General features: G+C 37.0%; 4 protein-coding genes across 4 annotated transcripts in view; 2 read left to right on the top strand and 2 right to left on the bottom strand.

The window, feature by feature from the left end:
* LOC126973393 (uncharacterized) overlaps window positions 1-1062 on the top strand; it is a 20552-nt gene extending 19490 nt beyond the window's left edge. Inside the window, exon 5 of the mRNA XM_050820648.1 lies at window positions 854-1062. Coding sequence (XP_050676605.1) covers window positions 854-1062 — 209 coding nt within the window. The remainder of the gene's footprint in view (window positions 1-853) is intronic.
* A 22427-nt stretch (window positions 1063-23489) lies between these two features.
* LOC126972648 (uncharacterized) lies at window positions 23490-27024 on the bottom strand. Its single transcript, XM_050819532.1, has 2 exons — window positions 25443-27024; window positions 23490-24488 (listed from the first exon to the last, which is right to left on the bottom strand). Exons 1-2 carry the CDS (start codon window positions 25875-25877, stop codon window positions 23883-23885), a joined length of 1041 nt encoding a protein of 346 aa, XP_050675489.1. The 5' UTR covers window positions 25878-27024; the 3' UTR covers window positions 23490-23882.
* Window positions 27025-39394: 12370 nt separating this feature from the next.
* LOC126977965 (uncharacterized) lies at window positions 39395-42114 on the top strand. The gene is made up of 2 exons (XM_050826687.1): window positions 39395-39881; window positions 41337-42114. The coding sequence occupies exons 1-2, from the start codon at window positions 39695-39697 to the stop codon at window positions 41948-41950; spliced, it is 801 nt and encodes a 266-aa protein (XP_050682644.1). The 5' UTR covers window positions 39395-39694; the 3' UTR covers window positions 41951-42114.
* A 15157-nt stretch (window positions 42115-57271) lies between these two features.
* Window positions 57272-64210, bottom strand: LOC126973385 (zinc finger BED domain-containing protein 6-like). The gene is made up of 3 exons (XM_050820635.1): window positions 64173-64210; window positions 57603-58239; window positions 57272-57439 (listed from the first exon to the last, which is right to left on the bottom strand). The coding sequence occupies exons 1-3, from the start codon at window positions 64208-64210 to the stop codon at window positions 57272-57274; spliced, it is 843 nt and encodes a 280-aa protein (XP_050676592.1).
* Between the last annotated feature and the right edge of the window lie 7879 nt (window positions 64211-72089).

The following is a 72089-nucleotide window of genomic DNA, read 5'->3' as shown; positions in this document are numbered from 1 at the left end:
CCTAGTCTTCTCAAAATTTTCGTACGGCGCTGAGACTTGGACACTGAAAGCTGCAGACCGCAAACGCATTGACGCCTTTGAGATGTGGTGCTGGAGAAAGATGCTCCGTATCCCCTGGACAGCATTTCGATCTAATCTCTCCATACTGCGTGAACTCAGGATCTCCTCGCGATTGTCTTCCGAATGTCTGCGCAGAGTTTTAGAATACTTCGGTCACATCGCAAGGAAGGACGATGGAAACCTTGAGAGGCTCATTGTGGTCGGCAAAATAGATGGGAAGAGGCCTCGTGGACGCAGTCCAACACGATGGTCCGATCAGATCCGCTCCGCCCTCGACTCTACGGTTCACAATGCCTTTCACACCGCCAGAGACAGGAATAGATGGAGAGCGATCATACGTGAGAAAGTGATATAGAGGGGTGGTCACGACCCTCAGTACTGAGGATTACGACGCAGGGAGGAGGAAAAGTTACAAAAAGCTTGATAATTTAGTACTCGATGTTTAATCTGTGTTTGCGCTTTGATTTATTGAAGAGAGTGAGCTCACTCCCCGCTTGCAGTGTGGTTTTATTGTACTTTCTTGAAACGTACTCGTAGTAGTCGTAATGTTCGTAGTTACCACCTCATTGTGTAGATGGCGTGCACAAAAACGTTTTATTAATTGCTTTTGTATTGACATATATTTTACTATAATATAATAAATTATATCCGGTTCCTAGTGAGCTATTCTTAAAACCTTCGACAATGTTCGGGAGGATCACGCGATCGCCGACAATGTATGGCACGTTGGTTTGTTTTTGCTTTGGGTCTCACTAAGTAATTGATATTTGAGGGCCAAGAATGGTTTGTGAGTGATTTGTGAATAAAAAAATATCGTCGTATAATAATGATAATAATATGTTTTCAGGGAAGGAACACTTGCTGGAAAAAGCTCCTGAACAATCGTGGTTGTCAAGTATACCGTATGATTTTCAAAGTGCCACTCATGCACCGGCCAATTTTATTTGTTCTTCATGTGAGTTAGGTGCTAGTACTGTTCAACCCATTCAGGTAAATCAATAAAATTATTTTTTGACCATTTTAAATTTTTATATCTTCCATCAAATTTGTTCTTCATAAGTTATTTTTATAGGATTTTTCTTTCATCAGTAGAGATATTACAGAAACGTTGCTAGCTCTTAGGTGGTTGGTACTCGCTTTTACTAAAGGTATCCACCTCGAATGAAGAACAAATGACTAATCAAATATATTAGGCAAGTGTGTGTGGGCAAGTCGATCGCGGTGGAACATTCGGCGACCAAATTCGGGACGTTTTGATTAAGGGAAAGGCCCGAAGACATCCGGAACCGGCGAGCTTGTATGATATGAGAAATTAATGTAAATAAGCGCGTGAGGTATGTCAGGATAGAAGCAAGTGGAGTTCTGTTGTCTCTGCCTACTCCGACGGGGAAAAGGCGTGATTGACGTGCCTCTCAGTGAACCAGGCATTGAAAGCTTTAATACTTTGGTTCCAGTCGTGTGAGCGGAGTAGTATTTAATGTAGAGTACACGATAATCGCTATTAACGAGGGCAAGTTTCTTTATGTAGGACTAGCTGACCCGGCAAACGTTGTTTTGCCATATAAATTGTATTGATCTTTTGCTTGCAACTAGATAAGAGATGGCGCTAGTTGTATTCATTAGCAACAATCACACTTCTTTTATATTTTGTATAATTCACAGTATAGTTTCATAAATTATAGCCTATTTGTTATTCTGGTGTGTAAGCTATATTATTGTAAAGTTTCATCAAAATCTATTCAGTAGATTTTGCTTTAAAGAAGTTCAAACATACATCCAGACATTGAAACTTTCACATTTAAAATATTAGTAGGATACTAGGTATTAACGGCATTACCCTCTGTAAAACTTATACGGGTGGCAATCCTCATTCCGGCTTCGGGTGACACCAGGAATGCAAGAGTCTCAAACGTACGTAGTTCAAATTCAAATTCAAATATTTTTATTCAAAATAGGATTTATAATCACTTATTGAACGTCAAAATCTACCACCCATTCAAAAGAGACTGCCTCAGACCTGAGAAGAATGGGCGCAAGAAACCCAGCGGGCTTTTTTTTTATATAAAATATGGATTACAATGTAATATCGTACAATAAACATTAATAATTAAAGAGCCTGAGGGTGTTCGCTTTAATCCCAGTCCGTGGTGTCATTAAGAAAATCGTTTATGCTATACTAACCTTTCCCACACAAACGTTTTTTAACAATTCTTTTAAATTTCGTAACACATTTGTTTTGTACATTTTCTGGGATCATATTGTAGAAGCATCGCCCAACAAAAGACTTACTAACTCGACCCAACCGAGTAGTAGGCATAACAAGTTTATGTTTGTTCCTCGTGTTAACATTATGAATGTCACAGTTTCTAGAAAATTCCTCAATGTGCTTATGAACATACAAAACATTATCAAAAATGTATTGAGAAGCAACAGTCAAAATGTTTATTTCTTTAAATTTTTCTCTTAATGATTCTTTAGGACCTAGGTTATAAATCGCGCGAATAGCCCTCTTCTGCAGCACAAAGATAGTATTAATATCGGCCGCACTGCCCCATAACAATAACAATAAGTGAATGTCTAACCTAACCTTTCTGAAGTGTAGACAATAGCCTATCTTCACCAGGCAGTCGTCACACGGCCCCTCGACGATCCACACGACTATATTCATAGGAGATAAGAGGTGGAGATCACATTGCCATCTAGCGCGAACCCTGTGACCAGCGACAGCGCACATATTAATACTTTAAGTCCACAAATGCACGATTTTCCTTAACGTCAAGTATTAACTTTCCAACCATTTTAGTTTCATATATAAATTGTTCAAAGTCCTGATACTTTTAAATATGGTAGAGGCATGCTAGCATGGCCTCCACGTTGAAAATGTATCTCAGTATCAGCTATATCTTGGTTATCTTTATCTCTCCAATCCAAACAATTGCAATGTATTGGTCAAAGGTATCGTCGTTTAAAAGTATAGACTTCTGATATGGAACAGAGAGTGCCCGAATGTGCATTATAAAGCAACATTACATTATTAAGTCATAATATGAGTATTTATGAAGATTTTTTTACAGGACCATCTTTGGCAACGTTCACTCGTCATGGGCCACAACTCAGAACTGACCGGGTCAGATATAAAAACAGTACATCTTTTATACAGCGATCAATGCAGAGCTCGTATCGGTACAGATTTATAAATATGGTTAATGTTGATAATCAAAACATAAAATATAGCCAAGATGAAGAGATTTTATTCATTAATTATACATAATTAAAACCTCCTTTTTCTTGACGTGTGGAAACCCCCACAGGCCGTCACCCCACCCGGGTTTTCGGTTAGGCGGTGTCGGAATCGAACCGAGTAAAACCACACGTTGATAATACGCATTGGTACTAGGAGTCCAGGAACGGCGTTATAAACACATCCTGTACTCCACCTGGCACGTGCCCGCAAGAGCGCGGGCACCACCTTCAATATAAGCTCTCAATTAATTCGTTTTCGTCAAGGTACACGCGGCCCTTTAGCGGCTGAGCACTTAGGCGTAATGGATGGGTAAACCTGTCACGTTCACCCACGGCCACACTCAGGGCGGCATGAGGCGCATGTAGGCGACTCTCCGCCGCCTGGTTCGCCGACGACGGATACGGTCCGAGTGGACATCGTCGTCCCGAACTAACTATATGCATCTTATTCGTTTACGTTGAATTTTACGCGCCTGTCTTCGTATACATTATTTTGGATAAAATATTTAAGGAAATCTTAGTTACCTCCTTATTTTTTATTTTATTTATTATTTCATTGAAATAAAAAAGATGTTTATCACTCTTCTTGATAATTGAATTTAATTACTATTCTAAAATTATTTATAAAGAAATTCTGCCATAGTAAATATTTTACAACTTATAAAATTAATTTTAAAATTAGTTTTTCTCTCAATTACTTAAAAATATCCTCGACAAACGATCTCGTCCACAAGATTGTAGGACGACAAATCACTCTAATTGTTAAAATTCGATAAAATATGAGAAAATAACGCCGTCATGTTAGGGTTCGTAGAGTAAAATACCAGTTATGTCAAAATTACTTTTATCTCTACTTTTGCCGTAACGAGACGAAATAAATAAGCAACCATGTTAGCATCAGTAGACATGTCGAGATAAGACGAGAAAATGCGTAGAGATAATTTACTCGTGAAATTAGATATTTTTATTATATTGTTTATCAATATTTGTTAATAACACTTGTATAAAATGAATGTTCTAATAAGCATTAATGTATAACAAGACACTTGATCCTGCAGACAAACTGTCCGAACAGTTTTGCGGGACTATGTTAGCTTTTAAGATTATTTCTGTAAATGATTAATAGTATAAATAAATAAATAATAATAAAATTGTCGCGCTGCTACAGTCGCACCGCTTGCGACCTAGTGAAAAGGCGCCCTTAATTACGGTTACGGCAACCGAACCGCCAGACAATAGAATCGCGCTGCTCACGCGCGTTTCTATTTCTATGGAGTCTTTACTTCGTGTTCAGTTGCGTTGCGGATACCGCGCGGTTAGCACGTCACAGCTCGTGAATTCGCCATTGATCGTTTCGACAATGAACTATTTATTGATGAATTGGAGAAGAGACCTGCAATATGGGATATTCAGTGTAAGGATTACTCAAATAATATTATCAAGAACCAAGCTTGGCAAGAGGTAGTGGAGATATTTGGAAATTGTGAAGACACGTTTGAAAAAAATATTTTAAGTAAGTAGGTTTATTCAAAAAAATTAACGGACAGAATTATTTCACTCGTATAATTATTATTATGAAGCGCTAGTATATTATACTCTCGGTATACTTTAGGTACATAACCAAATATAAACAAACTTCGGCTGTTTTATGCAGATATTTCGAGCATTTTTTAAAATGAAGGTCACAACGTTAGTACCTTATTTTGTTTATATTTAGTTAAGTATCTTAACCTTTCAAGTACGGTATGTTAGTTGTTGCTATATTTTTGTGTCTTGCCATGGAACACGCCCATCGTTCACAAAGCGCATCGTTTGAATTTGCTGGTTTTACGAATACGCTTTCAAAGTATTTACTAAAGCCATTGCATACTGTTATTTCATCGGAATATGTAGATTGTACCAACGTGAGTTTTACAGGATACCCATAGTTATTGTTTTTGAGTGATTTTATGTAGGAGTAAACGACTTTAGGATCTTTACGAATATAATCTTGCATGCGCTCTATATAATCTGTAAAGCACTTCTTTTGAATATTTTTTTGCCTTGACCTGAGTACACAAATTCATCATAGTCGCGAGGATTGTTAGTTTCCTTCCAATTTCTATGTTTTTTAAGCTTTTCCTTTACTATGTGAATCAGAGTACCATACAGGGAATTTAGATTTGGACTTAACTTTAACTGGGATGTAGTTGTCTATAGATTCTTTTAAGCAAGCGTAAAAAATATCGGTAATGTCGTTAATTGAATCCGCTGATAGAATTTCGTCCCACTTAATTGAGGACAAAGTTTCATTTATTTTAGTGTAATCACCTTTAAAAAAAATTGGGCCTTAGTAGATTTACGCTGTGTATTACAAATTAGCAAGTTAGACAGATCGAATTCAAGGCATGGATGGTATTTATCTTCAGAGACCAGAGGCAAGGAGCTGTGGTTGACTTCAAAATCGATGTTACTAAACAAGAGGTCCAACGTATTTTGTTTGTAATTACAAATTGTATTCTGCTGTTTCAGGCCTGCCAAATTGCATATGTCGTGGAAATTCAGAAATGCATTTTGTAGTTCTACTGAACCTCTGCTCTGAATAGCTGGCCCGGACTCTGACCATGTAATGTTAGGCAGATTAAAATCACCAGTTAGGAGTAAGTAGTCATTAGGATATAGAGAAATTATTTCAGCAAGACGGGTTTAGATGGAATTGATGCGAGCAGGTAAGGTTGTCTGGTGGCGCCAATGTGGCCATTGCGTCTTCCTTGAATGTGAAGAGTTTCTGCTGGTATGGTCGCCCTTACAAACTCGACGCCAGGGCAAACCCAATCTTGTTGATGTAAGATTTGCAAATTCTTAGAAGCACATAATAATACTCCACCACCTAATGTCTTTTTGGAGGTTTCAGGATTTCGATCATGACGCAAGATATCGTATCTACTATCGCAAATTTCACGGTCGTAGATATTACTAGTTAACCAAGACTCTGTGATAAGGATTAAACTAAAATTGAAGTTTTGAATATTAAGACGTACTTCTTCAGTTTTGGTACGTAAGCCACGCACATTTTGATATAATACACTTAAAGGATTAACGCCTGTGAGTTTAGAGAATGTACCAATATATTATAATAATAAAAAATTATAGGGATATGATGATTATTTAATGAGTAATGTGCGTGGTTTTGATTTATGACTGTTCCTAAGATGGTAATGTAATGTCTGGCAATTATGTTAAGCTTGTGCGATGATAGTTGTTGTTGAAAGTGTAGTGAAACATGTTGTGTTTTCGTGTTTGTGTTTAATGTGGATGTAGCATGAGACATTTTGTAGAAGATCACTTTAACTTGATCAGATCGTTTTCCGTTCGTATGCTTAAGGCCGGTGATTCCTCGTTTTTTCGTAAAAAAAAATGTTGCAGTTCCTAACCCAAACAAACTTGAATGCTTCTTTTTGTGCGAAACTTTTAGTTTTTTTAAGAAGCTGTTTGTTTTCTGGTGTTAGGTGCTCGTTCACGAAAAATTTTTTCTCCAGTCCACTGAACCCTATATCTTTTGTGCAAATACCATTTTTTCTTTTTAAACCCGACAGTATTTTATCTTTATACATTCGGTCCCTCATTTTCACAACAATGGGCTTAGGCCTTCCTGCTGTGGGTCTCTGGGGCTGGATACGGTGCGCAAATTCGATGTCATCTGGCTTGAGTTCGACGCCGGCATACTCCGCTATTTTCAGCACTAGATCAGTGGACAATATACCACCATATAACAATATAGAGATGCCATGATAGTGGCGCTTACGGTATACGCCTTTTCTCACAGCCTACTGATTTTAGTAGTTTCTTTAATGATTTAAATGATGGAATAAAATATGATGCAGACATAGAATGTTTCGAGTCACACGATAGGTGAGGTTCGTTTGTTTTAAACTAGATTATATAACTTATGACTGAATTGGGCCTTCCCGGTTCTTATTTTTTATTATATAGCTTTTTAATTATTATTTTTTTGTTATACATCTACTTTTTCCTTTGATTTTATTTTCCGGAACGGCATAACAACCAAAAACTAAATACTTAAATTAGCGAAACAATTTAGTTTAAACAATATAGGTACATACATGACTAAGTACATTCAATTATTATTTCAATTATTTCACTGCAGACAAATTGTGATGCAGACATTTGTCCTTATATTATTTACTAAGTGTTCTTATATTAAGTTGTTATATTAAAAAATAAAAATAAAAATGAAATTTGAATTTACATAATTTATAAGTCTTCTTATACTTAATTATTATGTATAAATTTATATTTACAATATTACAGTTTATGACTACAGTTCTTATTAAGAAATGAAATAAAAAATATTTACAAGTGTAGTGTATATACAAAGGTTTTATGAGTATTTAGGGCAGTTACGTACTTACATGATATTAAATATATATCGTTATTCGTATGTCATGTAGTAAAGTAACGTGGGTCATCAGCGCGGTGAGGAGCTGTAGCCTGTGTTTGTGTTTAATATATAAGATGGGAGTATTGGTAAATTCGGGCTGTTTGTGTAGAAAGGCAGCGGCCTAGGCCGCTGAGTCAGCCATCACGTTGCCGGGGATGCCGACGTGTGCCTTAACTCAAGCGAATTGAATTTTCACCTTATTTTTGTTTGCAGTATGAAGGTGGTAAAAGATATTCACGGCGATTTTATTGAGACTGTAGGGATTAGCTAGTTCAACGTGGGCGGATTTGCAGTCGGAGAAGATGGAAATCGACTGTATTTTACTATTTTCGATGATCCAAAGGCAGATCTTTTCTATTGCGAGCATTTCAGCTTGGAAGACAGAGCAGGAGGAGTGTAGTTTAATTTTTTTGATGGTTACAACTCCATTTGGGTCGATTGCGACGAATGCGGCACCGACCACGTTGTCATGATGGCTGCCGTCGGTGAAGTTTTATATTCTTGTAGAGAATTTAGTTCGGTGAAGGTGACTGGTTGTCTGAGGGAGGGGTGGAGCAGAGAGGATGGATGGGAGGGATTTTCAATGTTTATATCAGAAGGAAGAAATGTTGAGGTGCCACGAAGTTTGGTTTCCTCAATGTCGGATACAGATTTGATTTTGTCTGGGAGTGGGATTAATTGAGCGAGGGAGATGGAAGTGACAGTGCTGTTAGTTCGGAAACCGTGAATAATTTTAATGGCGAACAGCCGTTGAAGAGAAAGGAGTTTGTTTGACACACATTAGAATTTTAAGGCATTGGACCAGATGTTAGCGGCGTAACATATAATCGGGGTTATTACCTGTTCGTAGATTGTTCGTATATTGTCAGAATGTATACCCCATGTGGGTCTGACAAAAAGGTGGAGTTGGAAGAATATCTTTTTTAGCTTTTTCGATGATATATGTCGGCGTTACGCCAGGGTTTCCTTGATCAGGGTCCATCATGAAGAAATACAACACTAAGAATTTCTCAGTTTATTGAAGCACAACTGCTAGTATAGATATGAACCATCTTTACATAAAACAATCGCTTTTATAGCTTCCGTACAATAGATGAAACAGAGTAGATACAACTTCTTTTAAAACACAAATAAAATTAGGTATTGATTGTAAAATAATTCGTAAATACAGTTCAATAAAATGTTTTAGTGAATTTATATATCTTCAAATGATTTATATAATAGATTGTTCATTTAATTTGAAATAACATTACGAAATAAGAAGATGGCGCTGCAAGCAAGTTTCGAAACACAATTAAGAAAGACTTATTGCATAAAATAATAAAGTTTGATACAGAATAACGATATTAATTCTAATACAAATTAATTTGAACAATTACACATTCAATTAAGTATTTTAACAAAAAATTAAACATCAAACATCTTCAAACAATTCAAACAGTCAAAACAGTGTCTATTAAATTAGTTAGACCTTAATAAATAACAGTTTTATGTTTACAAATAGCTATTTGTATTTAAATCTTATATATTTCAGATATATCTATAATAATATATTCATTTTAACGATAAACTAAAACATAAATATCAATAGTTGCAAACAATTGACGGTAGGTGGCGATTTGCGCCCATATATACGTAGTGTGTTTAATGAATTTTAATTTATTTTCTATAATTATTCCTGAGTATTTAAATTCGTTTACAAGTTTAGTGTTGTCCATGAAAATGTTGATGTGAGTGGATTTACTGGTGAATCCAGTAAGCATAGTCTTCTCCGGGCTAAAATGTAATTTTACATTGCGGCCCCACTTGCTGATTTTTCAAAGGGCAAGATTAGTTATGTCTTCAAGTTTTTTCAAGCACGGGGAGTGGGGTAATTAGTAACACATCATCGGCGTAAGCTTGGATGTGACAGTTATCGGGTAGTTCTGTATCAACAGCTCGTCAATGATGACGTAGTGGGTCCACAGACAGAGCCTTGGATACATCCGCGAGACATTTATTTAGGTATGTTAGTGTCGGAGAAGTTAAATTCAATGGTTCTGTGGGACATGTAGCTGAGGAGGATGTTATAGATATTATTGGGGCAATTGTAATGTCGTAATCTTAGGAAAATGGATGGCCACCAGGCATTGTCGAATGCAGCTTTAATATCCAGGGAAACTGCAATAACATGTTCGCTGCCAGCCTTTCTGGATTTTATTAGATCAAGGGCTGTTTGAATGGCTGACACCTGTTGCTTGAAACCAAATTGCCTGGGATTATTATGGTTGTTGTACGATCTATAATTAATCTTTCAAGTAATTTCCCGAAGACGTTGATTAGTCCAATGGGTCGGAAGGAGGATAGGCTATCGTAATTGTGTTTGCTGTGCTTAGGTATGATTTTAACGACTGCTCGTCTCCAGGATAGTGGGAAGTATCTTTTTGTAAGATAGTCCAGAAATTGGGCAATGAATTTAAGGCAGATATCGGCTGTTAAATGGTCAATGCCTGGGGCTTTCTTAAAGGCCGGCAACGCTCTTGTGATTCCTCTGGTGTTGCAAGAGAATGTGGGCGGCGGTGATCACTTAACACCAGGTGACCCGTACGCTCGTTTGTCCTCCTATTCCATAAAAAAAAAATCTAATTCGTCGGGGCATAGGTCAGGTATTATGTTTTCAGGTGGTAATCTATTTATAATTTCATTGGTGAATTTGTCTATGATTAAGTCCCAAGATATAGAAGAAGTGTTATATTTAAATGTAGATTGTTTTTTGGTTTTCGTAAAATTTATGTTATTAAAGGAAGTGTCAAATGTGATAGAATTATGATCAGAGCTGGGAGTAATATTGGGATTAACGAGCCAGTTGTTAATAGAAATTGAAGTACCGTTGCAGATACGGGTCAGGTCTATTATGGACTCACGGGGAAGGTTGTGAGTAGAGAGATAGTGTGGAATGTTGGTTTGTTACCAGCGTTGCAGATAGTCAGGTTAATGCTGTTGATGAGGTCGACAATTAAGTCTCCTCTCGGGTTGGTTCTGTATGAGCCCCATAAATTATGCCAACCATTGAAATCTCCGCATATTAGGAAGGAAGAGTTGCGATTCTAGTGGAGGAAAAGTTCAAGTGTTTGAAGGGTGATATGGATGTCCATAGCGATTCAATGCAGATAGAAATAAGGTATATTTTATGGTGTGTGGATTTATCTATTGGAATTAGAGTGATTGGTAATGCCTAGTGGAGAGGAGACATCTTTGCGGGGGCGAAGGGCGGGATGTGGGAAATTGGAATAAAGTGTATTCGGGATTATCAATTTTCATATGTTCTTTGTAACCGGTGTAAGGTTCGGTAATAAAAGCAAAGTCAGGTTTGAAGTCTTCCAGGTATTTTAAAAGTTCGTGTAGGGCATTTCTGCTAAGTCCGAGGTTAATTTGAATAGTGTTAGGATCGGTCAGTTGTGGGGCAGAGGAAGAAGTATTGGTGTTGTCCAGTGAGGAGTTAAGATCCATAATCAATCCGTGAACGAGTACGGTCGACCATATACTTTTTCCTCGGGCATGTGTCGGAAGTGGCACTGTGATTTATATTGTCATTTGTCTTTTTACTTTTTATGTTAAAAGTCTTGCAATTGTGACAGACAGCTTTATTTACGTCCTTTTTAACGGGACATTCTTTGAATTCATGGTTGGAGTCGGAGCAGTGAGAACAGCAGGTCTCATCAGTTTTACAAAATTTGCGGGTGTGTCCGAACTTCAAGCACTTGAAAAATTGGAGGAGAGGTGTGAATTCCTCCACGTGAACGCGCTGATGGTCCACGTTAAGTTTTCCCTGACTAACAGTGACACGCCATAAGTGTGGGACGGTCATAAATACAGCATTATATAAGTTGGGGTTCTTGATGGGCCGCTTAAATTTAAGTACAAGCCCATTTTCATCGTCAGGGGAGTCCATGGCATCTTTAATGCAGTCGTTTTGGTTAATAATTATGGATTTTAAGTCGTCGGAAGAAATTTCAGTGCTGAATCACTTGATGACGAACATGGGTTTTAGTTTTTTGGAAACTTCAGACTGACTCGCCAATTTTCATCAATGTCTTATCGAGATGCGATGATAGTTTGTTGTTAGAGACGAATTGTATGTTGGCTGAAGCGAAGTTAGTGTCGCGGAAGGACACCTTTTTACGCCACAGCGCAAGGGTTTCTGCGGCCGAAGTTCCATCTTTCTTAGCGGATACAATAAGGGGAAGGCTTCGTCTTGGACGGTGGCAGAGGTGGCGATGTGGGTGCCAAGGAAGTCTTGGCATCTTGCGCGTATGAGATATTGCGCTAATAACGCTGGGATGCCACTTCCATTTTGAAAGAAGTGATTTCCTGTCTCACCGCATCAATTATATCCCTCTTAAGTTCCTCCGAAGAAGATGGCGGTAGAGACTTAATTCCCGCGATGCTGGGGAGTCTGAATATCGCTGAGCTGATTTCCTCCGCAGCCAGGGTTATAAGTTTGATTTTGATTATGGAGGAGACGCTTTTGCCTTCGTTAACTGCGTCCACAATACATGTGGTCAGCTTTCTGATCACACTTTGGAGCGTCTCCAGACTGTCGACCTCACCGAACGGTCGGGGTGGGGGGGAAGGTCTATAGTTTTAGTGACCCTAGAACCCCTACTCTGGTCTCCCATTTCCGCCCCTCAGTTATCCCGCCTACTTCTGACTATTCTACAACAACCCTGAGGAAAGTGTTGTGATTTGTAATGGAGGGGATGATGGAGGGAAAATCCGCCAGAGCCAAACTGTTTGTCTCGATGAGACGGTTCGTTTGAGCCCAAACTTAGGGGTCTGGGAGCGTAGGGGCCAAAGATAGCCCTAAAGGGGGTAAGGTCAAAAATGGGGGAGCGGGGAGGGTTACGGGAGACGGCCTGTGGAGATGTTTAAAGGATTTTATTGGATTTTTTAAGCGGGGGAGGTCGTAGGGGAAATCTGTCGGGGCCAAACTGTTCCTCTCGATGAGACGGTTCGTTTGAACCCAAACTTGGGGGTATGGGAGCGCAGGGGTCAAATTTGAGCCTTAAGGAGGTGAGGTCAAAAAATATTTGGGGGGGGGGGTGTCTTGGGGGAAATCCGCTTGACCCAAACTGTTCCCCTCGAGGAAAGAATCCGTTGGAACCCAAACTCGAAGGGTCTGAGTCAACCAGGACGGGTGTTATGCCTATTTGAAAATTTTTTGTGTGTTAACTTAAGGCAGCAGACTTGGAGTTTGAAAGAAAACTCCGATCGAAAGTAAGTTCGAAAAAGAAAGAGGATAGCTCCACCTTAAAAGCCTCAGACGACATATTAAAATAAGATATTGAAGGACTGGGATCTCTACATCTTGCGGAAAGGGCTGCACAGATTTTACCGAGGTAAAAGATAAAAGTACCGAGGAAGTAGTACGGGCCATGGCTTTGAAGTGTGGCTGCGCGCCTGAAGAAATAAAAGCCGATGAGATCAGCAGACCACAGGGTGTATATGGGTTTGTATATGCCCAATGCCCAATTGCGGCTGCAATCACAATTGGAGAAGGACGGCTGCTGGTTGGATGGAGCTCAACACAAGTTAAAATACTAGAAAAGCGCCCCATGAGGTGCTATAAATGTCAGAGTGTGGGGCTTACTGCAGCCAAATGCACTTCGAGCGTAGACCGCAGCGGACTCTGCTTTCGCTGTGGGAAGGCTGGACATAGATCTGCCACATGTTCAGAGGCACTTTTGTGTGCAGTGTGTAAGGATTTCGGTCTTCCGGCGAACATATAGAGATATGGTAGGAAGGGGCTGCAATCCACCCCCTATAAAATCAATAGGGACCCGTATGGCGGCAGCTTCTTGTGTAGCCAGTGGGTCGCTATCAGGGGAGATTGGTGTTATGTTAGAATCATGGACAGAAAACATAACTTTAACTTCCTACAGGCGAATATCAACCACTCTGCCGGAGCACAGGATCTTTTATTGCAATCTATTGCGGAGTGGGAAATTGACGTTACAGCTGTTACTGAGCCATACTCGGCTGTTGATCAGTCGCACTGGGTGAGTGATATGACTGGATCGGTAGTTTTGGTAGTGCGCCCTGGTACTGGTCCACTCTCGCTGATAAAGAAAGGACCAGGTTATGTCATAGCAGAATGGAAGAAGTTTGTGTTAGTGGGGGTGTACTTCTCTCCCAACAGACCCTTGGCCCATTTCGAGCAATTTCTTGATAACCTCTCCTCGGAGGTAAGACGGCAATTTCCAAGTATATATGATCATTATAGGGGTCCTTAACGCCCGGTCTAGATCCTGGGGCGACACAAAGACAGATTCCAGAGGCGTGAACCTTGAGGAATGGATTGTCGAATCAGGATTTTTCGTGCTCAATGGAGGTTCTACTCCCTCATGTGGCCTCCCACAGGGTGTTTCACGTGTGGATATATCTCTCGCTTCTCCTATGGTCGAGCCATTGATAGTGAACTGGAGGGTTGAAGAGGATGTGGAGACTCTCTCAGATGATAGATACATAAGGTTCGAGGTCTCTACGTCCTCCAGAGATACGAGTGAGCTGTCTACTGGTCAGGTGCTGCCTCGATGGGCGATAAGCAGGCTTAACCGAGAGATTGCGGAGGAAGCTGCCATCATTCAGTCGCGGTGCAAAATATCAATAATCGAAGATGTAAATGTAGGGGCAAGACTTTTTCAGGCTTCCATGGCAGAGGTCTGCAACTCTGCTATGCCCAGGGCTAGGCGCAGGCCGCTAAAAAGGTACGTATATTGGTGGACACAGGAGATAGCGGAACTGCGAAGGATCTGTGGAGACTCTAGAAGAAAATACCTCTGCTGTCGCCGCAGACGACAAATTGACCTAGAAGAGGAAGCGCAGCTTCACACCATATATGTGACTAATAAGAAAAAGTTACAACTGAGTATCAGCAAGGGTAAGAGCAGGGCAAGGGAGGAGATGTTGAAGGATCTTAATCAAGACCCGTGGGGTCGACCTTATAAAGCAGTACGGAAGAAATTACATGGAGTGGTGGTCCTTTGGTGGAAACCCTTCAACCAGAATTTGCGGCCAGGGTAGTTGGAGAGCTCTTTCCACGAGTACCAGATATAATATTACCTGCAATAACCAGTAGGGGTGCGAACGCGGTGCATAATCAAAATGATGCTCCTTTGGTAACTGATGTCGAAATGGCAACGGTCGTTGATCGCGTGAAATCCAAAAGCTCCAGGTCCTGATGGAATTCATGGAAAAGTCCTTGCTATTGGTTGTAAATATCTTGGTGGCATATTGAGAGAACTGTTCGATCTTTGCTTAAAATCCGGACAGTTCCCACAATCATGGAAGATTGGCAGACTATGCCTCCTACAAAAGGAGGGAAGGTCACCTGATTCGTCATCAGCATACCGACCGATTGTTCTTTTGAACGAGGTGAGTAAGATGCTGGAGCGAATCGTGATGATTGATCTGATCTTCGAAACCAGCACATTTCCATCTTGCTGGAAGAAAGCGATCGTAAGACCATGTCCAAAGAAGAACTGTATTACTGAACTGAAAGATCTCCACCCAATTTCAATTCTGCCCGTGCTGTCTAAAGTCCTGGAATAAGTAGTACTAAATTAAGTTATTCCCCAAATTTCAATCCGGCTTCAGGAGAGGTCACAACACTGAAACTGCCCTCCTTAATATCACAGACGAGCTGACGGAAGCTTCGGACATGGGGATAAGTAGTATCATGGTGCTGTTAGATTATTCTCGTGGATTTGACTGTTTGCACCCGAAGTTACTTTTAGCTATACTGCATCGATACGGTTTTTCAAGGAACACGTGTAACTGGTTTAGAACATTTCTTACAGATAGACAGCAAATGGTGGTAATTGATGGAAAAAATGATGATAAGAGTTTCTCAACCTTAAAACCGCTGGAAAGAGGCGTGCCGCAGGGCTCTCTATTAAGCCCTATTTTATTCACCATATTTACAGCTGACTTACACAATAATATTAAACATTACAAATACCATCTTTATGCAGACGATACACAATTGTACTACTCTTTTGATTAAAAAGATACAATATCTACACATGGTCGGAGAGTAACAGCCTGGTCCTAAACCCTACAAAATCGGAAATGATAGTCCTAGGAACGTAACCTTGGAGTTCTACTGCATGGTGAACAAAAGTTTGTGGAACACATGAATACTAAAATTAGAACAGCTTTTTTTAAATTAAAAACCTTGTATCAAATTAGAAACTATCTTAAAGAAGATTTGCGTTTACTTCTGTGCGAGACTTTGGTACTATCGCAGTTCAATTACTGTAGCTCCGTCTATGGGCCGAGGTTGACCGCTAGCGCAGAGATGGCAATACAGAGAGTGCAAAACTCATGTGGACGCTTTTGTTTCAACATACCCAGGAAGGCATATATAACTCCCTACTTGAATAGCAAGGGCATCCTGAACATGAGTGCAAGAAGACAACTTCACTATGCTTGTTTAACTCAACAGGTTATTTGGAACAAGAAGACTGAATATGTATTTGAAAAGCTCCGCTGGGTTAAAGCTTTCAACGTACAACACATCTTGCGTGCTAACAGACAACTCGGCCTTATAATCCCTAAGCACAAAACAGCGCTGCATGGAAACATAAATCCATGATTGCATGTCAGGTGAAGCTGAGCCTTTTCCTTTTGCCTTTTGTTTCATCGCGTATCCTAATTGTTTATTTTATATTTGTGTGCGTGCGGGCGTGCGATCGACTTACAGAAGATGCCGATTAGGCCAAAAAAAATCATCTTTTCAGATGAAGCTCATTTTGATCTTGGCGGGTATGTAAACTAGCAAACTTATCGCATTTGGGGCACAGAAAACCCGCACGAATACATTGGAAAGCCGACGCACCCAAAACAAGTCACTGTTTGTTGCGGATTCTGCTCCAGAGGCATAAAAATACAATTTTTCTTTGAAAATGAGCAAGGAGTGGCCGTTACAGTCAATGGCGATCGTTATCGGGCCATGTTGAACGAATTTTTGTTCACAAAAATTGAAGAGGAGGATATTGGCAACATTTGGTTTCAACAGGACGGCGCTACGTGCCACACAGCCGAAGCTACACTCTATATTTTGCGTCCTGTTTTTGAAGATCGCATTATCAGCCGCAAAGCTGATGTCTCAAATGTCAAATTTTCTCTCATACGTCGATAAAGAAGTTTCACTTCAAAAACATACCAACATATTGAGAACCTCCTCCTTTTTTGAAGTCTGAAGCCGTTAATGTTCTCTGTAACGGAGCTTTTTCCGAACATATAGTAAATTCAGTAATTTAAAAGAAATATTTATAGTGAATATGCAAAGCGCTTTATTTAAGCCTAATTGAATTAAAATTATTTGAGTTTGACTTTGAATGTAGTAAACATCATGTGGCGTCGTCCACTATAGCCTCTTATCAATATCTACCAATAAACACAACGAGCTTTCCCAGCGGAGGAACTCGGGGTAGATAGTACTTTCATAGCTGGCAACATATTTTTTTAATGGCGTTTGTTTTATTTACAAAATATTTGCTGTATGATGTTCGTAGTAGCTTAAATTAAAAGTTGTGAAATAGTATTTAGGTGTGAAATTTGATTATCTTATCTTAATTTTTATTATAAGACGCTTTGACACCCTTTCACTGCACAGTAAGTCATTGTTCAATTAAATTTAGTGCACTGATTGTCCTGGAGGTTGATAAAATGACACTGACGCGGCGGGAAACGTTTGTGGTCATAAACGACCACATTGAAACTGCCTCATTTCGCTTGGGCCTACTCACGTTCTAAGCGTTATTATTCTAAGTCGTAGGGCATATGTAACATACGGACATAGAATTTCGGGATTTGTTCTGTTTAAAAAATATTTCTATATTTTGTTAAAACTCAGACAACAAAAAACACATAAGACTGCATTGAATTTAATATTGTGTTATAATATAAGAAAAGCAATTGTTTATTAATTTAACTGTTACATTTTAAGTAACAATTTTTTCCGATGTAACCGTTTCCTTATTGAAATAGATAAATAAATTTTCTTATAATTAATACCACTGCACCAACACTCCGATCGTGCAAAATTATAAGCTGTTTCATCATTTTTTAGTGAAAATGATGGATAAATAACAGTGAAAAAGCTGACTTACCGGACTACCTTTTGAAAATTGCGTATTACGCAGCGTCACCCTGTCGTTGGCGGACATTGAGCACTCCACCCACGTGCAGTATGTCGCATCATCAAACTAATGTAGGCCATACACGCTACGGTCTACCGGAGAGGTAATCTGTGCAGGTTATGCCTGCGCAGGTAGACCGGAATGTGTGTGGGAATAGACCTGTGCAGGTTTTTGAACCTGCGCAGGCGACCGGCGCAAGATCGAAAATCGATTCTTTCGAGTGACACCGTACGGTGTACCTGTGCGTGTGTGCGTGTACTCCGGTCGCCTGCGCAGGTCGAGTCAGTTGTTTCCTAGTGTTTCATTCAGACGGTTGTCTCATCGCTCGCATCTTATTGCCAGAAAATGGCGCCACCAGATTCAACTAAAAAAATCCTTGAAGATTATATCGAAATGTATAGAAGTAATCCATGTCTTTGGCAAATTAAAAACAAAGATTACCATAATCGAGACAAAAAAGAAGCTGCTTATAAATTACTAATAGAAAAATTGAGAGAAATTGAAACAGGTGCGAACAAAGAGTAGTTGTGAAAAAGATCAATAACTTAAGAAGCAATGTTAGGAAGGAAAAGAAGAAATATGAGCAATCTTTAAAGTCTGGGGCATCTGCTGATGATGTGTACCGTATTAAACTGTGGTACTACGATTTGTTCAATTTCATTCATGATCAATGCACTCCAAAGGAATCTTCATCCAACTTAGATAGTGATGACGAAAATAGTTGTGAGGTAAGTAAAATATTTCATACTTTGTAGTATATTTTTTATTGAGTTCAATACAACAGTTACAAACCATCCGTGTTGCTTATACCACGCATTTTAATTCCGTTTGTACTGAGTTCTTAAAAGTGTACCAAATCTACACCTTATTACTATCAATATAGTGTCGCAATTCCCGCGTTAATCACTTTGTTTGTGCAATTCTTTAATCTTAAATACTACTTCATTTCAATTTATATCTTTATTAAGCATAAACTTTTTAAGATATTGTGATGAAGTGTGATATGTGTAAAAATGAGGTCAATGACGGAGTACAGTGTGCGGGATGTAAGCGGAATTTGGATTACAGCTGTGCGGGTATATCCGAGACTGGTTACCGCAAACTTGGACCAGAGCGTCGGGCTGTCTGGAAGTGCCCACAATGCAAGGTCAGTCCAATATCCAACCCTATTACTACCAATACTACTGATTCGGGTACGTTGGCTACTATACTAGAGGAAATACGTAAGATGAAACAACAGCTGAACTATCTTCCTGACCTGGTTCGCGATGTTAAGTGTATTAAAACCGAGATTGCTGACCTCAAGGCTGCCTGTGACTTCAATTGTGCTAAGCTGGACGAGTATGGCTTACGGCTGTCAGAAGTTGAACGTAATTGTTCTAAGTACGAAACATTAGCGGACAGCATAAACTCACTAACTCTAAATGTGCAACACTTAAGCGAAGAGTTGAGTACTCAAGAACAAAGGTCCCGATTAAATAACGTAGAAATAAAAGGAATTCCGGTCAGGACAACTGAAAATCTCTTTAATATTGTAGAAAAACTAAGCAAAGTGGTAGAACACAAAATTGATATATCCCAAATAAATTACATCGCAAGAGTCCCTTCATATAACTCAAAGGATAAATCGATAGTCATGGGATTTATTAATCGGTACGTAAAGGAGGAGTTCATAGCGGCCGCAAGAGCGAAGAAGACTATCATGGCTGATTCCATTGGTTTCGTAGGTAGTACGCAGCGAGTGTTTATCAATGACCACCTTACTCCAAGGTCAAAAAAACTTCTTACACAAGCTAAGACCATTGCAAAAGAAAAAAAGTACCGTTATACCTGGGTGAAGTTCGGGAAAATACATTTAAGAAAAAATTACTCATCTCATGTAATAATTATAGCAAAAGAAAGTGATTTAAACAAAATAATTTAGGCTGTTGTGTACTATTCACTTCTACTTTAATGCCCCTAACATTTTTAATGTTTATTTTAATTCTTAAATATTTTAGAGTAACTGATAAGTTGCTATTGACTTGTGTTTTCTATTACATTCACTTATTAATGATCCAGTTTATAAATATGTCATATGCTCGCTTATTGTATATTTTGTTCTTAGTATATGTATTGTTGAGTTATGAAACTAAGAAGTGTGGTTGCAATTTGATGTTATTTGTTAAATTAGATAGTAATATTATGTATAATTTGCTAATGTACCAATTAATAATTATATGTGCTCGCTTATTATATTTGTACGTAGTGATATTGTTGGCTTATGAAACTATAAGGTCTCTTTGTATTTTGATCTGTTGTGTGGTAATAGATACTTATTTTTATGGAATTTATGTACATATTATTATGTACATGGGTTCCATAAGAGTGAGTCTATTCCTTGTAACCAATATAGTACGTTTTAGTGTTTGTTACACATCGTTTGAATTGTTATTCAGTCAAATAATGCTTTTGTTTATAAATGGCTACTTCTCATATAAGTGATATAAATTACCTCAATATTTACTATCAAAATACAAGGGGTTTACGCACTAAAACAAATGTCTTCAAACACAATGTAACCTTATTTGATTATGATGTAATTGTATTGACTGAAACTTGGCTGTTAGACGGAATCACAGATGCCGAGCTTTTTGACAATCGGTATATGGTGTGGCGTCGGGATCGTAATTACGTTACTACTGGTCTAAGTCGAGGGGGTGGAGTGCTCATTGCAACTCGTAGATCACTTTCAGTGATTCCAAAGCCATACTATAACTCTAGTGCTGAAGATTTGTGGGTGACGGTTACTATTAACTGACATAGAACTAAACTCCTGACAAATCTGCACATATGCGTTATCTATCTATGTGCTGAAAACCAGGGTTACTCCTTCTCACAGCAACTACATAATTTCCTAAGCCGAACACAGGATATAATAATCGAGAATCCTACTGATAAATTTCTTATAATCGGTGATTTTAATATGAGCAATATAATATGGAATCTCTGTAATGACAGTGATAAATCATTTAGCGCTTGTAATTGTCAATCACAGGATGAAATTTTTTTCACGGATGAATTGGCATTTCTTGGTCTGAAGCAATTCAATGGAATCCGAAATCTATACAATAAAACTCTAGATTTAGTGCTGTCCAATGGCGTGGTGACAGTCAGCGATGTTAGTAATGATACGCTTGTTCCTATTGACGCCCACCATGGAGCCTTATCTTTGATAGTTAAATTCACCGCGAAAAGTTTTCTCCAGTCGGCCCCTAGGCGTAGATACATGTTTAACTGCGGTGATTATGAGGCCATTAATGCTGAAATACAAAGCATTCATTGGCATGTCGTTCTGTCGGATTTATCCCTTGATGAGTCGGTCACATTTTTCTATGAGTTTTTTGAAAAATTGAAAACAAGATATATACCATCTAAATTTATTAAACCTAATCACTATCCAGTGTGGTACTCTATCCATCTTAAAAAAGCTATTAAAGAAAAATATAAATATTTACGTAAATACAATACTTATGGTAATATGTCGGATATGGTTTCTTATAAAATGATACGTGCGAGAATAAAAAATCTTGAAAAATCCTGTTACAATAACTATATACGTTCTATTGAAAATTCTATAAACCTGAATCCAAAATACTTTTGGTCGTATATGAAGTCTAAACAAAATCTAAACTCTATGCCTAGTTGCATGTACCTTGCTGACAAAACCTTCAATACCGGCACCACTATTTGTAATGCCTTTTCTGATTTTTTTTGTAATAACTTTACCGATCCTCCGGTCAATAAAAATGTCATCTCTTTATCATCACTACCAGTGTGTGATATCTCGCAAAAAACGTAGACGTTACTGAAGTAAAGAAACTACTCCATGGTATTAACCCATCAAAATCCGATGGTCCGGATCATATACCTGGAATATTCTTAGTGAAATGTTCTGATTCCATATGTGTACCCATTACTATTTTATTCAACAAATCTCTCTATGCGGGTGTTATGCCAGATTTATGGAAAATGGCTTATATTACTCCAGTGCATAAAAAGGGGGCTAAGACTAATATATCAAATTACCGTCCAATTTCTAAGCTTTGTATTATATCTAAGGTTTTTGAGAAAATCATTTCTAGTCAGGTTTATCCTGCACTAAGGCAAGCCTTTAGCCCCAGTCAGCATGGTTTTCTTAGAGGTCGCTCGTCTGTCTCTAATCTTGCACTTCTTAATAATTATCTAACTGAAACAATGCAGCAAGGTGTCCAAGCTGATGTAATTTACACCGACTTCAGTAAGGCATTCGACCGAATACGGCATGACATCCTTCTTAATAAGCTCTATAATATTGGTATCAGCGGTGACTTGTTAAGATGGTTTTCCTCCTATATTCATAATCGCACTCAAGCTGTTGTTGTCAGTAATTATATATCAGGGTGGGTACCCATATCGAGTGGCGTTCCTCAGGGTTCCTTGCTTGGCCCTCTATTGTTCGCAATATTTTTATATGATGTTGATACTTACTTACGTACCGCCAAAATATTGTGCTTTGCTGACGATATCAAAATTTACAACAAGGTATCGTCACTAGATGATGCAATAGCTCTACAAGAAGACCTACACCGATTGCAAAATTATTGTGACGATCATAGCCTAGAGCTAAACCCATCAAAATGTAGCGTAATGACATTCACGCGTAAGCGGCATCCTATAATTTTCAATTACCAGTTGAAATGTGAGAATGTGCAGAGAAGTAGTACAATACGAGACCTTGGTGTTTTACTTGATTCGAAACTATTATTTGACCAACACATAAATATAACTATATCTAAAGCTATGAAAGCCCTTGGATTTATTATAAGAAGCTCGCGTGATTTACGTCAAGTCAAGACACTGAAGATATTGTACTGCACCTTCGTTCGTGGTCACTTAGAATATGCCTCTCAAATCTGGAATCCCTTGTATTCTACATATATTTCTCGAATAGAAAATATTCAAAAAAAATTCTTACGCTTTCTATGCTACCGTACTAACGACAGATACAATTCAAAGTCTTACGAACAGCATTGTAAAAAGCAACATTTACTACCGCTTGAGAAACGACGTATGATCTCTGACATTGCTTTCCTCTTGAAAATAGCTCAAAATAAGGTTGATTGTCCAGATCTTCTTTCGACAATTTCATTGAGAACTTCGTCAACTGCACTACGCTATAGCCGTTTATTGTATATACCTCAATCATCTACTAACTACCGGAGCAATAGTTATATCTTGCGAGCTAGCACCACCTGTAATAAACTAAGCAGTGAAATAATTAATTTGGATATTTTTAATACATCTGTCAAAGCAATGAAACAATGTATCATGAAAACGTTTTTTGAATCCTAACCTGTGAATATCAAGTGTGCTTATTATTAGATTATAATTTTACATGTTTACTCTTTATAATTTTGCTTCTTACTACTTCTATTGTCTATTAGTGAATATCTGTGATTAGCTCTAAGTTTCTATTGTATTTTTATTTTGTGTAAATAGCTGTTGATATTCCTTGAAATAAATAAATAAATAAATACATGTAACACATAATTATTTTGTATTTACAGTCATTCTAAATTTCACTAAAGCTTATAATATAACTATTAGTGATGTTCCGGATATCCGTATCATCGAAAATAAAGATCCGTATCCGCGTAACGATCCTGTACATCACTAATAACTATGTATTTAGAACTACCTACTCTGCCCGTTCAGCCTTATTTTTTAATTTACATGATCATTTTGCCATGGAACCCTTCCCTCCTGATTAAATAATTCATAAAATTGTTTCGGACAATCTTCGCGTTGTTCAAAGTATTTCCTGGGTTTCTTCTTTCCAAGTTTTCCATGGTACTATTTTGTGTATTGTATCCTTCAGAAATTATAGTCCCGTTTTCAGAGTTTTCTCGATAAAAAGATTTTTGAGGTGCATACTACTTTTTTGAGTGTTCAATTAAAAAGTTATGTAATACACAAGATGCTTTCACTACTTTATCGGTATTTTCGGGTTCTAAATTTATATGAGTATAAAATATCCGAAATCGTGATGCCATTATCCCGAAAGCGTTTTCAACAGTCCGCCTCGCACGAGATAATCTGTAATTCAGAATTTTTCTTTCTTGCGATGTTAAATCTGTCTGCCGAAACGGTTTTATCATATCGGGGCGTAATGGGAACGCGTCATCTGCCACAAATACATATGGTAAATTTCGGTTACTTCCTGTTAACAATTCACTGCTTGGAATACGTAAATCACTATTTTCTAATTTTTCAACAAATTTAGTGGGTTGTAGAACCCCTCCATCGGATATTCTGCCATTCATGCCAATGTCTATATACATAAATTGGTATTTTGCATTAACAATTGCCACAAGAACTACGCTATGTTGCCCTTTATAATTATAAAAATACGATCCACTATTAGCCGGTGGAACAATCGCTATGTGCTTTCCATCTATTGCACCAAGACAATGAGGAAAGTTCCATCGATCTTCATACATCTTTGCTATTTCCTTCCACTCTTCTTCAGATGTAGGAAACTGTAATATAAAAATAACAGATTTATCATTTATACAATAAGCAGTTATTTTTGATATGAAATATCTATAACGGCAGGACACAAAAATATATCATAATTATTTTATGTTATTAACATAATATGTAATTATTTATGTTTTTAGAAAGACAACACTGAAGGCTCTTCAAATGCCGCTGAAGAATATTCATCCAACAGCGTATCTACCGACAACGAGGCTCGATCAACATCGTCAAATAATAATAATTCATCTCGCCCACCAAAACCTTGTAAAACAAAAAGAAAAGATGAAAGCTTAGCAAATGAAGTATTGGAATCGGTACGAGATCACTTTAAGCGTCCTCGCCCAATTGTAACAGAAGATAGGTGCGATATTATTGGAAAAAATGTGGCGATGAAATTGAGGGCTTTAGATGCGAAACAAATAATAGTCGCAGAAAAACTTATAAATGATTTACTTTTTGAAGCAGAAATAGGAAACCTCACTCCCGAGCATGCCTATATTAACATGAGAGATATTTTGAAACAAAATCAACGAAGCTATGTTCCTGCTCAGCAATATCGACAACATGCATATCAGTCCTCTCCTAATTCCAACAGGGCATATACCCCTGTAAGTTTTGTTTCTTCCGGAAGTCCTAGTCCACCCTGCCTTCCATTTCCCACTAGTCAAAATTCAGAGTATATTTCTCAATCATTTATACTAGCCATCTACTCAACAGTTCCCAAGGCAATCCTTACTCGCCACAAATACGAACACCTACAATTCCAGGAAATCAGCCCAATGAAACAGATGTAGTTTTATCGATTCCAGATTCGGCAGCGACATTCCTTAATAATTTCAATGTTGATAATTAATAATTTGTACGCGACAGTTTTGTACTTTAATGATTAAAATTAAAATCGTATTTTTTTCAATAAATATTATCTGTAATATAGCAGTGTTTTAATGACTTACCTTCAAATAATCTCTTCTAAGTACTTTATACAAAGCCTCACATGTTTCAGGAATAATTTTACCAAGTGCCTGAGGCGAAATAATTGTTGAAAACTTCAGGTCCTCATAACTTCTACCAGTTGCGAGAAATCTCAATGTAACTGATAATCTTTCGTGCGCAGAAATACTATTTCCCATAACTGTGTCTTCTTTTTTTATCATAGGAGTTACCATTTCAAGTAGTTTAAGGTATGTTTTCTCGTCCATTCGAAGATAGTTTTTAAAATCTTCTGGCTCAAATTTCAATTCATTTATTAAATTAACATGACTATATGTTTTCCTTTTCAATAACCAATGCTCACACCACTTTCTTCGCTTGTTTTTCGTATCATTTTTCTTCAAAATTAAAGCAAGACCTAGCAACGCCAGCGTGTCATCGTCCATATTCGATGCCATCGCAAAGAGAACTGAAGACCGCTCCGATACACCGGAACGTCCCCATACACGCTACCATTGTTCGGTTGACCTACGCAGGCATACCTGCACAGATTACCTCTCCGGTAGACCGTAGCGTGTATGGCCTCCTTAAGGGGTCGCGGTTACTTCGCGACTCCATTCTGTCCGGCGTTTGCTCGAAGGAGGGTGTAACCACCACTGACATAAATATCCCAAGTGCTACTAGAAGAATATATATAAATGAACATTTAACACCATTTAATAAACTCTTATACGACAAGCGACCGACATTTGTTAGTAAAGGTGGGTTTTAGTTTTTTGCTCCGCAAACAATAAATATAAAGTGCCGTTAAAAGTTGTCGTTAAGTGCCAACCTTTACAATACTACAAACTGTACAGGTAAATCACTCTTTTATTGAAAAATCAACGTATATATTTAAAGGAAACAGAAATTATCCTAATAATACATTGAAATCAAAGTGAATAAAGCCAGTAAGTTGTTATACGAGTCGAACAAGAACACCGATACGGCGGCAGAGGCAAGCGGTGAGTCATTCGATCACAGCCCGCGTCAACGCGACGGCGCTCAGTGCTGCGTTTACATCGTGCCGTGCTACGTTAACTACACAACAGGATATGGCAATGCTATTCCGATAGTGAAATCTGAACTTAATCAACAAACCGCAACAATTACACAAAGTGTAACTGAAAGTGTCTTACGAAACATAGATGAGACGCTGAAACCAATTTTGGTAGAAAATAATTACCTAAAAACTGAGATACAACGATTTTATGGAAAAGTGAAATATCTGGAAGATAGGAATAGGAAAAATAATCCTTACTACACGGCATAAAAGAAACTGTAAAGAATCATCAATAAATATTTTATCTTATAGAAGGAACGCTGAAAAACCTTAATATTAACATAGATTTTATTCAAATCTCAGAATATTATGAAGGTTCAGTCAGTGATAGACAGATTATAGAAAGACCCAATCTAGAAAATCTGTGTGACAGTGGCGTACATGGCAGACAGCGGTATAAAAGGTACAGGACATTTTTACTCCCAAAGATATTAAAATTAATATTCTAACGTTCATGAAACAAATACCAGGTCTTATGACCTGATCTCAGAAAAACAATGATGTCACGAATTCACAATACTATACGAAGTAGTAATAGCGAACAAAATTTTGTCAAATAAAATTCAAATAACAGACTTTCTACGTCAGTATCACAGAGTTTTTTCGTGATTTCCTAATATTGCGGGTGTATCTGATCTCTTTGTGATATTGCATTGTTGAGTGTCTAGAATCTAGTGAATCTAGAATCTGCTCCAGCATCAACATCTGGTAAGCACTGATTTTTGAAGTAATAATTCTTAAGGCACAACTTGAGGGTAACTCAGATTTTTCCTGATAGAAGTAAGGCTAATTTTTGAACCATTCGAAATTAATGTTTTAAAAAATAATGTTTCAAATTGCTGTTACATATTCTGCTCATAATCTAACTTTAAATTTCTTATTCGTAATTATTTCATTTTATGAGTGAACATTTTTATATGTTAAAGTGGTATTAATGAATTTTATGTAGAATATAAAATGAAATAATTAACAGTTAGGTGAAATTGCGGAGTGCATTTTACTTGTTCATCAATATATAAGAAAAAATAACAGTAAATCGAGAACAAGATAATGACAATATCAATACTTATAACATTAATATATTATCATTATTTGTAAAATATATAAAATCTCACCAGTTAAAATAATGTACTCCATTATTACTCGTATTAGGGAAAGTTTTTAGGTAGAGACAATGTGTGATAAGATGAGATTACATCGCACGAGTTTGCGGTATATATATAAACACCTCTTTGCGCACTTAGTTGATCCAGCCACGACCCCGTACATTGCTGACTCCGCCTTTTGCGCCGAATAACTTGAATCCAATTGCGTATTTCTCGGGCGAAATGGCAACGTAGCATTCTATTATGCGATGTTGTCAAATGTATTCGACGATAGCACCTACACTCGACAAATATTTTTTCAACAATTTCTTGCAATTGTGGATCCGTAACGGCAAATTTTTTTAAATTCACGAAGACTTCTTGGCTCTGAATATATTTCAAAAATCAATTACTTGTGTTGATCCATTTATATACTCGCACTTCCAGTAATACTTGTTTGATCCGAATAGGTACCGATGCCCAAGTGTCGATCAATTATGAATTTATTATAATTACTTTGAATATTTTATATTCGCAATGCTCTATGCATTGTAAGATCCGCCTCGGTTGTAACGGTGGAGGCACGGGGGAGCACCGTACACCGCACCACGCACCCTTTAGGCCTCGGCCTCGATTGGCTTCAATAAAAATAGCATGTATTTAATTATTGTTGCAACAATTTTTGAAGAGCAAGTAAAGAAGTTCTTTGGAATCATTGTTTTTTGTAAGTCGATGAAAGGAAAAAGCGAGACGATAGAGGCGCCGTTGCCAGCTATATCAAAGGTTTTCTAGGGTGCAGAGAACGAATTTGAGATAATTTTTTAAATCCAAGATGGCCGCCGTGAAAAACTATAAATTCAACAATATGAGTATCGTATCCGAGATTTTCGAGGGTGCAGAGAACGAATTTGGGATCATTTTATACATCCAAAATAGCCGCAGAGCAAAATTATGATTTCAACAATATGGATATCACATCCGAGGTTCTCGAAAGTGCTGAGAACAAATTTGGGAACATTTTTGTAATCCAAGATGACCGCCGTGCAAAATAATGATTTCAACAATATGGATATCATATCCGAGGTTCTCGAGAGTGCCGAGAAGAATTTGGGATCATTTTTGCAATCCAAGATGGCTGCCGTGCAAAATTATGATTATAACAATATGGATATCGTATCCGAGGTTCTCGAGGGCGCAGAGAACGAAATTGGGATCATCTTTGAAATCCAAGATGGCCGCCGTCCAAAATTATGTTTTCAACAATGTGGATATCGGTATCCGAGGTTCTCGAGGGTGCAGAAAACGAATTTGGGATCATTTTTGAAATCCAAGATGGCCACCGTGCAAAATTATGATTTGAACAATATGAATACCGTATCCAAGGTTCTCGAGGGTGCAGAGAACCAATTTATGATCAGTTTTTCAATCCAAGATGACTGCGGTGAAAAATTATTTTGGGGCTATACGTATGCGTGGTGGTTAAAATGATAAGCCTAATGCCAAACAACTTATAGGCTGAAAAATCTTTCGGAATTGTTGTGCCACATGGAACTAAAATCATTGAAATCGTAATATACCGCGGCGACCATATTGGATTTTAAAAATGATGCCAAATTCGTTCTCTGCGCCCTCGAGAACCTCGGATTCGATATTAATATTGTTGAAATCATAAATTTGCGCGGCAGCATCTTGGATTAAAAAAAAACAAAATGGCGCGTAACTGAAAATCGTGACGATTTGCTATAAATTTTCTCTCGTGCGTCGATAAAGAAGTTTCACTTCAAAAACATACCAACATATTGAGAACCTCCTCCTTTTTTGAAGTCTGAAGCCGTTAATGTTCTCTGTAACGGAGCTTTTTCCGAACATATAGTAAATTCAGTAATTTAAAAGAAATATTTATAGTGACTATGCAAAGCGCTTTATTTAAGCCTAATTGAATTAAAATTATTTGACTTTGACTTCGAATGTAGTAAACATCATGTGGCGTCGTCCACTATAGCCTCTTATCAATATCTACCAATAAACACAACGAGCTTTCCCAGCGGAGGAACTCGGGGTAGATAGTACTTTCATAGCTGGCAACATATTTTTTTAATGGTGTTTGTTTTATTTACAAAATATTTGCTGTATGATGTACGTATTAGCTTAAATTAAAAGTTGTGAAATAGTATTTAGGTGTGAAATTTGATTATCTTATCTTAATTTTTATTATAAGACGCTTTGACACCCTTTCACTGCACAGTAAGTCATTGTTCAATTAAATTTCGTTCACTGATTGTCCTGGAGGTTGATAAAATGACACTGACGCGGCGGGAAACGTTTGTGGTCATAAACGACCACATTGAAACTGCTTCATTTCGCTTGGGCGTACTCACGTTCTAAGCGTTATTATTCTAAGTCGTAGGGCATATGTAACATACGGACATTGAATTTCGGGATTTGTTCTGTTTAAAAAATATTTCTATATTTTTGTTAAAACTCAGACAACAAAAAACGCATAAGACTGCATTGAATTTAATATTGTGTTATAATATAAGAAAAGCAATCGTTTATTAATTTAACTGTTACATTTTAAGTAACAATTTTTTCCGATTTAACCGTTTCCTTATTGAAATAGATAAATAAATTTTCTTATAATTAATACCACTGCACCAACACTCCGATCGTGCAAAATGATAAGCTGTTTCATTATTTTTTAATGAAAATGATGGATAACAGTAAAATAGCTGAAGTTTTACTATTTTAAGGTTGATTAGATATTATGAAAAGCCCCTTTCCTCTAGCACCTACTTACATTTATGAGATGATTATGAATGACTCCTTGCGAGTTGCCATTGTCTTTTTTCTATTGTAAACATCAACACTATAATAATTACTTTATTATTTTTCGAAAACGAAAACAAAATCTTTTTCGATCAACATAAAGATTTATTTGAAATCAACAAAATAAACACAAGCACTTTCATGCCTACAGATGAGTGGAGCGACTGCTAATTTAGTCGCACCTACTGCGTCGTCGTCGTATCCTGTTCATTATTTCACTCCTTTGTAATTGTTGGTTCTTCATTCATTGTAACCGCTGCGTCGTCGTCATCTGATTCACTATTTGCTGCACTCCGTTGTAGTCAATTATGCGTCATACATATTTTGCTGGTTCACTACCTCCTCACTCGAACATCTTCTAGTTCGCTCGCTCCACTCCGATATGGCTGTTGCACCTTTGTGTACTATCTCTTCACTCACTCAGTAACTTTGTTACAAAAGGAAAGAGTCGCGTCCAAGAAATAACAAGTATTGAGGTTTGATCTGGAGTCATGTTACTCCAGACTGATTTCTTGTGAGTTTTTCTTTTCTTAAAGCAAGATTCTCTATTATTTTAAGGAGAATTTGTAATACTAGCGAGACATTATTAAGTTACTGTAGCCAGTAATATAGTAGCCCAAACGTGCCAATGAGGAATCCCTTGGCAAATTCTGCGCCCTGATTGGCCCATTTGAATTGGATCAACAACTGCTTAAACGCCAAAAAGGTAGATTTGTATAAAAATCCCTTAATTATTATTATTACTCATTGTGACACTTGTGGCTCCGAACGGAGCTACATATGTATCTTCAGCTGGCATTGGACCAACAAAAGACACCCGGATCAACAAATTACTACCTACGTTGGAGCCACAAAGTGCCCAAAGGTATATTTATATATTACTATTATTTATATATATATATAAATTTTTCATATATGTTATTTTTCTAAATCTAAAATGTAATTTTTTGTAAAGTTAATTATTATTAAGTTTTACTTCAATCCCGATTCAAGATTATTCCCTCACACTTTTTTTTTTTACTAAATTTCCCTAAGTAAGGTAGACGTGTCTGTTGTTTGTTTGAAACAAGTATGAATCTACTTATAAAGGGCGCTCCACATTCTCGCCAGAATCTCGAGAGAACGCGAGAAAACCTTGAGAAGCATGAGTGTGGAGCTGATTCTCATATTCTTCACGTGTTCTCGTCTTGTTCTCCGATTGTTGTTGGTTTTTTTGCGCGAGAACGTGAGAACAGGCGAGAACGTGTATTGACACCACACTCGCATGTTTCTCAGTTACGAGCGAGCCGCCGATTGAAACGGTTGTATTGTGTACTGCAAGGCATCAATATGAGCCTGACTTGGACAAACGAACTTGAGTTACAATTTTTAGAATATTTCCAAGCGGAACCGGTTTTATGGAATACAAACTTAAAAGATTACAAAAATAAACTGAAAAATCATGATGCGTGGAATGGTATAAGTGCATTGATGGAAGTACCCATTGATGAATGAAAAAACAAAAAAACTTCGTTATTTGCAAGCTACAGAAAGTATATAAATAAAGCTACGAAATCAGTAAACTCTGGAGCAGGTGTCGACGATGTTTATAAACCGATATGGTTTGCATACCAAATAATGGACTCATTTCTTGGGGATACTACGAAATGTAAGAAGACAATAAATACGGTAAGTAGGATATTTTATTATATTATTATTACATAAATAGGAAAGTATGAAAGAGCCTTATGAGTCGATACGGCAAGATTTCCTTTAATAATAAGTATACAATCATCTTGTCTTTTGACAATCAGTTCATAACCTATCTACTGACATATTAAGCAAATTCTTCTCTTATTTCTGTTGCGTGATGAGATTATATGTCGCGAATTTCGAATAGCACAGGTGCTCTCCACTTCTCCTCTCCAAGAGCCCAGTTCTATTAATATATTATTGTTGTCATAAGTATCTATAGTTCCAGAAGGTGTGTAAATGTGTGATGATGTAGTACTTCGTCTCAAGAAATTATGTAAAAGTATACATGCTATCGTTATCAAGGCGGCTTTTTCCGGTTGTGAATTTATTCGTTTCTTGAAAATTCCAAATTTTGTTACTAAAATGCCGAAAGTATTTTCAACTATAACTCGTGCTCCAGATAAAATCTGATTAAACTTTCGTTTTGATTATCCCATGTCGTGATTTCCAGAATTGGGTTTCATAATGTTTTCCGAAAGGGCAACAGCGCGGTCTCCCAAAAAAACGTACGGCACGTCGATGTTTAAACCAGGCAACGGATGTGGTTGTGGTAAATTTTAATCATAAGTCTGAATTTTTGTCCATAAAAGCATGTCAGTGAAAACTCACTAATTCTGCCTTGACAACCAATTGTACTGACTATCAACCAACGCCATCAAAACTATTCTGAATGTTTTTTTTATAGTTATTATATTCCGATCCGGAATTTATGGGACATTGTAAAACAATATGTTTTCCGTCGATAGCTCCAATAGCACGCGGAAATATAAATGCAAAATCTTTTTCGATTTGTAGCCATTCTTCAGGGCACGATGGTAACTGCAACAATAAAAATAATCATTGTAATTTATTTGTTTTTAGGAGGAGCAGTCTACTAGTAGCGAAGGAAAAGAAGAACAAATAGAACTTGAAAAAAATCAGAGTAATCAACATCCGCATGCTGATAATCAAAGTCAAACAGTTAATACAAATGCAACAGCAGTATCAACAATTCGTCGGCGAAAACACCCGACCGAACTGTTTGAAGCAGAAAAAGTTATGAAGGAAGCCTTGTCCACGTTTAATGCAACTGTTAAAAGAAATGCACCTCAATCAATCCCAAAAGAAGACGAAGATTCCGACTTGTATGCAAAGCTTTTGGCCATAAAGTTGAGAAAATTATCAGAAGAAAAAAGATTAAGGTTAATGCATGACATATATGCCATGTTTCTAGGTTTGCATTTCATTTGGGAAAGTGCGGCTAGATTCAAGCTGAACCCATTGAAATACCTAAAATAATATATCAGATTGCTGAAACAGTTAGTTCTTAGTACTGAAAGAAATTATTTAAAAATTGATACAGTTTCACCGCTATTCTATTTGTAAGGTGAACTCATAAAATATTACGCCGCACTTGCCCCAACTGACCTCATAACTTTTTGTCGAAAAATGAAAGTGCGGGTAAAGATTGGTTAAAATCCTTTTTAGAAAGGCATTCGGAGCTATTCGTTTCGCCGCCCTACAAGAACCTCATTCGCTAGGGCTGGGGGATTTAATAAAGAAAGTGTGGACCATTTCATTTATCTATACGAGAAATTGATGGATGACTAATAGTTTCCCCCAGACAAAATTATCAATGTGGACGAGACGGGCATAAGTGTGGTTCCATCCCAGATGCCCCAAGTCCTAAGTAAAAAGGGGAAACGGCAAATAGGTGCCTCAGGATGAACGTTTGTTCCACCGATGATTATATTCCCAAGGAAAAGAAGCAATCCACTTTTAATGAAAGGTGCGCCCCCTGGTACCATTTATGGATTCACCCTTCAGGTTGGATCCAGGCAAACTTATTTATAAAGTGGTTTCAACATTTTATCCAACACGTGAAACACACTATAGAATCTCCAGCAATATGGCCCTAGGCCATATTACCCTACCACGATTATTTTTTTAAGATATGTCGAAGATTAAAAAAACGTTTATTTAAATTTTGTTTGATAGTTACTAACCTTAAATTTATAATTGTTGATTACTATTAAATTAAAAGGACTGATTTAACAAATTAAATCAATAAAATTTTATTTTATAAACAAAAAAGCTTATGATGTGCCATATCACCCGAAGTTACTTTACTATCAATTTGGTTCTAACTACTGTATAATAATCATATTTCAATATTCAATTGTTTTTTGTTTTAGGTTTGAAAACTAGGCATTACAAAATACCTTCATCTTCAATTAAACATATTTGTCTACAAAAAAAGATTGAGAAACTTACGACAAAAAGTGAAAAAACGCTTTAAATATCAAGAAAGCATTAAATTTGCCAGAATATAAGAAATTTTAAGACACATTAAAAAAAATACCAGTTTGGCTGCCATTTTTACTGCTTTGCAGTTTTGGGAAATAAGAAAAGAAAAAATGGGTAGAAAATACTTACAGAGGAAGAAAAGATAACGGCAATATCCATTTATAAATTAGGCCCTCAATTTTACAGATTTAGAAAAAATATATTTATTACCTTCTGCTGTAACCCTCATCAGAATGGTGTCAAGAGCCGCTCTGAAACCCGGTATAAGTGAAAATATATTTAAGCACCTGAATTCTTCAATGATGATGAGGATATAATGCAAACGACTCTGTACAGTATTACAATAAAAGATGAATGAAATAAATAATATGTTTTTTATGTAGCTTAAGTTCCTAATATCTACATTTTAGTAATTCTGGTATTTTTTATTAACGTATGGCCGAATTCCTGTGTAAAATTGATATTTAAATTAAAGCAACCTTAATACAGGTATATATGGTATACGTATATGTAGGTATAAGCGAGAAAGTTTCGTCAAATTCCCAGGCGATGTCGGTTTCGCCTTGAAATTGGCTGACAACCTATATTATATAATGTACTGTGTACAAGAGGGAGCACCTCAACAAAGAATAGCGGAGATTCCCGCCGTGCCCGGCGGGTCCTCCAGAAGAAAACAATACATCGATAGATCCTCGATATTTTATATACCATTTCTACATTTCCTACCATACGTCATCATCATTGTTTAGGAACTTTGTTTTCCTTTCGAGTCGGTCCATATTTTCTTAAGTATTTCATTGTTGCAAGCTTAAACTACATATTTAAAGTTTATTTGCAATACTTTGCACTTCAAAATATTTACAATTGTACGTGTTTTTTTTATGCAGATTATATAAATTATGGAGGATAATAATTTTAACAATTGCGTGGCGCGCGCGGCTATACAAAGGCCTCCATAGGTCGCCTTTCTTACTTTGTAAAGACGAATTGAAAAGACGTCAAATTAAGCCGAGCACACTTAAGGAGAAAATATCCTGCCTAATACAATAGTTTAGTGAATACGAAGGTTACAATAAGTGCTTATGAAGGGGTTCGCGAAGACGTAGCTGAATGGAAGCGAAATGTTTTCAAATTCTAACTGTGCTTAACGAACAAAATAAGAATATGTCTTGTCCTGACTGGAACGATGTTATTACGTCTACCAAAATAAAATTTGCCTACGATTCAAATACAACAATATTCAGGGGAATATAGTGAATTCGGACCGTGCTATAACATGTTTCGTGCTATTATTACTGGGACCGAGACATAATATGCCTTGATTACGGGTATTGAGAAGGACATTGCGACGGTTGACACCACTTATGGCGTCATCGAAGTCCCGATTCCTACGACTCAAGCAATACCAAAGTATCAAAAGTATTGAACAATATTGCAGCTGCCTCAATCAAAACTCTGTACGACACATCATTACTGATGAGTTGAAAAGGAGCTGATGTTGCAAAACTCGCAAAACAGATCAGAAAGGTGAGCCGCGACCCTATTCAGAAGCATTCAAAAACTGTTGAAAGACGCGATGTGATGGAATCCATCCTATGCGTCTTAATCATTGAACGCATCAAAGTAAAGCAAATCTCAGCCATCTGTGATCAATACAGCAAACCAGAAATGTGGGTTGACCCACTAACATCTGGTCTATGGATCATCAATCCAGACGATTCCCACCCAGCTTTACACGCTGCGCGTCAAAGTAAAGTCGCTTCAATATATGAGTTAGATGACAACCAAACCCAAAGTCTCATTGCACTTTCCGTTTCGCGAAAACCAAGAGAAACAGCAGCCGCAAAGCTAAACTTGTTCTCTCGCGTTAAGGGTACAAGAAGAGACGATATCAAAACTGATTCAAAGAAGGTACTGGTACTAAATTCACTCTCAAGTTTATATTAGTTGTAGAGAGAACCCTGCTCTTGCGCCATGGGGTGATGGGCTATGAAGAGGCACCTGCAGAGGAGCCATCGGCGCCACGAAACAGCTCACCCCTGGCGAACGAGTTGGAAGAAGCAGCACTCTCTACAGCATTTCCGCCTTAACCGGCTTTGTGAGTTAATCAACTAAATTTTAACTTGTAGAACAGACGGAACAGAATACTAATGATTTCCTTTCATTCGAGTTCCTAGAAGTCCCTAGGAAGCCCAAGCACTTAAGCAGGTTTCCGGTGCTTCGCCCCCTCCCACGCCCGCGAAGATCACTTCGCGATGAAGATCTCACGGAGCTATTAAATTATGCTATTTATGCATTTTTGCCACGGTTTACTTTTTGTAACGGTTGTTGTATTGATTATTATGGAGTAATGTGATAATATCTACTTTTTTAAACAGGAAGCGAATCTGGATCTGACAGCGATGAAGAAGTGCTGCCGTCGAGGGTGCATCGTGCGGCATTGGAAACTCCTTTAGAACAAGAAAGGGAGGTTCGAGAACCACCTGCTAACCCTGTCGCGGATGCCTATGAATAATGGCTCACGACTACGGAGGTGCTGGGCAGCCAAATAAATTTTCGACTTTGAGTGGAAGCGATTTCCGGACCCTCCAATTCCTCCAAATGAATTAAGGGAATTCATCGCGGATAACGTCAGCCCGACTGAGGTGTACCGAGCCGCCTACACAAACTTTTTGTTTCAATCTGGGAGAGTCAGATTATGGAGTGCATAGTTAAATAAATATATAAATAAGCCATTTATTTCTAGCTTTACAAAGTTTTTTAAATATTTGTTATTTTGTTAGCAAGAAACCCGGATTGGGTAAAGGCCTCCTCCTAAGATGCCCACGCGTCTCTATCTTGTGCTATGTCTATTCAGTTAGGACCAGCTGTCCGTCTGAGGTCGTCTTCCCATCTGGTTAGTGGTCATAGTCGTGTTGCAACGGTTTCAGGAAAATAGCCTGGGCCCTAAGAGTCGTATATGTTACTGGGAGGATACGTGTATAGATGAACTATACACTTATTTTGCCATAATATTGGCAATGGCCGTTGTTGTTAAATCAAAAATGCGCAGGTTCCAGCAGCTAAAGCTAGACGAAAGTCTCATGCAATGCAAAAGAAAGAGCATAAATCAATTTCAAACAAATCCGCCAAAATAGGACTGAAGACGTATGAGGTGTGCGAGTCCCAGACAAAGTTCCAGAAGAGTTGAAGTAATACCAGAGCCCACTAGACGCGTAAACATGGTGTTGTGCCATAGTGATGAATCTCCTACAAGGGCTCGAGGGAAAAGGATACACGATTTGGATGGACATCTTTTACAATTCCCCAGCTCCGGCTCGCCAGCTCAAAGTTCTTGGTATTGACGTGGTAGGCACACTACGTACTAATGTCCGGTTTGTGCCTCAACAGTTAACCAAGTTAACCAAGAGTTGACTAAATTAAATATTTTATAATAGAGAGATCACTGGCTTCACTCCCGGTGATGTAAACCTTATTTTTATCGAATCACATTGTCTTGCGACATCATAGGAATATCAGGAGCGTTGCCGGCCTTTAAGGATGGTGTACTCGGTCGAATATTTGACTTAATAACATCGTAACTCTGTAATATGTCACAGCGCACATATAGTAAGTGTCTTCATGAGTTTAGAGGCACTAAATACAGAGAATATTATTCTAAAATATATAAAGTTTCCTTCATCTCAAAGAGAGAGGGAAATCATTATGAAACGGTAGTATGTAGCTGATTCATGTTTACATTATACTATGTAATAGGTAACTATAACAAGAAGTTATCCAATTTTGTCTACTTTATTACTACTGGTTTCAGATTCATGGTAAATGTAGATTTCCAGGCAGTATTGGGTGCATTGATGGAACCCATTAGACCATAATCCGACCCATGGATCATGAGGAGACATATTTTAATAGGAAAAATTATCATTCATTGAATGTTTTACTACTAAGTTATCCTTACGCTTTGATTTTTCTACATGTTAAATTGGTGAAAATTTGCAAAATTTACTTTGTTCAGATTTGTGATTCTAATAAAAAAAAATTGCATATAGTGAATTGAAAAAAATTGATATTGTCCCTTTAATAAATTTACATTTTTTACAAGCAGACATTATTATTGAAAACTGCGAAGTTATCTTATTTATTTTGATATTTTAGGTGATTCTGGATTTGCACAACGTCCATGAATGATGACACATATCTTAAGTGCTGCTCCAGATTCAGCAGAAGAATATTACACAAAACTTCATTCCACTGTCAGAAATACAGTTGAGCGTTGCATTGGGGTTCTGAAAGCACTTCACTATGGCCCAATAAAAGCTGGCAAATTGTGAAAGCATGTGTTGTCCTACATAACATAGCCAAAGCTCAGAATATTCCGATGCCAGATCCTGATTATGACCTGAGGAGTGATGATGTTGAGACGGACCAACAACACAAAGTTTTTACAGAGGCAGCAAATGAAACATATGACAATGCAAGGCATATACTTGTTCAAAGGTTATAGAATGCTAGGGATCACATGTAATTATTATGTATATTGCAAAAAAACTAATCGAATTTTGTTGTTTTGATTCCTGAAATAATTGCAATAGTTTGATATTTAGAATATATTTTATTTATTTAATAATATACTACTGAAAATAATTGAGAGAAAAATTACAGATATGAACAGCTTAACTGTTTAATCTCAATATATATTTGATTATGTTAAGTATGTTTTAAGCCTGGACTGGGTGGCACTAAAAGAGTCGCTGTCATATACACCAGCAAGGACATTATTCTCAGAGCGTTGCATAATCTCTGTCTTTTACCGGGTACAAATAAGATGCTGTTCCTCGAAACCCTTGAGATTCGAAAGGGGGAGGATGTTAACGACGTCACGGCGCAACGCCCGCGACGTGCAGCGACATGAAAAATAGGGGGCATTGCGTCGCCCAGCGTAAGAGCCAGTCCACACGGCGCGTTGCGTCAGCGTTGCGTCGACGCAGCGCTACCACTGCGTTGTTTTACATACAAATAACCAAGGTGTTCACACGGCGCGCTGCGTCGTCGCAACGCACACATGACGGACAGCAGCCCCCGAGACGAAGCGGGAGGGGGTGTACTCGTGCGACGTCGGAGCGTCAGCGCTCAGTTGCTTGTGCGTTGACAGAGAGGATACACGGAAGCTCATTTCGTTTTACGTTTACGTTTTTGTATTTAGTTTTATTTGCAGGGTAATTAGTTTTATTTGCAGGGTAAAATGAATACCATTGAAGAAATTGACATAGATTACTTGATTACATTGATACAGGAAAGGGAAATTATATGGGACAAGTCAAACGTAGATTTTAAAAATAAAAATTTAAAAACAAAAGCCTGGGAAGACATATCAAAAGTTTTATTTCCTGATTACGAGAATTTCACAGCTGAACGAAAAAATAAAGTTGGTGAGTTCACAGTACAGATATTTATTTTTTTTTTTATTTAAGAGGGCTTTCAAGATTTTCTTGCACCGCCAATTCCGCGATCAGTACAAAATTAATATCTCGACACTCTAAAATTTTAAAACTTAGGGAATTTAGATTAGCGTGAGTACTATTTTATTACTAACCTAGACTACGCTGAGTAGGTATAAAATATTATTTTTTTACTGATCGCGGAATTGGCGGTGCAAGAAAATCTTGAAAACCCTCATAATACAATTATACCTTATTTAGCTGCCAAGGCAGAGTTCCTCTAGTCATAAAATAGGTCGCATATTGCTGTCTTATGACATTCGGTGCTGTCTGTTCTTCATGTACGGGTTGTATTGGGAGAAATTCATCAACACTTATAGCAAATTTATCTCTTTGTCTAAAACCATCTCGATCAGCGACAAAATTGTGTAATACACAACATGCTTTTATAATGTCAGTAGCGAAGTCATAGGACACGTCTATCGGTCTGTGAAAAATGCGCCATTTGTTAGCCATAATCCCAAAAGCGCATTCGACATATCTTCTGGCTCTGCTTAGACGGTAATTGAAAACCTTTTGTTGTAAGTCGAGATTTTGACCGCCATATGGACGCATAATATGTTTGCTCAGTCCAAAAGCTTCGTCACCCACAAATACATACGGAGTTGGTATATTGCTACCAGAGAGTGGCTGGGGTTGAGGTAGTGGTAAGTTGTTGTTAATCATTAGCTCGTACAGTTTAGAATTTTGTAATATGGTTGAATCGCATTCTTTTCCGTATGCACCGATGTCGACAAATACGAATTTGTAATTTGAATCCACAATAGCTAGCAACACAATCGAAAAAAAGGCTTTATAATTAAAAAAAAGTGAGCCACTATTTGCAGGATTACACACGCGGATATGTTTGCCGTCGATGGCACCAACACATTGAGGAAAATTTGCCTTTACATCAAAACCCCTCGCTATTGTTTGGAAACTTTCAGTTGTCAGTTCAGGGATGTTGTCTCGAAGAAGATTGGTCCATATAGCACGACAAACTCTTTGTATTATATATGCAATAGTAGATTTTCCCCGTTTGAATTTGAAATGTAAATCAGTTATTGAATTTCCTCTTCCTAGGTATCTGAAAAGAAAATAATTATTATAATATGCATTTATGAGATAGATAGATACCCGAAAAAAAATACTGACATATTCAGACATCGATAGCAAATAACTTTCTCTATGTAACCAATTAATTCTAGAATCGCGAAAAAAATAGCAGCTGTTGCATACATTTTGATTCAGTAGGTATTGCTTTTTGTATGTAACAGCTGTTATATTTTCACGATTCCAGAGTCGGTCACATAGTGTTTGTTAACGATATCTGAATATGTCATTAAATTTTATCGAGAAATTCACTATGTATAAATTATTAAATTATGTTTACTATTGGTTTTGCAGGTAATGATTTAATAAAAAAATGGAGAAGTGTAAAAGATAATTACTTCAGATATTCAAAAAAATTAAAAGAAGCATCAAAATCGGGCTCGGGCGCTACGAAACTGAAGAAGTATCATTTATACAATCAACTCCTTTTTTTGAGAAAAGTGGAACAAAATGCCACCGAATCTAGCTTAGACTCGCCTAGAGAAATCAACAATGAATCTACGTCTACAAATGATGACATTACCACAGACAACACTCCGCGCTATGTTCCAGTCGCGCGCAAAAGGGCAATGCAAATGGATGAGTTTGAAAGAGAAGGACTAAAACTTCTCAAGGAGCCGGAAAATCGCCATATGTCCTTTTTCAGAGCTATATTGCCATCTATTCAAGAATTTTCCGACCGAGAAACTCTCCGTTTCCAAAGTAAAGTTATACAAATTATAGATGAAATGCGGTATGGACAAACATCATCATATGTGAGTGGCCCATCAACGTCTCACCAACCACCATATGGGTATCAAACAGCAAATTTTCAAAGTACATACATTTCTGATTTTAATAATTCAATTACATCTCCAGAAACATCTCAAGCAAGTGAAGAAACTGAATACGATTTTTCTAATTTGTAATTACTGGATGATATCTCTCTTAAATAATGTCTAAATTTAAAATTATGACAATTGCTGATTATTTGTGAGTTGATTACTCTCTTAAATAATGTCTAAATTTAAAATTATGACAATTGCTGATTATTTGTGAGTTGATTACTAATTAAACAAACCAAAAAAACTGTTATATTTTTATTACTTAAATATATTTATATAGTTACCTTAAAGTGATTCCCAGCATTTCTACTGGTTCCACTGGATTCCTCATATTAGTATAGTTTTTTCGTATGTGTGGTTCTAAGGACTTCAATAAACATTCGAAGCTGGATACACTCATTCTAAAAAAATTATAAAACTTCTTTTCGTCTAATAGCAACTCCCGATATTCTAAAAAAAAAACTGTCCATCACGATTTCTTAATGAAATGAAAGGACTGATCCAGTACCGTCTTGTGATCTTGCGTCGATTTCGGCGGTGACGTAGTAATAGGAGCAATGCTAGACGTCTTTTCCGATCCATGATTTGCTATAGACTGACTGCGAATTTTTTTCAAAATACTTGCCGCAACTGTGCGTCGCCGCTGCGCCGACGGAACGTTGACTGCGTCATAGTAACGCTGCAGCGCCCGTGTGGCCGGCTATGCGTCAAAATATTTGCGTTGCGACGACGCAACGCAACGCAACGCGCCGTGTGGACACGCTCTAAACGTGGAACTATGTGCACACTTACCAATTGTAAGTCATTAAACGATACATTAGAATAATTATAGTCATCTTATTTTATGTACCACTTCAAGACGGCGTAATCACTAAGTATACATTCAATAAACCTGTATGGATGACAACCGACCATAGATAAGTTAAAATGTTAAACAGTTACATTTATTTTCTCTCTGTTACACTACAATATTTTTGTCTGTTAAGTACTGAAACATAAGACCACAAACAAACAATATTGCTACGGAAATTTAAATGATGTAATGGAGACATCTACAAAATTTTTGATTTTGAAAAGAAAGTGTTCTTATGATTGTATATGGTGAAAATAGTGCCTTCAGTTGAATTTTATCGTTTATTTCGTGGGACTTACCAAGCGACGAGGCATGCCGGCAGAGATAGAATGCTGTACAATATGAAATTCAACCCCACTTATTTGGATTGGAATTTTTTAAACTTTGTACGGTATGTCAATCATAAAAGAAATTATTAAGAAAATGTATCCCTGTTTGTTTGTATCTAGTGATTTTAATCACTGCGATCAGGTTGATTTAAATGACTTACCCCCGACAGAAATTATAAATGGCTTTTACATACCAGGATCACGCAAAAAACTTAGTTTTCTCCGAACAATGGTTTCAAAAAGAGCGGCTGAAGTAGCAATCGAACTTAAAAAACTTTCCTGGAAGTTGGTTGTCCTCATAAACTACTAATTGACATTGGACAAGAGTTTAATGCTGCAATCATTCAAGAATTAACTTCTTTGTGTATTTATTTCTCAAAATTAATTCCTTAAGAATTATTTTTGATGTCATTTCTAATATACTACTACCATTTCGGAAACAAATGGCGCTGTGAGGCAAATTTTATCCATAAGACAGCCAACTGGAACTTCTCAAGACGAGCTAATGGATTTACTAAAGAAAGAATGGACGAATTTTACGACAATCTTGAAAGAATCCAGACTGATAAGTTTTTCCCTGCTGCACGCATATTCAACGTTGATGAGAGTGGTCTCTCTATAGTCCAGAGTAAAATACCATTAATTATAGCCCGAAAAGGAAAAAAAACAAATCGGAGCAACGACGCCAGCCGAAAGAGGGTCCTTAATAACTATTGTCATTTGTAGGAACCCTGCGGAAATATTTGTACCTCCAATGATAATTTTCCCGCGTAAAAATATGTCTAATGTTTTAATGAGATTAGCTCCAGTTGATTCTATAGGAACAGTACAGCCATCGGGATGGTTCCAAACTCACTTATTTACAGAATGGTTTCAACACTTCGTAGCATACGTAAAACTAACAGAGGCATCCCCAGTGCTCTTGATTCTCGATGGCCATTACAGTCACACCAAGAAAATAGAGTTAATAGATCTAGCAAAACAACATTATGTGACGATCGGGTCACTACCACCTCATTGTACGCATAAAATTCAATCACTCAGTTCGAAGAAGTTCGGGTGTTTCTCAGAGAAACTAATAGACCTTTAACACCATATGATGTCGTGGAGCTATTCGGAAAAACCTATATCAAGTGCCCGACTGTAGAAAGTGTTGCTAATGGTTTCAGAGTTGGTGGCATATATCCGTTTAATGGAAATATATTTACTGAAAACCGATTACATTTCCGATGCTGCAAAGAAAGAAAATAACGAAAACGCAAGAGGACAACAACAAAAACGACAAAGAAAAGAGACATAACAGAGAGTGACTCATCAGACACGATTCCTGGGTATAACACAGACTCTTCCGACGATGTAGCAACGAGAGATGAGACCACTGTCCCTACTAACGAAGACGCCGAATTTTTTTTCTGTAACGGAAAATACAGCGAGGATAAAAGGGGTGAAGAATGCAATGCTTAATGTGCCAATTGTGGGTTCACGGTGCTTGTAGTGGTTATGAATCTGGTGTGTATATGTGATTACTGCAAGAATAGTAACTAAGGGCTGACTTTTCAATACTAAGATAAATTACCAGATAACTATCGAGAGAATAAAATAAACTTACTGTTTATCTAACGATTAAAAGTTTTGAATTTTTCAATGTCAAATCAACAAAGAAAAGGAGCATAGGACAAAAATGGCCGGTACATTTAATTCTACATCAGATGGAGCTACCTTTTGATCAGCGAAAAGCTTAAGACAAAAATACGAAAGTATGAAAGAAATTGTAAAAAAATAACTGACTTGCCACAAGCAAGAACTTTACAAAACATTTTACTTCCAGTTCTGTACAATGAGGATGAAGAGAAATTGGTGGCAATATCTACAAACTTATCTAGACTTGACGCACGTAATGATTCTGACAATATTGCAGCTATAATACATAACCAATGTGAATGTTATTGGTAACTAGCAATCACCATAAACAGAAATCTGAATGTATATAACTCTATTATATAGCTCATATTTCAATTTATTTATTTGTATTTTCAGTTACTGAAATTGAATTTCCTAAATATACAATACCACAAGTGGAGCTTGGATATGTCACACTACCAGAAAATGCTACTTCAGTACTAGATGAAACTGCTGGTATGCTTTTTCCCTAATACACATCATACATATTGAGGCCATGTGAATAGTCAATATATCATAGTGTGCCAGGTCTTGTTGATACAAGTTCTCATACTATGCTATTTCCCCCCGGGGAAGCACAGGGCAAGCTCAATAATTAACATGTAATTAAACTGGTGCTTTATTTCAGATTTCGACATGAATGAAGATTTAACATTTTGTGACTCAATTTCTTCTGAGGTATTTACCTCATTTAGCATTTGCTAAGAATGATGACAACATTGAACTAATTAATGGTAAATTCCGATTTGTTTTCTTTATTTTGTTAGTTTGAATCTAAATGTATTACTGAATTAAATTTCTGGCCAACTAGTTTGGGATTTTTGTAATGTCCATACAAAACATTCATTTGAATTTACCTGTAAATTATTGTTATACAGTATGTTTCTTGCATTTATGAATTAAATGTAGCCTAGTAACATATTTGTTTCATAGCTTTCCTAACGATGCACAAAACATGAACGAAATCGGTGCACTAATTAGGTCAAAATGTAGACTTTTAATTTTGAGCGAATATCAACGTGCTGTACAATAATTGTGTCAATGGGTCAATGTTGCCATCCCGCGCACTTCAAGTTCATTGTACCTCGTACTTGTGCGAGTTGACATTTTCATCAATTGCCTAATAATTTAAAAGTAAGGAAAGAAAGCCCTTGAATTTGGAAAACTATTTAATTCCCAATGTAGCAAGACAAGCAGAAACGATAAATTAAGAGGAGAAATTGGCAGCACTGGTTGGTAATGGCGTCCAAACGTCATCATTCGTTGCGTTAAATTTTGCGTGTGGATTTGGGTTTGAAAGCGTATAAAATTCAACTTCTGCGAGAATTGAAGCCGAATGATCTACCACAACGCGACTTTTTTTGCCCCAGTTGGCTGAGTTGAACTTGGTTGACATGTGGTTTCATCAAGATGGTGCCACATGCCACACAGCTAGTGAAACAAAGACATGTTGAAGGATGAATTTGGTGAGCAGCTTATCTCTCGAAATGGGCCTGTGAGTTGGCCGCCAAGATTATGTGATTTAACGCTTCTTGATTATTACTTGTGGGGTTATGTAGTCGTTAGTCTATGTGGACAAGCCGAACACGATTGAAGCCTTACAGGATAACATAACACGCGTAATTCGTGGAATACAGGGCGAAATGCTCGAAAAAGTGACGCAAAATTGGACCTTCCGAATGGAACATTTGAAACGGAGTCGCGGACAACATTTACATGAAGTTATCTTTAAAACGTAAATGGCAAAGACCAATTTATCTATTTCAATAAAAATTTTGAATATATCATGCAAATTGATTGTTTGGTTCGATTTAAAAAAAAACTATGCTTAAAAAATCACCCATTATTTTAACGCCAAGAACAGACCAACAACAACTACTAGGGGTTTTACTGAAATTCACAGCCTCCAAGGAATTGTGTACTCAGTTTTTTTTTTCTTTTATGAAAATAAGCGACGAAGCGAGCAGGACGTTCAGCTGATGGTTATTAATACGCCCTGCCCATTACAATGCAGTGCCGCTCAGGATTCTTGAAAAACCCCAAATATTCTGAGCGGCACTACAAATGCGCTCGTCTCGTTGAGACATAAGATGTTAAGTATCATTTGCCCAGTAATTTCACTAGCTACGGCGTTGTTAAGTTGACATTGGAAATAGACCACAATGAGATGCTTGTTTAAGAGGAGCTAGTAAATGTTATTCACGATTGTGTGGAGTTGAATAAAGGTCATTCAGAAATCATCCATCCTTGAAAAGGAGTTATGTGAAGCTCATAAACAAATTACACTCTTGGAAGAAGCCTCGCAACGCTCAGGTACACTGAAAACTCATAACTAATAATATAATAAATTAAAAATACAAATATTTTATTTTGTCTCAAAAGAAACCGTATTAAACAAAAACCATGTACAAGTTATAATAGAATTAATAACAGTTGAGACCCAGCCACAATTTTCATGTGTTATTCCACACTGTTGCGGCTTAAGAACAATCCCTGATAATCGTCCTGAAAACCATAAACATTACTTTTCAAACTCTCCCTCCTCCTTATGCACAACCGTGATGTGCGCCATCTGGCGATAAGTCATTGTGCACACAATAGTTCGGTGAAAAGAACAACTGTGGAACACCTCCAAACGATTCAAGCAAGACAAGTCATTTTGCACACAATAATTTGGTCAAAAGACCTATTGTGGAACAACTCCAAACGATTCAAGCAAGATAAGTCATTGTGCACACAATAATTTGGTAAAAAGGCCAATTGTGGAACAACTCCAAACGATTCAGCAAGATAAGTCATTGTGCACACAATATTTCGTTGAAAAAACCAATTGTGGAACAACTCCAAACGATTCAGCAAGATAAGTCATTGTGCACACAATAATTTGGTAAAAAGGCCAATTGTGGAACAACTCCAAACGATTCAGCAAGATAAGTCATTGTGCACACAATATTTCGTTGAAAAAACCAATTGTGGAACAACTCCAAACGATTCAGCAAGATAAGTCATTGTGCACACAATAATTAGATGAAAACACCAATTGTGGAACAACTCCAAACGATTCAGGAAGACAAGTTATTGTGAACACAATAATTCGGTGAAAATACCACTTGTGGAACAACTCCAAACGATTCAGCAAGATAAGTCATGGAGCACACAATAATTCGGTTAAAGACCAATTGTGGAAACAACTCCAAACGTTTTTTCAGCAACATAACGAATTGGTTGCAGTATTCACGACCGCTTTGGACCGCATGCCGTCTGATAATCACAAAATTGTCGTCAAAGTTGATAAGACGCCTTCCGGACAACACGCGAGACTATTTAATGCGCCAATAAAAGACGAAGTCGCTTTTGTCGTTTTGGGTGAAAATTTAGAACCGATATATTGTTTTACATCGGCGTAGCAATCAACTGCAGCGTGCGTCCGAAACACATCGATCATATCATATATATCGATAGATCATATTATCAATTATTCTTCTCGATGCACTACAATATCTTATTTCGACAAGGTGAAGATGGGATGGGAGGATTTATCATCTTCATTTACAAGTTCCGAAACTTACAAGAAAAGTTAGTTCAATAACTTATTATTCATTCAGACTGATGGTTCGGGAAAATGAGGACAATCATATCTTAAAATATCGGCGTCTCTTCCACCAATATGAATATGTACGTGAAAGTTGAAACTGAGCGATTGACAGTTATCAGATTGAACCAGGCAAAACTGCGTTCCGAAGAATACATTAATCTACGGGAACTCATCAATGCTGATGGAAATACATAGAATGAAGGTAGAACAATTATTCTTCCAGCAACATTCGTCGGAAGTCCGCGACATACGCATGAATACGTTCAGGATGCTAGGTCGTATGTACGTCGGTATGGCACAACAGATTTGTTTATAACGTTCACATGCAATCCACAGTGGACAGAAATTCGACAATAAGTATTTCTTGGCCAAAATCCAAATTCTCCGTGTATGGTTGATGGAAAATGTTCAAAACGCTTTAAAAAACAATTAATAGTAGAAACTATTATAGTGGAAATGATGATCATTCACTTTATCGCCGCTGATCCAATGATGACAATGGGAGGTCAACAATAGTCAAAAAGTCAGCTGGGAATTGAAGTTGATAATCGTTTTGTTTTAACAAAACATTCAAAGCTCACATAAATGTCGAAAACTGCCATTCCGTAAAATCGATAAAATATATCTGCAAGTACGTGAACAATGCTAGTGTTGGCTGTGTTCGGAGTTGCTACTAAAAATTCAAATGATGAGATCACTCATTTTCAAATAGGACGCTATGTCAGTAGTAACAAAGTGATGTGGCGTATTTTTTCGTTTCCAATACATGGAAGACACCTCACTATAGTTCACTTGGCCTTACATCTGTAAAATGTTCAAAGGGTGTACTTTACAATGGAAAACGTATTACAAAGAGTTGAGGAGCCGCCATCGACGACATTGACCAGCTTCTTTGAAATGTGCCAGAGAGATGACTTTGCTAAAACACTGCTTTATTCCGAAATACCTTCATACTATATCTGGAATCAATCGTTAAAGAAATTTCAACAACGGAAACAAGGAAAACTAGTTGCAGGTTATCCTTAAGTATTTTCCACCGATGGACTAAGACGTCTTTACACAGTACATCCCAGCCAAGACGAGTATTTTTATTTGCGTTTACTGTTAGTCAATGTTCGTGGCCTAACATCATTCCAACATCTGCGAACTGTTGATGGTCTATTGTGCGGCACATACAGAGAAGCCTGTCAACGTTTGGGATTGCTAGAGAATGACAGTCATATGGACCACACTCGTGAAGATGCTGTAATTTCGTCAAATGCTAAACAAATATGAACATTATTTTCCATAATTTTGTCTAAATGCTTCCCATTAACACCGATTGATTTATGAAACAAATATAAAGATCACATGGCCGAAGATATGACACCAAATGCAAATTTGCAAATTAACTTAGAAATGAACAATGAAGCATTAATTTTTATAAAAAATATGTGCTTGATGCTTACCAACAAAGGATTAAAACAATTAGAAATGACAACGCCCAATCTTCCAATGCACGACGCATTTAATTTAAAGTTGAGACGCGAAAACCAATACGATTCCGAGGCATTAAAAGAAACTGTTCCAAGAAACGTTTCCCTATTAAATAAGCAACAAAATTATGCCTACGAAACGCTAATGAAAATAGTGAACGATGGACCTGGAGGATTTTTTTCTTAGATGCGGTGGGACTGGGAAAACGTTTTTAATATCATTGATTTTGGCAACGATTCGATCGCAAAATGGTATCGCACGTGCACTTGCTTCATCAGGTATTGCAGCTACGTTGTTGGATGGCGGTCGAACAGCTCGTTCAGCACTCAAGTTGTCATTGAATATGCAAATAAATGAAACACCAACCAAAGTGTTGCAGCAGAGCAATAGTTTGGGATGAGTGCACAATGGTATACAAAAAATCATTAATCATCATTGTAATGATTTTATTGGCAGGTGATTTTCGCGAAACACTCCCAGTAATACCATGATCAACGCCAGCTGACTAACTTAACGCATGTTTAAAATCATTCATTTTATGGAAAGGCGTTAAAACGCTTAAATTAAAAAGCAACATGCAAGTCGAATTGCAGAACAATCAATCTGGAGAAGGTTTTTTGCAAACAATCGCTTGATACTAGTAATGGCAAAATACCTGTTGACTCATCTGGATACATCATATTTCCTACAAATTTTTGTCACTTTATTGAAACTAAGACCAAACTCATTGAACGAGAAGGTTTTCCCAAACATTGCAAAAATTTACAAAGAACATGTATGGTTGAGGGAAAGAGTTTTATTGGCTGCAAAAACGTTGATGTACAGGAAATAAATTTTCGAATTCAAAACAAAATACCTGGCGAATGAATGACATACAAATCGATTGATTATGTTACTCACAAAGACCAACTATATCCATCGTAGTTGGATTACCACCCCATAGTCTGTAATTTAAAATTATAAGCCACAACATATTTCATGTGGATACTTTGACATAGAAGTGTAATACATATTATGTACTCATATCCACCTGAAAAAGTAAATATATTTAAGCATATATAATATATGAATAACATACTCATTATCATATTTGTAGCTCATATAATAAGCCACAAACATGATGCCTAGAAAAAAGATAGTTCCAAAGCCTGGTACCTGCAGATATGGCTCAAATAACTACATCAGCTGAACATACTGCTTGTCTCATCCCATATTGTCATAAAAAAATATATATAATAGTTAAAATTTCAAATGCCAGATATTGTTGGTAAGAGTGTGTCAGTGGTGGAAGTTGAGCAATTGTACATAATAAAGCTGAAGCCAAGAATAAGAATCCAAAACAGACTATGAATCTTATTTGAGTTCTGTTGAAGAGTCTAAGTAACCTAGAAAAAGGGGTCATCCTCAAGTGTCGAAAAAAAGGAAGAAGATCAAAAGTCAAGACAAAGACACCAAGAACATTTCAGAGGAAATAAATAATGTAGAAGATAAGGCAAAGAATACAGAATTGAAAACAGACAACAAAAAAAAAAGATAGTGATGGTGAACACATGATTCAAATAACACCATCTGAGTCAAAAACAAAGGACACAGAATTTAAATCTAGGCAGAGCCCGGATAAGGGAAATGAGTGTGACATTGCAATAGAAATAGATCAAATTTAAATGTGTCTTCTTAATTTGATGATATGGCAATGGTCTTAGAAATAGGAAATGTAGTTTATATAATAACAAGAAAATTTAATATTAAATGAGACTGAAAACAGAAGGTGAAACCCACATCAGTCAGCAACACTCTGAAATTTGCTACTATTCTGCCTAAAACCACAATAATATTAAGAGATAAGGATGTTTGTTACCAGGGACAGTCATATTGTCCTTAACTCCATATAAAGTAGTTGTGACTATGGTCAAGTCAATAGGTGGTGGATGGAAGTGGCCATATAAAAAAAGAGATGGCCAACATTAAGTTGAATGACAAAGTATCAATAATTGTGGATACAACCATAATCAAAATCAAATATGGAATTTATAATTTGTAAAACGACTTGCTCAATATGGATTGTGGAGAATAGACGATGCAGGCTTTGGCTTACCCCTATGCAGCCTTCGGCTTGACACTTCATTCTGATAAATATTAAAGCTTGTTCCAAAAAAGTTCCAATGTGGATTTTAATTTTTGGTAACCAAAGAGTTAAAATATAGTAATAAAATTTTATGGTTGACTTTGACTTAAAATAATTAATATTAATCTTGAATCTATAAAATATAAAAATATAAGATTCCTGTATCAAAGCTGATCTGTTGTGTCGTTTAGCTAAGATGTCGCTGTAAGTTTAAGTACTAAGGTAGCTGGTAGTCTATGGCAGGGGTGGGACAATTGTAGTGCCATCTGATAGATGGCCCCAAAATTAAAGCTTTGTCAGCTGTCACTCAAACATAAAAGACATGGGATTAAAAGCAGAACAAAATCAAATTGTCAATGCACATTTCTAGGCTAAATTTTGACAGATTTTTATCAGCAATTGAGTTTTCCTTTATATTCTTTCTGAATATTTTATTCGAAATAGGATATAATATCACTTACAGAAAGTTTTTTCTTAAAATTATTGATATTTATGGACATACATATACAAAATTTTGATGTATTTCATGGGTGTAATTTTAAAATCTTGGGCCCATAAAATGTTATTGATTGAAAATCCAACATTTGATCTTGAACTTAATGTCATGTTTTCATATAATATAGTCTTCATAATTTCATTTCATTTACATAAGATTTTACAAATCACAATAAAATCTCCGCTTCTCTGTGGCATACAAATAATAAATAATCATTAATCTATTATTATGTTTAATTTTTACAGAGCCATATGTGAGCAACAATATTTTAGAAAAAGCATCAACTTCAACAACATTCCTACCTGTAGCTGCAGGTAAAATTCACATATTTTTTTTAAATATGTTATTATGAATAATAATAAATATATAAATTAATGATTATATTTTGTTTTGAACACATACCAAAAGATTATATAATATTATATATTTCTATCTATTATACACAACTAAACCATAAATAAAAACAAAATTTTATGATTTTAAATTTTGTGAGTAGTGTAGGTATGTCTTTTTTTCTATAATGGTTTTGTTTGACAGCTTATTTCAACCTTGTGATTTAATTTGAGCTCTAGAATCTTAAGAAATGCTGCCCTGGTTCTACATTTTCTGAGTGCTACTTCATTATGATTTGATTTTTGGTTTTATTTTTATTTTTCTCCATTATCGTCTGATTGAAATTGACGATTGAAATGATTTGAAAAGTATAGTTAAAATTCACTCCGACAAAGTGGGCAACAAACTACATAAGTATTATTTCCAATTTCAGATGCATCTGAACAATTTACTCCAGCAAGGTGCATGATGCTGGAACATAATTATAGTTTTATTAGCAAGCGTAAAGGAACAGCTGGAAAAGGTATTAATATTATTATAGTATGTGAAATGGGAAAGATTTTGATTTCTTTTGAAAATATTGTTTTTATGCTTTTTTATCCAAAAAGTGCTGAATAAATTTGTATGAAATTTGGCATAGTTTATGATCTTTTGTCTAGGTGGGCAAAGTAGTTCCCTCATAGTCCCGGAGCTGGGGACAAAAATCAGCAAAATTCTTGTAATGGCCCGTCATTTATTTTGTAGTATGTGAGTCAAAGTTAGGGAGTAGCATACCTGACAATGGCGGGCTTTGATGTAATATTACAACACTCATAAGAAATTAAACATAATAAGAAATTCGAAAGGTCTTTATTTCACAAATATATATATAGACTTTAACTGAATCCCTTTTCATATTGTCCATTTATTTAATACCATATAATACATATATTATACTATACAATTTGTAAATTAAACATTCTTTCACAGATCTAATGGCTCCACAGTGCACAAAGATCAAGCATCTTCAAGCAGAAATATCGCGCTTGCGAAAAGAAGGACAATCTTTCAAAGCAAGGTTAAAAGGTGGTGCAGATCGATCAATCGAATTTTGTCCGGAAAATTAACATATTGGGTGAAGACGAAAACAGCCCAACAATATTATGATAAACATAAACATTATAAAAATAAAAAGTAATATGCAAACATTGCTTTCTATTTCTCTCACCCAATAACTTCAATTACTCATACCAACACTACTAAATCCTATCCTTTATGTTCTATGTTGTGGCAAAATTAAATAACTAACTCTACGCGCAATTTCAACATGGTAAAAAATTGCAATAACTACATTAAAAAGTAGAGTTAGTTATTTAATTGCGTCACAACATTAAAAATGAATTTCATAATTTCGAGCTAATATTATATTATAGTTATTTTCGGGGCCAATATTCAGATGGCGCTAGTTTTCAAATAGACAGCTCATAATGCGTAGAGAGGACTCTCTTTTCCCTATATATTATTATACTCTTTGGTGTATGGTTTACGGCTTTACGCGTTTATGTTGATTTTTGAGACAGTTGATTGTTGTTTTGAATTTTGGAATAATCTAAAATATTGTATGATAGTTTGTTTTGGTCAAAGCTGTTGGTCTAGACTCTAGATCGTCGTTGGTATTGCTCTAAATAAAGAAAATCATAATTGAAATTGCTGTATACTGTTACTGTATAGTGACGGATTTGTATGGATTCTGGAACGCCATGTATTGATACGGCAGTTATTGGCAAAGAGTTTTCTCTTGTTTTTGTCGAACTGTTCAATGATTGAAGTTTATCAGAATGTACAACCTATGGTGGTTGTACAATCCGATAATTTCCTGGTGATCACAGATTGGTGAATTATTCTTAATTATTAGTGGAGTGTTTGGGTAATGTTTGACTATTCTTCGTGTGTCAGTAGGATGGACGCATGATGGACGGAAGGCTTTTGAGTAAAATATTATTGATTGTGCCCCACAAATAACAAAATTGACTTTGTCTAGAGTAGATTGATCTTTCCTGCTTCAGTCGCAGAGGTATTGTACAGACTAGTTTCTATATTTCGAATGTTAGAGAGATTATAGGTCTTCAATGATATTCTTGGGTTAGTCCTTATTTGGATTTTTATATGTGTTGGAGCAGTAAAAATGAGCCTTTCTAGCACTCCCATGGTGAAGAAATATTTAGTTTCAGATTTTGATTTTTATGTTATAATCTCAAAATGTTTAAAAATTAATAAATAACATTTGAATGACACAATTTCATTAGTTTCCTAATTACTTAAATTCTGTTTATTACCACATGTCATTACTAGATTCTGTTCTGAAATCTTAATATATATAAATCTCATGTCACAATGTTTGTCCTCAATGGACTCCTAAACTAATTAACGGATTTTAATGGTGATTACTTCATGGAGTGCAGTTTGGTCCAACTTGAGAGGTAGGGTAGTTTTTATTTCAATTTGGGACCCATAAATATTTTTATTTTCAATATTTGTTTTGTATGGACATATTTTCTATGAGAGAATTTAGTGACACGCGGTTTGACAGTTCCGCTGTGAAACAATTTCATTCTAACAACAGGGAGCATATTTACGAAATAATTTTTGATATTTTGAAATATAAAACAGTTGTTTTTTTACTATCTACAGAACAATGTCTGTCGGGGCAGCTAGTAGTACTGTAAATATTTGTTGTTTCATGGCCTGAGGCCGGGCTCATATACTTAATGTAGTTATGTTCAAACATAACCTAACCTACCTTAAGTTTCTGGTAAAGAATTTGGTTTCCAGATTAGTTTTGGCTACCAAGCTAAAACTAATCTGGAAACCAGGTATACCAATACCTGTTATCTTTCATCTCATCTAGATTCTCTTATCTGTTCTGTAAATTCTGCTTGTTGCCAGGCTCATGTGTTAATGTTCAAACTTAACCAAACCTACCTATAATTTCTGGGAAAAGATTTTATATGTCAAACTTAAATTATATAGGGATCGAGCATTCTTGGTGATAATAAAACTAAATTTTATTAAGATCAGAGGTCGGCAACTTTTTGGCAGGCAAGGGCCACAAGTTGGCAAAATAAACTTCCCACAGAAAAAAATTAAAATGCTATTGAAAATTGTTAAAACAAACTTAATTTAATTCCTACACATAATACCTACTTACATTGTGATTTTACGGTTGGGCTTTATAGCTAGAAAAATAACCACTATAAATCATTGAAATCATGAAAACTACAAAGTACCTACTAAATTGGAAACAAATACAAAGTTCAGTGTGATGTCTGAGGTTGTATTTGGGAGGCTATTTCTTGTATGTTTGCAGTCATATTTGTAGTTGCAATTTATAGAATGGCTTTCAAATGCCCATCTGTGAGACGAGAAGCATATTAATTATTTTTTCTATAATTGACAATTGAAAAAGTTTGTTCGCATAAATAAGTGCTACCAAAAACTGTAATGAACTGCTGAGCAAACCTTTTCAATTCGTTAAAATCAGATTGCAGGCTGCCATAAAATTTAAAAAGATCATTGATGTCATAAAAAGAGCTTTTGAGAGCATCAGCATTTGATTGGAGATCAATCATGTTCATTTGTAAATCATTCGGTACATCTTCAATATCACACAAAAAAGGGTTTGCAAATATCTTCAGTTTGCTCGAAACTTTCTCAGAACCATCAAATCTGTCGCTGAATTGAGTTTGCAGTTGTAACAAAATATCTCTCATTTTATCATTTTTCCAATGAAAATTAATTTCAGCTTCCTCAGCAGCCTTTTTACAATTCGGAAAATGATCTAATAATGTTTTTTCATCAATGTGTTTTATAAAGAGTTTGTTTTTGATTTGGAATGCCTTTACGTCTGTCAAAAATCCAAGGTCTATTAACTATTGAGTATCTGTTAGCTCTCGAACAGGTTTTCCCTTTTCATTCATAAAAGTGTTGATTTCTTTTCTGAGATCAAAAAATCTTTTCAGTACTGCAACCTCTACTTAACCATCTCAATTCAGAATACTAAATAACACCTCGTTGATCTACTTCCGTATCTGACAGAAACTGCTGGAATTGACAATGAGTCAACTAGAGATGGGTCGTCGACGATTTTTTCGTAAACTAAACGAGACTATTCATCGTCGATCGTCGACTAGTCGATAAACCAGTTGAATTCGTCGACTAGTTGATTTTGTGAACTTATTAACTAACAGTCTATTTAGGCGATGCGTCAACGATAAACCGGGTCGACGAGTAAACTAGATATAGTTCTATAACGAACTTAGTCATAATTATTCGGCGTAATATTTTTTGTTTTTTTTTTTTTTTTAATTATACACGAATGATCTCCCCTTCATACTTTTCCAGGCTTAGGACTGGCTGAATATGTATGAATTCGTATTCAGGCGTATTTAGAAGATCAACTGATTTTATTTACATAATTTTGATATAGATCCAATATTTACATGTTTTTTTATTTTAAGTCTGAATCACTTATTTACATATTTATTTCTTTGAATACTCTCTAAATCTCTCCTCATTACTATTCACATTTAGGAACATAATCTGTGCCACTTTGCTCGTGGTCAGCCTCGTTCGCCTTTCAGACAAAATTGATCCAGTTTTTGTGAACATCCGCTCGCAAGGAACGGATGTTGCCACTATATTGCAACGCTACTTTTTTTAAATTAGGGTAAACGTATTGGAGTTTCTTCCACCACTCTAAGGGGTATGTAAAATTTCCTTTTGAGTCCTTTCTTGCTAGCAGCTCATCTGACAAATACATGTCCACTTCCTTGACAGCCCTTGAAAGCGGTGTTCCTGGAGTGTTATTTACTGCAATAATTTTATCAAAAATATTCCACGGACTATAGGCATCCTTAATATTACTAGTAGCTGGATGATCGGTGACGGTGGTGAGCGCTGCAGTATTTTCTGACTCTGCAATAAGTGCTGCAACTAATTTGCGCACTTTTTCTTTTGTTTTTGTCGCCTCATTTTGATCTGAAAATCCCTGCATTTTGAAACGTGGGTCCATAAATGTGGCAAGAGAAAAGGTGCCACTTTGCTCAATCGACTTAAATCGTTCTTTCAGACCCGTTTTCAGTAGCAAAATGGTGTCAGTCGCCTCTGGTAATAAGTCTGTTCTCTCTAAAAGTTTTTGGCATGCTTCGATCAGACATCGTGTGACTACTATTACAGAACTACCAGTTAAGTATTTATCACCGCTCATGGAGCTCGTTATCTCTTCAAAAGGTCGCAGAATTTGACACAACTGAGCATATAAAATCCAATCTTCTGAAGTGATTGTCGGTAATGATCTATCCACGAAACCCAAAATAGACCGAATTGCTTCTTCCAGGTCAATAAATCGTTTCAACATATAATAAATCGAGTTCCAACGAGTTTCGACACATTGGATTAGTCGCAGTTCCTCTTGTTCTGTTTTTTTTAGCCTTTCAGAAGATGGCAAGCTTTTTTTTACATGAGTAACTATACGCTTTACTTTTTCGATTTTTAGCTTTACTACTTCAAGGGCATTTTCTACTACCAAATTCAAGGTGTGCGCATAGCAACCGAAATGCCTCCATCCCAATCTATCCTTCACCGCTTTGACAATATTAGCGGCATTGTCAGTTACCATGAAGTTGACTTTACTTTTCAAACCATATTTGTCAACAAGTACCTCTAAATCTGCTGCGATATTCTCAGCGGTGTGATGTCCCAGGAATTGGTAACATCCTAGTAATACTGTTTTTAACTCCAGGTCAGTCGTTACGTAGTGTCCAGTAAGATATGAAGCTCTCGGTTTTCATGGAGGTCCACATGTTAGCGGTCAGACATGTGCTAGGCACTTCTGTAAACAGCCGAGTTGTTACAGTTTCTTCTAATTTGCAATAGGCCTCTTGCATGATTGAATTTGACAATGTTTTTCGAGTGGGTAATTGATAACCGGGAATCCAACGGCAGAATTTTTTAAAAGCTCTTTCTTCTACTATTGAAAAAGGATGAAAACTATCCGTGCATAGATCTAACAAATCTAAATTAATTTGTCTTTTTTGTTCTATGCTAATTTTTTTTATTTACAAAATAGGTATTCATTACCCTTTGCCGCTTGCCAGTTCCGCTTGTTTCTGGAACGGCGACATTCTGGCTGGTGCTTGGACCTGCTATGCTGGGAGTCGGATTCACTAGTTGAACATCAGTCCCCGCTACTGCAGCATTATTAACTTGTTCGCTGCTTCTCGTACCAGTCGCTGGCGACAGGGAGGCAAATATGGAGAAATGCTTCCGTTTTAAATGGCTTTTTAAATTAGCCGTCGTCCACTTATACGTTAGCTTTTCCTTACACGTGGCCTTCCCAGTACCACCAGCGTCTTTTTCAAAATGATACCACAGTTCACTCCGTCCCGACATTGTTCTAGCAGTATTAAAAGTATTATATAGACCAAGTTTAATAATTAATTAATTAATACAGTCGCATTTACCACACATTTACTACCTACTAAAACTACTATGGTACATAATATTTACAGTTAATGTTTAATTACCTAAACAAAACAAAATATTTTACGCAAAGAACTTCTGACCTTGAGCGAAATTCGTCACGAACTAACTAAATCGAAATAATAATAAATCAGTTTACTTCGTTTGCGCTGAGTAGCTTTGCAACTGTCGCTTTCATACATGTAAATATATGTAATTGCTATCCTTTTCCTTCAATCAAAAGAATAATATTAAGAAGCGTTTAACTCACCCTAAATGTTTATTTAAATATGAATACAGTGCACGTGACTTTAAAGTTCAGATTCAATTGACCTTCGCGTCCCGTTGACCTATCTCTGGATCCCTGCAACGAAGTGTACGACTATGTTAACTCAAACAAACATCGTTTCGTCTCGTCGCGCTTGTTGAAATAACGTCTCGACTCTCGACTATATATATAGGCGTCTACGATTTCAACTAGTTTATCGAAGAACCGTTTACCGTCGAAGCGTCGAATGTCAATCGACGGTCGATTCACCTAGTCCGTTGATTAAACGCCCATCGCTAGAGTCAACCCATTTTTTCTGATGTAGTTTACAGTCGATTCTAAGATGTCCATTACTTCTTTCCATGATACAACTTTGGAACATAACACTTCTTGGTGGATAATGCACTAAAAACATAATGGGATGTCACATCCTATCTCTGCCAGTTTCGTTTTAATTCTACCTACCAAACCCTTATTTTGTCCACTCAAATTCCAGCCTCTGTCAGTTGTTACACTTACCGATTTTTCCCATGGTAATTGCATTAATACTAGCGCCTGTTCTAAGTTACAAAACAAATCTTCCCCCGTAGTCGTTCCCTGCAAACTACATAACTGTAATTGCTTCTCATAGTCAAGTTCTTATCGATTCCGCGAACAAATATTAAAAACTGGGCAGTATCTGATATGTTACTTTCATCGGTAGCTATAGAGAACCATTTAAATTGTTGTGCTTTTTCCCGGAGTTGCTGACATAAATTGTCTCCCAAATCTTCAGTTCGCCGGGTACACGTTCTTGCAGATATATTTGCAAATTTCTTTTTTTGATCTGGGTACACCTCCTCAGCTATTACTAAGGCACATTGTTTTACTAGTTCACTGTCGGTAAACGGTCGGCCAGACTTCGCAAGTATCTCCGGTACCCTTAAACTTGCACATATACTGGATTCGTTACTTTGAACGTGAACCTTAAAACTTTTTGTTGGTTCTTTCCTGAAGATTTGATTTGATTTTTTATTTTTATTGTTATATTATTTTTGTATGGTAATGGTTTTTTGACATAAGCATAGCGGTTTGCCATTGCAATTAATAAAAATGTATAAATCTGTCCATGCATCGTTAAATACCCTATTTTCTTCTATAACCTTCCTTTTTGAAGATGCGATGTTGGAGGTTCGGGTATTGAAATGATTATAGTCTGACTGCGATAATAAGCCCCTTTATTATGCTATGCAACTACTTATATACTAGTTGGAGAGATGAGTGTGTGTATAGGTGTATAAAGGTGTTACACACACTACACCTCTCCCCTAAAAAGAAAAAAAAATTTACTACATATATTTTTTATACATATTTGTTAAATTTATAGTATCATTCCGTTAGATATAAAATCAAGAAAATACTTCAACATAGTTACTGAAATAATTCAAATAGGTGTTAAAACGTACACTAATTTACAAGTAATTTTCAGTTAGTGACAAAAAAACGAATTTAATTATTTAAAGTTACAATTCCAGATGGGTACTTCTTGAAACTTTTAAATGATTCATTACCAAAACTTGTTAAAGAAAACTATATGATTAACTACACAATACCTAATTGAAACGATACATTTATAAAAATTGTTTATGTTTCTTACTAACAAAAGAAAACATAATTAAACATGCAAGTTATACATTTCTGACATTTGAAATCTAAAAAAATACAGCATAATTATTCACTAAACACATGTTTCCAATTAACAACAAAATAAAATAAAACATCAAAGGTTGCTGATAGCTTTTGCTAAAAAAATATTGACTCACAACATCGAGATAATAATATGATGAATATACAAAATCAGTAAAATAGTTTTGAAATTTTTTTAAAATTACATAGGTATATGTTTATTATTACATTACTGTAAACATTGCTTTCGAATAAAAAATTCACATTTGTATTCATTGATCTAAATAGAAATTATATAAATTAAAATACTAGTCATACATTAAATCGTCGTTGCAAAGATAAAAACTCTCATGTGAAATTTTTTAAGTTTCCGAGAAAAATGATAAAAACTGGCTACTGAAAAAAATGGAGGGAGGTTTGTAGTTTTTTAAATGCAAATATATGTGGCATCTGTTAATGGATATTTGTGGATAAAATTAATAGTAAAAAAGGTTTTGAAAAGCCTGAAAAGTATTTTTTTAACGATTCCGCTGCACATAAGAGATTTTAGCTGCAAGATTTTGTTACATAGGAGATAGTTTGCGTTTTTTGTGTTTTCTTCTTGCAAATAAGATCTTTTAACTATTCACAAAATTAATGAAATTGAAAATGTAGTCACATAGGAGTTTTTATAAGGAAAAAAAATAAAACTAAAAAATACGGTAGCAAATCTTTTAATTTAGTAGTTTTGAAAAACGTAGTAAGTTAAATATTATGTGCCAGGAGTAAATGGAATTGAATCATAAAAAGGATGATAATCCTTATCCATGACAGCTTTTAGCTCCTGTAAGCTTTCCTTCGCTGTGGTAAGATGGTCCATTCATCATCATGTCGCAACTTATAATGCACAGACCCATCTGGCAAACATTTAAGTCCTCTTATATCTACCACGACAGGATCTCCCTTTTTTGCCGGGACGTATTAACTTGAAGTTTGTTTTGAGTTCTTCATAATTAAGGAAGAACTCGTAATGTACTGACTTAACATCGTACGGGTGTTTTGGTCGAGCTTGCTGCATTCGATACACGTAATCACTAGGCGCATAAATGGGAGGTTTGATGTACTGTTCAATAGTTGAATGGACACTGTCCACCCCCATCATCGTATGGCCCTTTTCTAAATACAACTGCTTGATTACAATGTTTGTACTTTGAGAAAAGTCGCTCAAGGCACTGGAAAGAATACGGTTACGATTTTGATGTCCACATTCATCAGAAATCACAATGACTCGTTCAGTTTCAGGTGCTAGTTGATTAATGTAATCAATCAAACAAGCTTGAGTCAAATACAAATAATCTGGCATGAACAATTAGGTGTAAAAAAGGTTGTTTTCCCGATGGATACCGCATTTGCTCTGTGAAGAGCAAAAAGCGGCTCGCGTTCATTGGTGCGTCAGAACTCTCGAAAGATTCCACACAGGATCCTCAAATGCTGTATATAACATCATATCAGGTGACGAATCCTGGATATACGCGTACGAACCCGAAACAAAAAACCAGTCACGAGTTTGGGTGTTCGAAAATGAGTTAAAGCCAACAAAAATTGTTCGTTCACGGAGTGTTGCAAAAAAAATGGTGGCCACGTTTGTCTCCAATACCGGCCATGTTGCGACTTTTCCTCTTAAGGGACAAAGAACAGTTAATGCAGAAAGGTATGCTAGCATTTGTTTGCCACATGTCGTTTTTGAACTCCGTAAAGAGAACTGCAACCGCCGCATCATCGTCCATCACGACAATGCGAGTTCTCACACCGCGCACAGAACGAAAGAGTTTTTAGAGCAAGAAAACATAGAATTATTAGACCATCCGCCGTACAGCCCCGACCTAAGCCCTAATGGTTTCTATACTTTCCCTAAAATAAAGAATAAATTGCGTGGTCAGAGATTTTCATCACCTGAAGAAGCTGTGAACGCCTCCAAACGGGAATTTTGGAGACCCCAACTTCCGAATAGAATGGTTGCTTCAATGATTGGTTCCATCGTATGGAAAAATATGTCAAATTTCTCGGAGAATACTTCGAAAAGCAATAAATACATTTTTAAATAGTAATGTTGTGTCACTTCCTTGATTCGCGATACTTTCAGTGCACCCCTCGTACCTGGATCATTCCGTGACAGATAGCATCTCTTATTATGTAAATAATACTATAACTATTAAATCAGAATCATCTGCAGCTCTATTCTTATCTGTCTTAAAATTATTTCTTGCAAATTCAGCCTTTAATAGATGTAGTTTCCTTTGAGAATCAAGTTCATCCTTTTTGACAGATGATTCTTCAGCTTATATTTTTATTTTAAAATTATCACATTTTTGACAGGAATCAGTTCTTGGTGAATGAAAAGATAGGTTGAATTGCTGATTAAAAACTTTTCTAAACATAAAATTTGATACTTGTTCAGAAGGTGGAGTTTCTTCCTTATATAAAGAAATCAGTTTAGGCAAGCCCAAGTCAGGTGCTAAATACATTCAGTTTGTGCTCTTTTGTAGGGTATAATGTGACTCATATGTAGGAAATTTATTGATTAAGTTTTTAACAATTTGTATTTTGTTCTCTGGAGTTTTATTTGAAGGCACATGGTTTCCTCTTTGATCTGTGGGAGGTGTGGGAATTACAAAAGATAAACTCTTTTAAAACTCTAGATAATCTGCCATAACTGACACCAAATAGCTTTTTAAAAAATGTTTTGCATACAGTAACATACAAGCTATCACCTTAAGAACTTGATACACCCTTGAATTTGAACGCCTAGATTCAGCAGAAGCAGTGCATGTCTTTTTTGGCACCACTTTAATTTAAAAAAAAAGGTAAGATTTCTGCAAGATTTCAGAATTATTTGCTGAGCAGGAAGAATCTTTTCATGACCCTTATGTTGGCAATTACACTCACGAATGAATAATTAGTTTTGGTGGCACTTTGACATTACACCTTTGACATTAATATATTTCTCACCTCTTGAACGCTTTTCCTTTCTCACATTCTTCTTCCATTTGCTAGGTTGTCTCACTCTTTTTCTAGGTTTACATTGAACTGGAGTAATTTCAGAAGTTACATTATTTGGGGATTGGTTTTCGTCACCTAAAATCTCAATTAAATCAGTAGTAGATGCTGTCGAATTACGTCCAGATGGCTGGTATTCTGAACCACAGTCTTGAAATGGATCTTCTTCTGCTTGAGACCCGAAGATTTCTGTAAACAATGAAAACTCTTAGAAGACTTAATAGTCTGTTATACAAATAACAAGTCATATTGATTGCAAAACAATACAATGGATTATTGTAATACATACCTCGAAGTTCGTTATCCACATTGTTTTCTTGTTGGTCGTTTTCCATATTGTCAAATAGCCACTTATTCACAATTAATAGTAATTTACTGAACGATCAAGCAAGCACGCATGGGCGCGAAAATAATGACGTTTGTCATTCACAAACTGTCAAAAAGTAGCCTAACTAATGTCATCATGACAGTGAAGTTCTAAAGGGCTTAAACCATAATAAGATAGGCCATCTTACTTAGGCGAGTATGGCACCTCAAATTTAGATCACAGACTAAAATCCGTAACAGTGATTATGCTGCCGTCTAGTGAATATTCGTTGTATCACTTTTAGGCCACTTTGGTTCTATCAAAATGATCAATTTGAACTGTAAATAATCATAAACTCAATATTGTAAAAAAAATGAGTTACAATAATGAGCCACTATGGTTCTCATGGCATCCTGTGTTACTTACTACAATTGCAGTTTGAGATTCACTGTTTTCAGAGTTCAATGTTTTTGTATTTTCATTGTTTTTCTGTAATAGGTAGAGAGATTGGTCAGCAGCAGAAATGTTATCAATGTTATAGTTTGTATCTGGTGTATATGATTTTGGTGTTGTGTGTAAAGAGTCTCGTGGTGGTTGTGCGTAAGGAGAGTCTCGTGGTGGTTGTGTTTAAGTCGGTGATGGTGAAGACTGGTACATAGAATTTTGTGACGCACTATATGCGTAGTTAGATATTCTGTGCCCATTTGTTGCAGCCGAAAATTACAAAGATAATTTTGGATAAATATCTGTCCTTCTATTGCTTTGTGGATTGGTAAATTTTTAATAAGCTGGGCAGCCACATTTTTCCCGAATATATCAAATTCTGTTTCTGTTTGCATGCGTGTGTTAATTGAGTCGGCCATAGCTTGTTTCCACAATTGAGCAAATGACTGAGGTCCCGTACTGTCCTTGGAGCCGGAGCTGATTGTCTCCAAGAATTATAAGTTCACGATATATGATTGCTTTTTGCTTAAACGCTTCAAACACATCAGTTGCATTGGAGAGTAAAGGCCTGGTTGTCCTGTTCCTGAGTTGGAAATTTTGAGGTAGTGGCCGGAGGTGAGCTAAGACTTGGAAGACTGCTTCTTAGCCGTTTTAAGCATTGGGGCACGGGGGCATCCGCGGTAATTCGAAAGATTTGGATTTTTGTGGGTAAGAAGGCGAGTAAGGACTCTGAAGTCCTCCGTAGTCGGCACGACTACATGGATCACCCGTGTTGGTAGCACGGGTGTATTGCACCTTTTTGTCAGTGCAGAGCTGGGCGATATAGGTCCACTTCGCCTTTTCTCAGATAAAGATAGGCGGTGGAGGCCTGTTTACGGGGAGGACGGGCGAGAAGCATGTCGCCGATTTAAGGGACGAGGTGACAGAGCCCGGGGGCAAAGTAATGTCGAGGGACATTAGTGATTTAGGGGCGGAAGAGGAGGTCAAATTCTCCTTGGAGGTCGCGATGCGCTTTGACTGGGGCTTCTTTTTGGACTGAACCATTTGGAATGCTTCTAAAGAAGAACGATGGGAGGTATTGACGACGGAACCGGTGAAGGTTCCGATGTATGTATAAAATCAAATTTAAATATTTTCAAAATTCATGCATATACCCACCCTATTCCAGCAAACAATCTGCGGGCCGGAAAGATTCGACGTAACCAGTCGAAATTGACGGAGTGATACCTCGTAGCACACATAGCGGACCTGCGTAGCTTAGCACTGGGGTGCTTGGCAGCGTAGCGGTGTGAGCACAGGCGCTTGTAGGCGACTACTCGGCGCGGGGGCCAAGACAGGAATGAATCGATTAAATGAGTTTTTTTTTGCGCCCAAAAAAGGGTAAGGGCTACCCTCCGAGGTAACGACGGGAGGGAGGTGGTGAATGCTCATGCATACCAACGCAGCCTAAGTCTGCGTTAGTTATGTGGGACTCATATAAAACCTAGGTGGCCTACCCACTAAACACCACCTGAGGTTGGCTTTGGGCAGGTGCCCTCTAAGCCTACATCGAAGGCGACCTACTCTTGGGGAGAGAGAGGCGCAAGCGGCACTCCCTATGGAGTATCCGCTGAGATATAGCACAGAAGGTGCTATCTAATTGGGACTAGTGACATCAGAAGGACGATCACAAACTAGAGGTGAATCTAATTGCGTCGGATTATCCCCGGATGCCTTAATCAGGGGATTGGGGTGACTGTCTGCGGACTGAAAGAAAGTTTCAGACAAGCACTTTAAGTGTTGTTGGATGGTGGAAAGCTCTAAGTCCCGGTGAAGATCTGCGTTCCTGACGCACCATTAAGCATTGACAGCCTTACGGCAGAAGATTGATTGGACTGTTTGGAGTTTATCAATGCTGTTGGGTTTCGCATGAGCGAAAACTGGAGCGGCGTAAGTCATAACCGGTCGAATGCAAACCTTGCAGAGTGTTCGCTTGTTTCTAAAAGACATTTTATTGTGCCTACCTAACATACTGTTTAGGCGGTACAGATAGAAGCGGGCGGTTCCTGTCACCTTCCGGGCGTGAGGCCTGAAGGTGAGTTGGGAGTCGAGGTTCACACCCAAGTACTTGGCTGTGGACTTGAAGGGGATTGGGGAGCCTAATCGATGCTGGCAGAAGCGACTGCGCTTTATATCGAAACGGACTGCGGAGCTTTTATCCGGGTTGACCTCAATTCGCCATTTCCTAAACCAGTCACCTAGCTCATTAACTGAGTGTTGGAGTTTGGAGAGAACTGATGATATCTGTTGGGACTGGACGTAGAGAGCGGTATCGTCGGCGAAGAGAGTTGAACTCCATTACTAGGGAAGGGAATATCGTTGGTATATATGGGCGCAAATCGCCACCTACCGTCAATTGTTAGCAACTATTGATATTTATGTTTTAGTTTATCGTTAAAATGCATATATTATTATAGATACATCTGAAATATATAAGATTTATATACAAATAGCTATTTGTAAACATAAAACTGTTATTTATTAAGGTCTAACTAATTTAATAGACACTGTTTTGTTTGAATTGTTTGAAGATGTTTGGTGTTTAATTTATTGTTAAAATACTTAATTGAATGTTTAAATGTTCAAATTAATTTGTATTAGAATTAATATCGTTATTCTGTATCAAACTTTATTATTTTATGAATAAGTCTTTCTTAATTGTATTTCGAAACTTGCAGCGCCATCTTCTTACTTCGTAATGTTTGTTCAAATTAAATGAACAAACTATTATATAAATCATTTGAAGTTATATAAATTCACTAAAACATTTATTGAGCTGTATTTAGGAATTATTTTACAATACCTAATATTGTTTGTGTTTTAAAAGAAGTTGTATCTACTCTGTTTCATCTATTGTATGGAAGCTATAAAGCGGTTGTTTTATGTAAAGACGGTTCATATCTATATTAGCAGTTGTGCTTCAATAAACTGACAAATTCTTAGTGTTGTATTTCTTCATGATGGACAATGTACGGTCAACAGCATGTCGACTGTACATCACGTTTCGCGTATCAGCGTTTACGTCGCCTCGCGTTATTTCCTAAGTAATATTGTAACCAGTTCGCGACAAGCCGCCGATCGATTCGCGTGCTCATTACCATACCAACATTTTACCATTTTACCATATAGCATAAGTTAAGGTTTCAATATACCATTTGAGCCTAACTTGTGTTTTACTCTGTACGGAACCAAACCACCGTACATTGTGGTCCTTCGGCCTTTTGTTAACCAGTGACCAGAATTTTTTTTAACCATTCCAAGGACATTGTGGTCCTTCGGCCTTTTGTTAACCAGTGACCAGAATTTTTTTTAACCATTCCAAGGACATTGTGGTCCTTCGGCCTTTTGTTAACCAGTGACCAGAATTTTTTTTAACCATTCCAAGGACATTGTGGTCCTTCGGCCTTTTGTTAACCAGTGACCAGAATTTTTTTTAACCATTCCAAGGACATTGTGGTCCTTCGGCCTTTTGTTAACCAGTGTATTTTTTAACCATTTCGAGGACACAAAAACATTGTGATCCATCGTTCTATTAACCAGTACCATTAGTTAACCATTTTAACCAAAATTCGTCGCGTGTGTAGTGAACCAAATTAGTGTTGACCAAAGTGCTTGTGTGTGGAGTGTAACCAGTTCACCAGATCGGCGATACTACCAGCGACTACCAACGGGGAGACTGCTGAGGACACACCAGGTCACCACGTACCAGTCTTCAAGTAAGATCTTTCCTTTTTATCACTCACCACTCTTTACCACTCTCTTTTGACCCGTAACCATGGAGGCTCTATTAACCACCCAAAACCAGATTATGTCCGCGATTAACACGCAGTGTGTTAATTTCAAGAAGGACGGGCCAGAACGAAAGACACCCGCCTATATTGAAAAACGTCTCAACGCTTTAGACTCGTACTGGAGTGAATTCCAGACCAACCATACTAGGCTTTGTGCTGAGTTTGAAGACCCTAACCATCGCTACTTCGCGGAAAACCATTACCAGCGGACGAATGATTTTTACCAGGAAGTTAGGAATATGATTTCTAATTACGTAACCAGCGATCCCAGCAAACCATTACTGAGACCTGCTACACCATTATCGCAGGGCTCAGATAGGCGCGATATTTTCTCTCCCGCTCAGGAGGGTCCCTCTTTTAGCTTCCCTGCACCAAAGCTATCGAACCAGGGCAACTCCAGTAGGGTCGAAGAAATGCTGCGAAAGCAGAAGAGCAACTTCAAGGCGCTATCCCGTACCATAGAGGCTGTCGACCTTGAAAGCTGCTCCGACCGCTGGGAGTTCGAAGATATTTTACGAACTATCCAATCAAGATGGTCGGTCATCGATTCTCTTCACTGGGACATCGACAGCGAAGGGCTGCTCGACAACGAAGAGTATGAGACAGCATTCGCTGAGATGGAGAAGAAATACAACACCATGAAGAAGGCAGTGAACAGACAGATGTGGTCGTCATCTTACAGGGAACGTTCAACCCCACAAATGGACATTCCCACCTTCAGCGGAAACTACCAAGATTGGATATGTTTTAAAGATTTATTCTCCGAAACAATTCACCATAATAAATCTTTACCAAATGCGCAGAAAATGCAATTCTTGAAAAGTAAGCTCCGTGGCGAGGCTGAAAAATTAGTTCACCATTTACGCATCAATTCTGAAAACTACGAAGTATGCTGGGACATATTAAACCAACGTTACCATAATACTAGGTTAATATTTAATTCTCACATACAATTGTTACTAACCATGCCTACGATTCAACATCAATCTGCAGCGGTCATCAAAAGGTTACATGACACCACCAACGAGTGTCTTAACTCTATAAAAGCAATGGGCATCGACATTTCCAACTGGGACCCATTGATCGTCTATATTTTGTGCCAAAAGTTAGATACTGAAACCCATAATGATTACATTGTGTCGCTTAAGAATCCAAAAGAATTGCCTACTTTGTTAGATTTTTTGAAATTTTTAGAAATTAAATTTACTTCGTTAGAAAGCTCTCGTCGTAAGCAGGACTTCAACAAATCAAATTCATCCCAGGTACACCAAAACCAATACCAAAAACCATGGGCTGAAAAGCATACCAATAACCATTTACATAATTTTATGAACAGAAATTTTAAACCAAGACCAGCTGTAATAAACCACGTCAATACGAAACCAGTACATATTGCGCCACAACGGAAATGCATACTCTGTAAAACGTGTTGCCATGAATTGTTTAAATGCAAACAATTTCTAGAATCCGCACCGCTGAATCGACTTAAGGTCATTGAATCCAACAAATTATGTAAAAACTGTTTAATTAACCATTATGACAAGGAATGTTCTTCGGAAAAAACTTGCCGTTTTTGTAACCAGCAGCATAATACTCTTCTGCATAATGCTCTTGTCACTTTTGCACCATCTACATCTAGAAATACCGAGATCGAAAATTCTCCTAGAAGATCCAATATATGCGTTACCAATGCCCCACAAGAAACCATGCCCAAATTATTAGCAACAGCTAAAGTTAATATTATGTCTATGGATGGCTGTCACCATACCATGCGAGCCCTCATAGACCCGTGCGCGGAGTCATCTCTCATTACAGAGAATGCCGCTCAACTTTTAGGCCTACCCAGGATTAAGCGCCACTGTGTGGTGGTCGGAGTAGGCGCAAAAGCCAACAATAGTAAGGGAGTCGCACAGCTTTCAGTGTCATCTCTTCATAATAATTTCACATTTAAAACGGAAGCCTATGTGATGAAGCATGTCGTCGGGAATTTACCACACGAAACATTAGAAAAACCAGCTTGGCCGTATTTACAAAATTTACCACTCGCAGATCCAGAGTTTTATAAAAGTAGACCAATAGATTTAATTTTAAGCGTTGAAGTTTACGAATTAATTATTTTACCAGGTTTAATTCGTAATGGCACATCACTACCAATCGCGCAAAATACCAAGCTCGGTTGGATTCTTAGTGGTACCATAAAACCAAACCAAACATATTGCAACGTCGTCATGGTCGACTTGCAGGATATACAGCGGTTCTGGGAGATTGAAGATATCTCAGACAACTCTGTAAATATTACGGATGAAGATAACCATTGCCTTCATCATTATCAACAGCATACTACGCGCAAACCAGACGGACGTTATGTTGTACGGTTACCATTAAAACCAGAGATTACCGAAAAATTGGGTGAGTCTAAAACCAAAGCCGTAGCCCAATTTCGGCAATTAGAACGCAGATTTTGTAAAAATAAAATTATCGAACAGAACTACAAACAATTTATCCATGAATATATTAATTTAAACCATATGAAGAAATGTAATAGTAATCCGATACTTCAGTGCTATTTACCTCACCATTGTGTAATCAGAACGGATTCCACGACGACTGCCACGCGAGTTGTTTTTAATGCCTCAGCGAAAACTTCGACTGGACTTTCGTTGAATGACCTTATGTACTCTGGACCAAATTTACAAGAGGATTTGTTTACTCTCATATTAAAGTGGAGGCAGTACCAAATAGCCTTCACAGCCGATATAGAGAAGATGTTCAGATTTATAGATGTCCATGATGATGACCAGCCGCTCCAGAAGATCGTGTGGAGGGACTCTGAAAAGCAACCATTAGAAGAATACCAACTTACCACTGTCACATACGGCACCAAGGCCGCACCATTCCTAGCCATGATGACATTGAAACGTCTGGCTAAGGATGAAGGTCACCGTTACCCAGAAGCAGCAGAAGTTCTGGCTACCAGGCTCTACATGGATGACCTCCTCCATGGACATCATGACCTCCAGTCTGCAAGGAGGCTGATTTCCGACCTCATAAATCTCCTTAAGTTAGGTGGATTCAATCTAAGGAAGTGGTCGTCAAATCAACCAGATGTACTACCAGATAACCAGTTACCATGCGAAGACCAAGCATATGTTTTTAAATACCAGGAATCAACCAAGGCATTAGGACTTAAGTGGCATCCCGACGAAGATTATTTCACTTTTCAATTGAATTCCGAACCAGTCAGTAAACTCACCAAAAGAAGTTTACTCGCGAATATATCGAAGATAT

This window comes from Leptidea sinapis, chromosome 2 (genome assembly GCF_905404315.1).
Source record: "Leptidea sinapis chromosome 2, ilLepSina1.1, whole genome shotgun sequence".
Classification (NCBI taxonomy): Eukaryota; Metazoa; Arthropoda; class Insecta; order Lepidoptera; family Pieridae; genus Leptidea; species Leptidea sinapis.
The sequence above is the reverse complement of the archived record's forward strand: the minus strand, read 5'-3'. Positions and strand labels throughout refer to the sequence as shown.

What these genes read in the sequence shown, in the direction of transcription:
- LOC126972648 (XM_050819532.1), bottom strand. Translation starts at nt 25,877, where the DNA reads ATGGCATCGAATATGGACGATGACACGCTGGCGTTGCTAGGTCTTGCT. An exon ending in TTAGAAGAGATTATTTGAAG is followed by an intron (nt 24,489 to 25,442) that starts GTAAGTCATTAA and finishes TTTATATTACAG; the next exon opens with TTTCCTACATCTGAAGAAGA.
- LOC126977965 (XM_050826687.1), top strand. Translation starts at nt 39,695, where the DNA reads ATGAATACCATTGAAGAAATTGACATAGATTACTTGATTACATTGATA. An exon ending in TGAACGAAAAAATAAAGTTG is followed by an intron (nt 39,882 to 41,336) that starts GTGAGTTCACAG and finishes TTGGTTTTGCAG; the next exon opens with GTAATGATTTAATAAAAAAA.
- LOC126973385 (XM_050820635.1), bottom strand. Translation starts at nt 64,210, where the DNA reads ATGGAAGAAGAATGTGAGAAAGGAAAAGCGTTCAAGAG. An exon ending in AAAGGAAAAGCGTTCAAGAG is followed by an intron (nt 58,240 to 64,172) that starts GTGAGAAATATA and finishes TGTAAAAAAAAG; the next exon opens with CTTGCCATCTTCTGAAAGGC. An exon ending in TTTTTGATAAAATTATTGCA is followed by an intron (nt 57,440 to 57,602) that starts GTAAATAACACT and finishes TAAAAAAAGTAG; the next exon opens with CGTTGCAATATAGTGGCAAC.